This window comes from Diceros bicornis, chromosome 32 (assembly GCF_020826845.1).
Source record: "Diceros bicornis minor isolate mBicDic1 chromosome 32, mDicBic1.mat.cur, whole genome shotgun sequence".
NCBI lineage: Eukaryota > Metazoa > Chordata > Mammalia > Perissodactyla > Rhinocerotidae > Diceros > Diceros bicornis.
In genome coordinates, this window is record NC_080771.1 from 8031396 (window position 1) to 8103484 (window position 72089).

A 72089-nucleotide genomic window follows, 5' to 3' on the forward strand; every position below is an offset into this window, starting at 1 on the left:
CCCAGCGTGGCCCTCTCGGAACTGCCCCTTCACTGGATTCCTGCCTCCCTGTCTCACTGCCCCACTTACCGCCTCATCCCCCAAAGAAACTCCTTGCCCTATTTTGTCTCGTCTCAGCTCCCTCCTAGGGGAAGTCACACCAACTGCCCTTTCTTGCCTGTCCCATGCCCAGGGCAGACATCGCTAATCAATCACATTGCTCCTTCCTTCCAGGCTCAGACAGGGCTTCAGAATCCTTCCCTGCACAGAGCTCTGGGCTCGTGGGTAATCATCCCATGGCACAATGGGTCCTCACTCCGAAACTTCTGACCCTGGACCTCCTCTTGTGGGGTCGACGGCCACCACTGTCCAGACGCCCTGCTACAGCAGACCCCTCAACCCCCCAAAGGAAATATAGCACGTCCCCACACTTTACGATAAGTGGCGTGGGAAAACCATGCGGTAAGAGTGACAGCACATAGATATTAAGTATTTACCCTGCGCCAGGCACTGTTCTAGGTACCTCACTGGAATCATGGATTTCATCCTTACGATAACCCCATGCGATAGATATTTTCATCATCATTTCATAAATCAGAAAACTGAGGGACAGAGAGGTCAAGCCACTTGTTGAAGGTCACACAGCTTGGCAGTGGTGGAACCCGGATTGAAAGCCAGGTTGTAACTAAACAATACTGCCTCTGACGGTTAACATACAAAATGCCATTCATCAAAGATAGAGCTTTTCAGCACGAAATTATCCTAAATTAGGAGATGACACACCCACCTGAAGGGCAGCACAGCCCGGGAGGGCCTGGATTAGGGAATGCACCAGCCTCTCGGATTGAGTTGGGCACAGCTCCGAGGACCAGGACCGCACAGGGTAGGCTCTAACCACTGGGCCACTCTGCATCCAGCCGGGGCCAGGGTGCATTTCTCCCCTGCCAGGCCCTGCAGCCCAGCCGACGCTCAATGCATCCGGGGTGGCCCTCGGAGGCCGCAGGCCCGGGGATTAGGGGCTCTCCTGGCAAGCCCGAAGTGCCCAGCTGGAAATGAGTCATTTCTACGCACCGCTGCACACCTGCAGGCCTTCTTCCAGAAAGAAGGCTGCTCAGTCACTTGCTGCTTTATCTGCAAGCAGGAGAGAGAAATTGTGTTTCTCCCCCTCAGATCTCTCCAGCATTTCCCTCCAAAGCTGCTTACGGGGAGCCCCTCACTGCTGAGACAGAGAGGGACCCATAATGCCCTCGCCGGGGCTCAGCAAGCAGTTGAACTCATTAAGTGCATGTCAGCTGCAGACCTCCAGCTGCCTCTGAGGAGGGCGGGGTCCAGGCCCCAGGGTCTGAGAGCTGGGGATGGCGGGCCTGTGGTTCCTGGAGACCCAGGCTGGCATGTGGGAGGATGGGAGACAGGGCCCTGGCTGTGGATCCACAGCGACAGCTGACGTGGTAACTCCCAGGATCACCCCAAGCCAGGCAGGGCCCACTGTAATCCAAGAAATCTAAGAGTGGGTCTGGGTACTGAGTACCTACCGCATGCCAGGCACTCTGCTGGAGCTTTGCACATCTTCTCTCCCACGGGAGGCAGTGTGGCACAGCAATTCAGACCCCAGCCCTCCAGTCGCTGTGACTTCGAGTCAGTTACCCTCTCTGAGCTTCTGATTTCTCATCTCTAAAATGGGGCCACTGACGTTCCTGCTCAACGGGCTCTGCTTGGCCGAGTTCATGCACGTGGAGCACTAGAAATAGGTCACATGGGGGTAGCTATTCTTGTTCTCACCTCATTTAATCCTCACCGTCGTTCTGGGAGGAGCTATTATTACCCCCATTTTACAGAAGTGGAAACTGAGGCCCTGAGAAAGGCCATTTGCTCAGAGCTACACAGGCCGCTGAGCTTGACCCCACGGCCTGCCTGCATCCTGTGAAGATGGGACAGTCTTTCTTGCCTGTGGAGCCCGAGGTCGTCTGGGGGTGGAGGGAGCGGGCAGAGCTCCCGGCTGGGGTCTGGTCTCAGCTCTGCCTCTAGGTCCCTCGGCCCGAGGTTCACTCTTTTCCTTTCTGAGCGTCTGAGGCCCCCTTGGTGCCATGGGCAGGGAGATGGACAGGGTGCTGGACTAGATGACCGCTGTGACTCATTCCTGCTCGGAGATCTTCCCGTTCCAGTGGGTGAGCACTGTTAGCCCCTGGGAGCTCAGTCACGCGCAGAATCACTCTGGTGACTTCCTTTGCCCTGGGAACTTCGATACCCAGCTCCAGCGCTGGTCCAGATAGTGTCTTTGTAAGAACTAGATGATGGCTCCCCCACCTTTGGGGAGGATCTCAGGATGGATTTCAGCCCCTACTTGCCTCCTTGGCCAGAAGCCTTGCGGCAGTGCACAGCCCGCGCAACTGCACACGGCAACCTGGCAGATGCCTGACATCCTACCCTCAGCCCCATCTTCCTTGGGGTAAGCATGGCAGGCCCCTGGAGTATGTATAAGAAAGCAGTCATCCTGGGGATGGGGGTGGACACAGACAGATCTGACCTTGCACCACGAGGGGCTTCATTAGAATGAGGCTGGCCATAGGCAGGGGCTCAAGGAGGAGGTGACAGGGGAGACCATTTCTGCTCTCCCTGGGCCTGTTCTGCAGCTGTGCTCCAACTCTGAGGACACAAGCAAAAGCCCCTTGTCAACCCAGCTGGAAAGAGATCGGAGTCTCTGCCCTCCTCCTGCAAGGCCCGGGTGGGGCTGGGCTGGCTGTGGAGGCACACCTCTTGGCTCAGGGTCCCAGCCTCCAGCCTCGCCAGGCCTGGTCTACACCATGCATGGGACCCATGGACACACTCAAGCCCGTTCTAAATTGGAGCCGTTGGGGTCAGAGCATGAACTGTCAAAGGTGGCAGAGTAGACAGAAAGTCTGGCCTCAGATCCTCCATCCCGATACCACAGGCTGCTCTTGCAGGCCTATGGCCTCCTCTGGGCTCTCACTGCACGTGAACCGTCCCTTTGATGAAGACAAAGCCGAGGGTCAGAGTGGGGAAACGGCCTGGCAAGACTTGTGGGACGCAGAACACCTGCAGCTGCAGGGTCCACGGAGCTGGCTCCACGGGCAGAGGCCGGGGCTTCCTCTGTCTATTCCAGTGGTGACAGACGCCTCTCTGAGCATCTGCCGCCCCTGCACAAGCCCCTTTGGTGGGATTCTGTTCAGGAGGACAGTCTGGATTTCTCACCGTTCCCACGATGACCCCTCCTCCCACCCTGTCACCATCTCTCAGAGACGGATACTATCAGTTAAGAAGGTGTCTCCTCATTTTGGGGAGAAGGTGAACATGTTTTTATTTGCACAAATAAAACACCAAGTTAGGCAGAACACAGACTTGTTTTATTATCGTGTGGAATTTCAAATTGGCATAAAGAGTGCCTCCCGATGCCAAGTAGCCAAAGGAGCAGACGCTACAGTGAACTAAGTTATTGTCGCCGCTCCAAACCTGCCCTTCTAGCCTCCTCTTTGTACGCGGGGGCTGGGGCTCTGGAAGCCACACTGCTGGCTCCACGGGAGGCTCTGCCAACAGCGTGGCTAGAGGGAGACGGCAAGGCTGGAGGAGGAGGAGGGGACTCGCTCCTTCCCGTCGACTTCTTGTCTGCTGGTCTTCGTGCAAACGTCGTCCCAGCGATGCTTCTTCCCCCCAGGAGCAGTAATTCGTCCTGAGGCAGTGGCTGAGCCCAGTTTGTGACTTTTCCAATTCTCGTAGGACCAGCCTCATGGCGGCCCCCAGAGACACCAGCACCAGCTGACAGTGCCCCTCTCCAGCAGTCCGGGGCCTCGACCTGTGGAGCCCCTCCTCCAAGCCCAGAGACTCCAGCACCAGCTCAGAGGTCTAGACCCCAGGCCCAAGGGGCTCCACCTCTAAGATTCTAAATTTTAATAATTCTGACTCCCCCCCTTTGTTTTCCTCCCTATAGGGTCGGTAGTCACCTCCTGCAGCTGCAACTCCGTGAAAACGTAGAGTCTTGGCCTTACCTTTTCAGTTCTCCAATACCTGGTTAACAATTCTTTATATTAAATTCTCTCTGTTCAAGTACCTGGAGTGGTTTCTGTCTCCTAAGTGGACTTTGGCTGAGACATATCCCTATGCCTTTATTTTCCCTGCTTCCTTCTCCCCTTATATCTCCATCTTGGCATGGCCAAATCCTCCCCACTCTTCTGAGCCCAACCTCAGTACCACTTCCTCCAGGAAGACCTTTGGGTTTCCTCCAGCCAGGAGGCAGCTCTCCCTGCTCTGAGCTTTCGGACTCTTTCCTTGTCTTAGGGCACCAACATTTCCTACCGTGTGTTCTGGTGGCTGGTGTACAGTCCCACCTACACTATCCTCCTGGGCTCCACGAGGCTGAGGTTCCATGTCTTACCGCTTTTTGCATCTCCCAGGGCCTCACACAGTGCTGGGCTCAGAGTAGGGGCTCAGTACAGGTTTGCTGAATAAGTGAGGAACAACTTCTCAACTCTGCCCAACTTTGTCCCAAAATAACAGGGTTTGAGAAAATGGAAATGATCCTCAGCACTCCACTCCCTGACCCCAGGCATCGGGACGCTCTTGTTCTCTTTCCTCCTTTGTTCCATCACCCGTGAGGCAGAGGTGGAGGTGAATCTGCTCCCACCATCACCCACGAGCAAACACGCACGCATCTATAACCAGAGGGGAACAGACAACCGAAAAAAACTAATTTCCATTTTATTTACATCTTCTCACTCCCCACTGTCACTTTTCAAAGACAGGGGATCTTGAGGAAAAGCCTTTGTTTGCCTGATGGGATGGGTGGAACCACAGCTTGTGGAAACCCAGAGAGAGGGGTAAACCCTGCTTCAAAAGGGGATGGTGAGCTTTGGGGGCTGCATGGGTGAAGGTCGGTGCAGGAAGGAAGATATGGGGGGAGGTCTTGCTGATAGGAGAGAGGAGCGAGGGCGAAGGAGATGAGCCAGCCCCAGAAGGCACTTTGGAAAGACAGAGGTGTGGAAGTGGCTTTCAAAGAATTTCTGGAGTGCAGTGCAGGGTGTGAAGGTCCTCTTGCTCCCCCTCAGAAACCTTCGTAAAAGGCATTTTAGTCATCAATGCTTTGGAGATGATGAGGCCAAAAGGCCTAGCCACAGTGAGCTGTACGTGTGCACATACACACTTAGCTCCATGTGCCCATCTGCACACTATAGACACATGTGAGCACACACAATCACATGCGTAGCCGTGGGCACTAGCAAAGAGCCATGCAGGACTCCATCGTGTGAGCACCCACAGTGCGTGTGAGCACCTCCTCACACATGCTGCTACACACCTATCTGAGTGTGCATGAGTATCTGCAAGCACACACACGTACTATGTACGCACACCACAAGCCTTTAGAACTTCACAAAGCATGGATGCACACACACACACACCATGTACACACACAATGCACTGTGCACGCACACCTGCATGCATAACCACACACACTGCATTTGTACAATCATATGCCAGCCACACACACGGCATACACACCACGTATGCATGCACAAACACACCACACTTATACCCTACATATGCCCACATGTATGTATATGCAGAGATAACCACACATATTTGCTTATGCCCACATACACCACGTGTAAACACACGTGCACTGCTATACGTGCTCACATGAATGTGTAAGCTCACATACCCACACACACACCATGCACGCATGGGCAAATGCGCCACATGTGCACACACACGTGCATGCAGTATATAACCATGCATATGGATGTTCGCCCACTCATACAGTGCATACACACAATCACACACCACATCACACGTGCATACGGACCACAGTACATATGCACACAGTGCACTATGTCTACACACAAATGGAACACAGTCGCATGTGTAACCACACACACAGCACATACGCACATGCGCACACAACACAAACGCATGGTGTAGGCATTCACGCTTAAGCACCCGGAGCATGCGTGCACGCAGGCACACACACAGGCCGGCCCTCTCAGGCTCTCGCCTCCAGCCCTGCCGGGCCGCCTGTAATTGCTCCCAGCCCCGGAGTCTGGCAAATCGCTCTTGCGGGGCGTGGGCTGCCGCCCCTGATTAATCCCAGCTCTTCCCGCGCCCCGAGCGCCCCCGAACTGCGGCCCGGCTCGCCATCAAAAGGCAGCTCTGCGCGCCGGGCACCTGTTCGCAGGGCCGCGCCTCCGCGCGCCGGTGAATAATTCATGGCCCGGGGCCGCTCTGCAGCCGCGCGCGCTGCGCTCTGTCCGGCGCCGCCGCCGCCCGCCGGCCGCTGTGATTTATTATTTACCAAGGCGCGGCCGCGCCGCGTAAGGTGAGCCTTGTGGCTGCTCGCAGAACTGTTACAATCTGGCCTCGTTAGTGGCCTTTCTTGCTGCCTCTCCAAGCAGCGGCCCCGCTGATTGATTTTCCCGCGGAGCCTCTGCCGTGAAATCCCACCGCTGCCGCTCTCAAAGCTGCTGCTCTCAAGTCAGGCCCGGCCCCTCTTCTCCGGAACAAGAACTCGTGTTTGCATGCGCTCTCCTCTTTCATCCGTGGCGCCTTCGCCTCCGCCGACGCGTCCCCCATTAGTGCGTCCCCCTCGGCTGGCTCCCTCCTTCCCGCCGACGATGCTGCCTGGCTCGCCAGGCAGAGGAGGAGGAGAGGAGGGTTTCTCTTAAGACGGCGGCAGGCCCGTGGGGAGAAGGCGGGGGGCTTTCAAGGTGGCAGCGGAGACGCAGCCGGCCTGGGAAAAGAAGTTTTCCTGCCTTGGAAGTTTTCAAACGCAGGGAGGCTGATCCGCCTCCGGGATGGGCTGCCTTCTCTGGCTGCTTCCCTGCTGCAGTGAAGACGGGGTCTCCGGAGAAGCCAGACAAGGGAGGCAGGCTCCGATGCCCACTATGTGCCAGGCGCTTGCTGGGCCTTTCAGGTTTCTTGAATCCTCGGAACAATCGTGTCAAGAAAGTGTGAGACCTAATTTATGAACAAGGAGAAATCTTGGAGATAGCAAAAGGAGGCTCGGGGATTTGAACCCTGGACCCCCTGGGGTCACAACTTGCTTGCCTTCTCCTAAACCACTTACACACTTAAGCCCATAAGGGTGGGCAGTATCAGGGCCAAACTCTGGTGTGGGCTGGGAGTGAACCCAGCATCGCAGGTCCTCAGCATCTGCTTCTCATAGCCCAGGAGAGCCCCTGCCCCCATAATCCTCTTCCCTTGGACTGCCTAGGCCTGAAATTGTGTGGTGACAGCCACCCCTCTGAATCAAGGGGCCATGGGTCTAAAAATGTTTATGGTTGGGTGAGGGGAGAACCTGAGATAGCCCATTTGGCTGAATCATTAGGGGGCCAGAGCAGGTCTGAATAAACATGTCACGTATTGCAGCTTGGCAGAGCATGTACCCTGGGTGCAGCACCCAGAGCTGGCAGGGGGGCCTGGAGATTTAACCCCTGGGGGGCCCCGGGCCAATCTCACCCACCCACTGGGTTCCATGGCCCCTTTACCATGACAAGGCAAAGGAGCCTGAACTTCTCCTTCCTTCCCCTCACTTTGCTCGCTGCCACATGTGACAAAGATGGGGCTCCAGAAATCTCTCCTGAAATTGCATTGGGGTGGGATGGGCAATGAGCAGTAGTGATGATGGCCCTGGGTAGGATGAATTTCCAGGTTCCTTTGTACAGTTCTGAAACCACTTGTAAAACGTTGATCCAGCCGTGATATGACAATCCTTCACAGCGACACACGCTACTCTCTTGCCCACAAAGCATTTCTCTGTCAGCTCCACTGTTTTGTTTTGTTTCATTTATTCATTAACAATCACTTATGGGGCACCTGGCAGCACCCAGGCACTGTTCTAGGCACAGTGAACACACTAATAACCAAAAGAGACAAAATCGTTGTCCTCATGAATCTTACACAGAGGAGAAAACAGATAATTTTTAAAAATTAAACAAATGTGTTGGTTATTAGCCACTGTCTTAGTCCATTCAGGCTGCTATAAGGAAATACCACAGACTAGGTGGCTTATAAACAATAGAAATTTATTTCTGACAGTCCTGGAGGCCGGAAGTCCAAGATCAGGGTGCCCACAGGGTCCGGTTCTGGTGAAGCCCTCTCCCAGGTTAGCCGACTTCTCGCTGTGTCCTCACATAGTGGAAGGGTGAGCCGCTACTCTGAGGCCTCTTTTATAGGGGCACTAATCCCATTCATCAGGGCCTAATTACCCCCCCAAGGCCCTATCTCCTAGTACCTAAAACCTTGGGCATTAGGTTTTTTTTTTTTTTTTTTTTTTTTTTTTTGTGAGGAGATCAGCGCTGTGCTAACATCCTCCAATCCTCCTCTTTTTTTTGCTGAGGAAGACGGCCCTGGGCTAACATCTGTGCCCATCTTCCTCCACTTTATATAGGACGCCGCCACGGCATGGTTTGCCAAGCAGTACGTCGGTGCGCGCCTGGGATCCGAACCAGCGAACCCCAGGCCGCCGCAGCGGAGCGCGCGCACTTAACCGCTTGCGCCACCAGGCCGGCCCCTGGGCATTAGGTTTTTAACATGAATTCTCTACCTTGCTCGCTGTCCAGGGAGGCTGAATCAAATAGACTGTATCTCTCAGGATCGCCTGTCCTCTGACTTCTGGGGATTCGGCCAGTGGGAGTGGAGGGCGAGAGGAGAGAGAGGTCAGAGTGTTTCTTCCCTACTCCCTCCCTGCTTTGGCGCTGTGGTTCTGGCTCCCTCCAGAAGGCCCTCCACCAGGATGCTGGCTCCCTCTGGGATCTGGCACCACCTCTCCCTTCCCGGCCACCTTCAGGCCTAGCAATGCTAGCAGCTTCCCACTGTCACTAGTCCTGGTGTCTCAACATCCCCACACCCTGCCCACACACTATAAATAGTCCCATCTTTAAATTCTCTTTAAAGGCCCAGCTGAATGTGCCTTCTCTTTCCTCCCAAGACCTTGTCTGTTAACAAATAAATATATAAGATGAATATGATATCAGAAACATAAAGCCAGATAAGAGGATAGAGTGATGGGGTGTGGTTTTGGACAGGGTGATGGGGAATAGTTTCTCTGAGAAGATGACATTTGGGCTAAGAAATGAAGAAAGTGAGGGGGCTTGCCGTGTCAGTATGTGGGCAGAGCAGCCACGGTAGGGGGACAGGCAATGCAAAGGCCCTGAGGTAAGTCATGTTGGGTATGTTTAAGAAACATCTAGAAGGCTAGTGTGGCTGACGTAATCACAGTGTCTTTATAAGAGGGAGGCAGAGGGAAGTACAATTAAGGATGAGGAAGAAGGTGATGTGTCCATGGAAGCAGGAGGAGAAAAGGCCGGGTGATGGCAGGGAAGAGTGATGGACCAAAGAATGCAGGTGGCTTCTGGAAGCTAGAAAAGGCAATATAATGATTCTCTCCTAGAGCTTCTAGAGGAAACTAGCCCTGAGACACCTTGACTTTAGCCCGGTGAAACTGATTTTGGACTTCTGGCCTCCAGAACTGTAGAAGAATACATTTGTGTGGGTTTAGGCCACTAAGTTTGTGAACAGTTGCTACAATAGCAACAGGAAAGTAATACAGCCCCAGGTCTGATCACGCCACTCTTCTGCTCAAGACCCGTCCACGGCTCCCCATCGCAGTGTCAAAGCCAGGGGCGTCCACAAGGCCTAGTGTACATGTTCCCGTTACCTCCCAGCCTTGTCCCTTGTGTCCCTGCTGCCAGCCTCACTCACTCTGTTCCAGCCACAAAGGCTCCTTGCTGTTCCTCAAGCACACCAGGCACTTGTCCCCATCAGTGCCTTTGCACTGGCTGTTCCCTCTGCCTGGACCCTTTTCCCCCAGATGTCCACTTTCCTACCTCTGTCTCCTTCTTCAGGTCTGTGGTCACATGTCACCTTCTCTACAGGGCCTACCTTATCTACCCCACTTAAGCTCGCAGCCTCCTCTCCTCCTCACCCCACTCACTCCTGATCCCCTTTGATTTGACTTTTTTTCTGTTATATCATAATGTGCATCATCTTCTATAATTTATTTATCATATTTTTTTTCTGCTATGGAAGATTCGCCGGGAGCTAACATCTAGTGCCACTCTTCCTCTATTTTGTATGTGGGTCGCCACCACAGCATGGCTGATGAGTAGTGTAGGTTCGTACCCGGGGAACCGAACCCGGGCTGCTGAAGCGGAGTGTGCCAAACTTAACCACTAGGCCTTGGGGCCAGGCCCCATAATTTTTTTTAAGCAGAGACTATGTCATTTATTTAATTATCTTCAGCATTTATCATAGTATATGAAATCTGTTAAATCGTCCAAATTTGCATGGATTTGAATGAAATTGATATGAAAATTATTTCAGAAAAACATATGAGGACCTGAGAGGAATAGGGAGATAACACGGATCTTTAGAAAGTAGTGGAATTGGAGAATTTCTTCAACATATTAAAGTTGTCTAAAGTATAAGGTATAACAATAAATTTTATTCAATTTAACAAACTTGGAAAATTTGGATGTGTGTGCTCGAACTGTTCTTTTTTTATCATAATTTTATTATCGTCTATCTCCTCCACTAGAATGTAAGCTCTGTGAGGGCAGGGATGTTTGTCTGTCTGATTCAGTGCTGTATTCCCCATACCTCACCCTCTCACACAGTAGGTGCTCAATGAATATTTGTTGCATAAGATGGATGAATGCATTTCTCCCTCTGGTGCTGTCAGATCCTCCTGGCTGCCCTCTCTGAGATCCCCTCTGTGAACCACTCTCTGCCCCTTTGGCTCCTGATGGGTCCACAGCAAACCCAAGTCCTGGCTCATTCGGGTGACAATGGGACAAAGAGGACCAAGGATCAAGGGAGGGTTGGGGTTCCAGCCTAGGTCCTGTCTGGCCAGGATGAGTCACATACCCAAGGAGAGGAGGGGCTGGTCACGCCAAGAGTCCACGGCTGTGGGTTGGGGGTGGGGGACCCTCCCCTAAGCCGTGTCGGGTAACTCTCGCCTACAGGGCCCTGGGAAGGCCTGGGGGACAGTCGAGCAGCAGAGCCCCTGCCCAGCGCTGTGGTTCATCCCCCTACACGGACTGATCGCCTCCTATTGCCAGAGCCTATGCTGAGTGTGGGGTTGAGGTGGTGGGCTAGTCCACGGCCTCTCGCCCTCAGCACTAGGAACATTTTATACTGGGTAATTCTTTGTTGTGAGAGGCCGTCCTGTGCTTTGTAGGATGTTTAGCAGCATCCCTGGCCTCTGTCCACTAGATGCCAGTAGCACCTGCTCCCCCTCCCTCGAGTTGTGACAAACAAAATTGTCTCTAGTCATTGCCAAATGTCACCTGGGCAAAAAAATTGCCCTGGATGAGGACCACTGGGCGCTGGGCTAGACACACAGGGTGACTTACTGTCCAGTCAGGGAGCCAGTGAAGGAAACAGCCAGTGACAACACCATGTGATGATTGTAATGGAGGAGTGCAGAACTTTGCCTAAGGCTGGTCCAGGCTCTGCTCACACACTCCGGTGACGGGGAGCTCATTACCTGCAGACGCCTTATCTTTCTTCGTCTCATCATCATCTCGATCTGAAACCTGTTCCCTCTGGCTCCCATCATTCAATCTGTTGATGGCCCCGATGACCATGTCTGCTCTCTTTTATATGCAAAGAATTGCCTGAGTCTTGGCTGAATTGAGGCGGGGGCCTGAGGAACTTTTCTGACCCCCAGTGTCTCCATGGCCACCACCCCTTGCACGACCTTGGAGATCTAGAAGAGACTTTTGGAATCATCTAACCTTAAGCCTATGTCACAGATAAGTAACTCAGAGCCTTGAAAGAGACGAGACTTGCCTGACGTCACACAGAACATCAGAAACACAGACAAGACTAGAATCCCATGTCTGGTTCTGTGCTCATGCTTCTTATTTTCTCTATTTTACCCCAATTCCCATGTTTTCTTTCCTTCCCAGAATATGCCAGAGACATATCAGATGTGTGCAGAGGGCCAGGGCTGTGTGTCAAAGCCAGGGTCCCTGCCCCACCCCTGTGCCATGCACAAAAGTGGCCACAGCTCACGTAGCCCAGATCCCTCAGTCACCTCCCGCCTCCAGACACTGCTGGCTTTCATGTCATTTGAGTATGAAACTCTAAAATTAAAAGAATAAACCATTAGACAAGAAAGCAAACTTTTAAAAAGGCAAATATTAACTCTACTGACAGCTAGGAGACATAAACGGAAGGATATCAGTCCCAGTATACCATATGACTCAGCTGTGAGTAATAGCTTCAAAGTCGTTATAATATGAATATTTAATGCTATTTTAACCAAATCTATTTTGGGAGGATGGGGGAAGGGAAAAGGTGTGGGAGAGGACGGGTGGAGGATCTTCTGTAAGAAGTCTAAGCCCTCAGCTTTCATAGCCACAGGTCAGCACAGATAACCTAAAAATGAACAAACTAAAAAATAGCTTGGGGCCGGCCCAGTGGTATAGTGGTTAAGTTCGAGCGCTCTGCTTCGGTGGCCTGGGGTTCGCGGGTCCGGATCCCGGGTGCAGACCTACACATGGCTCATCAAACCATGCTGTGGTGGCATCCCATATACAAAATAGAGAAAGATGGGCACAGATGTTAGCTCAGGGCCAATCTTCCTCACCAAAAAAAAAAAAAATTAATAAGCTAAAGACTTCCATTTCCAGCCCAAACATAATAACAAGAATTAGATTTATGCCCTACCTGAAACAATGATAAAACTTCCAAATGTATGAAGCAATGGTTTTTAAGACATTACACATGAGAGAAGGTAGGTGATGAATCCCTGAGAGATGGGAAACAAATGAGGTAAGCCCACAGTTTCCCTGGTTTACTGCCTTGAGAGAGTTTCCAGGCCAGGGCACGGGAGAGGAAACCCAGGTGAGACACAGTGGATTCCTGAGTCGGGGAGATGGAGCAAAGAATGCAGGGAGAATAGGCAGCTAAAGTGCACAGGGAACAGCATGGGAGAGGAGGGGGCTGCACCGAGATCTGCAGAAGATCCCCTGAAGTATTCAGTAGGGTGCTGATCAGCCCATGCACGTGAGGAAGCCTCCCGAGGTGGAGACAGAACCACCCAGAAGGATTAAAGAGCACATTATTTGGAGCTCACGCAGGGCCTGCAATGATACCTATTCCCACCAGCCAGAGAGGAAACCCCTCATAATTCACGCAGCAGTAAGTAGAGGACTCAGAAGGGTGTTGCCTCAACAGCAGAGAATAATTAGCCCTAGACTAAATACTGCTCTGGTCCTGCCAGAGACAAAGAAATTCAGCTCATAATGACAACGGGGTCCATTCAAGAGGATATAGTAATCCTAAACATTTATGCACTTAATAACAGAGCCTCAAAATAGGAAGCAAAACCTTAAAAAACTGCAAGGAATAGATAAATAGATAGAAAAATAGATAAATCCAAAATTATAGTTGGAAATTTCAACACCATTCTCTCAATAATTGATAGAAGAAGTAGGCAGAAAATCAGCAAGGCCCTATAGGATTTGTATAGAGGTATCAATCAACTTGACCTAACTGACATCCACAGAACTCTCTACCCAATGATAGCAGGATGCACATTCTTCATGAGTGCACACAACACATTCACCAAGATAGACCATATTCTGGGCCAGAAAACAAGTCTCAGTAAATTAAAAAAGATTCAAAGTATGTTCTCTGACCACATGGAATTACATTAGAACTCAATTACAGGAAAATATCCAGAAAACCTCCAAATATTTGGAAACTAAATGACACACTTCTAAGTAAAACATGGGTCAAAGAAGTGATCAAAAGAAAATTAGACTTTTTGAAATGAATGTAAGTGAAAAGATAAAATATAAAAATTTGCGAGATGCATCTAGAAGAGTATAAAGGGAAATTTATAGCACTAAACATGTATATCACAAAAGACTAAGGGTGTCAAATCAGTGACATCCACTTTCATCTTAAGAAACTAGAAAAAAATTGAAAGAACAAATTAAATCCAAAGTATGCACAAAAAATGAACAATAAGATCAAAGAGGAAATTAATGAAATAGCAAACAGGAAAACAATAGAAAAAAAAATCATTGACACCAAAAACTGGCATGTTGAGATCAATAAAATTGATAAACCTTTAGCCGGGTTGATCTGGGAAAAAAGAGAGAAGACACAGATTATCAGTACCAACATTGAGAGAGGTGAAATCACTACAGATTCTATAGATATTTAAAAGATAAGGACTATTATGACAATTTTATGCTAATAAATTCAATAGGTTTCATGAAATAGACAAATTCCTTGAAAAATGCAGGCTCATAAAGCTCACTCAAAAACAAATGGATATTCTGAATAGCCATATTTGTTAAAGAAATTTAATTCTAGAAAAAATATCCTCCTCATTTTAGAAAAAAAATCCCCCAAAGAAAACGCCAGGCCAAGAAGTCTTCACTGATGAATTCTACTAAATATTTAAAAAAGAAATAATATCAATTCTATAAAAACTGTTCCACAAAATTGAAGATGAGGGAATATTCTTCAAGCATTACCCTGATACCAAAACCAGACAGGGACATTACTTGAAAACTGCAGACCAATATCACTTATGAACATAGAGGCAAACATTCTTAACCAAATTTTAGCAATTTGAATCCAACAATGTAGAAAAAGGATACTACACCATGACCAAGTAGGGTTAGTGGACATTTGGTCCTGTCCAAAACGTCCGTAAGACATTTTTTCCATGCCAAAGGGTCCTTGATATTCTGTCCTGACCAAAACATCCATAAGACATTTGATGCATAAGACGTTTGGTCCACACCAAAAGGTTCTTGAAATTTAGTCCTGTCCAAAACATCCATAAGCATATTTGGTCCGTGCCAAATGGTTTTGAACAGGACCAAATATCAAGGACTTTTTGGTGTGGACCCAATGTCTCCATGGACGTTTTGGACAGGATCAAATATGATCAAATATCAAGGACATTTTGGCACAGACCAAATGTCTTATGGACCTTTTGGACAGGACCAAATGCCCTGCGAGGCCAAATAGGTTTTATCCCAGGAATGCAAGGTTGGTTTAACATTTGAAAATCAATCCATGCAATTCACTATATGAACAAACTAAAAAAGAAAAACTATATGAATATTTCAATAGATGCATGCAAATCATTCAACAAAACCCAATACTGACTCCTGACTTTTAAAAAATCGCAGCAAACTATGAATAGAAGGAAACTTCCTGAGCTTAATAAGGGCATATATGAAAACTCACAGTTAATATCATATTTAATGGTGAAACACTGATTGCTTTCCCTCTAAGATCAAGAACAAGGCAAGTATGTCAACTCTCCCCATTACTATTAAATATTGTTCTAGCCGGCCTAGCCAGGGCGATAAGGCAAGAAAAATTACTAAAAAACATCCATATTAAAAAGGAAGAAATAAATTTGTTTTTTGTGTGTGTGTGTGTATGAGGAAGTTCAGCCCTGAGCTAACATCCAATGCCAATCCTCCTCTTTTTTCTGAGGAAGACTGGCCCTGAGCTAACATCTGTGGCCATCTTCCTCTACTTTATATGGGACGCCGCCACAGCATGGCTCGACAAGCGGTGCATCGTGCGTGCCCGGGATCCGAACCGGCGAACCCAGGCCACCGCAGCAGAGCATGCGCACTTAACTGCTTGTGTCACTGGGCCGGCCCCTAAAATTGTTGTGATTTACAGATGACATAATTGGTTATATAGAAAATCCAATGGAATCTATAAAAAAACTACCCAAATTAATAAGTGAATGTAACAAGGTTGTAGCATTCAAGACCAATATACCAAAATCAATTGTATTTCTACATACTGTCACTGAATAATTGAAAATTGGAATAAAATATGCCATGCACTAGAAAATATGAAATACTTAAGGATAAGTCTGACAAAAGATATACAAGATCTGTGCATTGAAAACTATAAAACATGGATGAAAATTATTAAACAAGACCTAAATAAATGGACAGATGTATCATGTTCATGGATCTGAAGATTCAATATTGTTAAGATATCAGTTCTCCCCAAATTTGTCTGTCAATTCAGTGCAATCCCAGTCAGAGAGCAAATTTCTTTGTGGAAACTGACAAGCTGATTCTAAAATTCATACAGAAGTACAAAGGACCTGAAATAGCCAAAATACTTTTGAAAATGTAGATCAAAGTTGGAGGAGTAACCCTACCTGACATCAAGTAATCAATACAGTAATCAATACAGTGTGGTATTGGTTTTAAGATAGACAAATAGATCAATGAAACAGAGAGTGAATATATAGACTCATGTATATGGACAACCGATTTTTAACAAAGGTGCAAAGAGAATTCAATGAAAATGAACAGTCTTTTCAATAAATGATGGAGAATAATTGAATATCCATATGATAACAAATGAGCTTTGATCTGTACTTTTCCCATGTATAAAAATTATTCATAGACCTCAAAATGGATCATAGACATGAAATATAAAACCTAAAACTATAGAATTCTGGGAAAAAAAAAAAAGGAGAAAAATCTTTGTGACCTTAGGTTAGGTCATAGATTTCTTAGAAAATGCATTAAAAACATGCTCCCTAAAAGACAAAAATTGATCAATTAAGCATCATCAAAATTAAAGACTTATGCTGCTTGAAAGGCACTGTTTAGAGAATGATAAGACAAGCCACAGACTGTGAGAAAATATTTGCAAATCATATATCTGATTAAGGAATTGTATCCAGAATATATAAAGAATTCTCAAAACAATAATAAGAAAGTGAACAACTTGATTTGAAATAGAGCCAAAGATATGAACAGATACTTCACCCAAGAAGATATACAGGTCACAAATATGCACATGAAAACATGCTCAACATCATTACTCATTAGGGAAATGCAAATTAAAAGCACAATGAGATGCCACTGCACACCTATTGGAATGGCTAAAAGAAAAAGACAGCATACCAGAGTTGTCAAGAGTGTGGAGTGACTTGAAATCTCGTACACTGCTGGTAGGGAAGTGAAATAGCACAACCATTGGAAAACACTTTGGTAGTTTCTTTAAAACATTATACATACACATGTCATATGATTGAACTATTCCACTTCTAGGTGTTTATCCCAGAGAAGTGAAGTCTATGTCCATACAGAGACTCGTACATGAATGCTCATAGCAACTTCATTTGTAATAGCTGAAAATTGGAAACAGTCTAAATATCCACCAAGTTAATGGATAAACAAATGGTTGTATGTCCATACAACGGTATATAACTCAGCAATAAAACTTGTTAATTGCTTGTTAATGCAATGACATGGACAAATCTCAAAATAATTACCCTAAATGGAAGAAGTCAAACAAAAATGAGTACACATGGTATGACTGTATTTGTATAAAATTTTAGAAAATGCAAACAAATTGGCAGTGACAGAAAGATCGTTGGCTGCTTGGGGATGGGCGGGAAAGGGGAGTGGGGGGCCACAAGAGGGGGGATTGAGAAGGAGTAGGAGGAAATTTGGGGGGTGATGGATATGCTCATTATCTTGACTGTGGTGATAGTCTCCTGGGTATACACACATGTCAAGATTTATCCAATTATATACTTTAAATATGTACAGTTTATTGTATGTTAATTATACCCCAGTAAAGCTGTTAAATTAAAAAATAGCTGAATATTACATAGAAGTGGGGTAAATAGTAGAAGAAAGAATTTTAAGAGTTGAACGTGGATGCTTTTGGGGAGTGGGAATTACAGGTGAGGAGGAGTGAGGTGTTCTTCACTGAACCTTATAAAATCGTCTGACTTGAAACCTCATACATTTATACTTTGATACTTTTCCTTAATTACAAAGATAAGGCCACACACACATGCACACACACACACACACACACACACCACGCTTCCTTCCTGAAGCAGGCTGATGCCAGAAGAGGTGAAGCCTGTGGTATTTCTCCTGTGGGCCCTTTGCGGCTGTGTCTGTTGTTCACCCTGAGTGACACATTCTACAGCCGGATCACTGTCACCAGACTCCGGACAGGGACGCCGCACTAGGGTCAGAGGTTTGCTATTGGATGGGGAGCAGGAGCCTGGAAGGATCTTTCCGGGGCCCTGCAGAGTCCTGCGTTAGAGGATATCCAAGGAAAGTCAAGGGCAAAGCAGAAATGACGGGACTCCAGACAGCAAGAAGAGCGAAGAAGGCAGGACCCCAGGAGGCCAGGGGGTCAGAGCTGGAGGGGCCCCAGGTGCGGCTGGGCGGGGGACACTGTGGCCCTGGCCTATGGGAGAGCCCTCTCCCCGTCCAGGGGTGCTTCCCTAGTCTGAGGCCAATGCCGAGCCCCCAAGCACTCAGCAGAGGCAGCACGTCACAAGGATTGAACAGACTGGCTCTGGGCCCCAACTGCCTGGACTTAGACCCCAGCTCTGCCCTCCCTGGCAGTGAGATGGACTTGGCCTCTCTGTGGTTTAGTTTCCCCTCTGTGAAATGGGGCTACGGACGGTGCACGGCCCACAGGGGTGCTTGCGAGGATGCAATGAGCCCACGCACATAAAGGCCCTGGCAGCCGCCTCGTCGGAGTCGGGAACCAGTGAGCGTTGCTGTTACTGTGAACCACTTCCGAGATGCACGTGGGGGCAGGAGCCTGGGTTCAAATCCCGTCTCGGCCACTTTGTCTTTGGCGAGCTTGGGCAAGTTGTGTGCCTCCTTGACCCCCAGGCCCTCACCCACAAAGTGAAGGTGACAATAGCTCCCTAGAGGGTGGTGGGAGGGTGGAGCGAGCTAAAGTGCGTTGACCAGGGGCTGGCAGAGTGAGGACTCAACACATGAGGACCACAATGATTCTCCCACCATTAGCCTCTTGGCTGGGGTTAGGTCCCCTCATCTCCTCCCTGTCCTGCACCGCACTTCCGCTGCCTGTCGTTACCCACCCGACTTACTCCAGCTGTTGAGATTTACAAAGATCTCTCAATTCAGGTCTCCGGAAGCACGGCATGGTGGAAAGACCTTGGCCTTTAGATTAAAAAAGACTGTGTGACCTTTCTCAAGTTACTTAACCTCTCTGAGCCTCACTTTCTTCATCAGGAGAGGTGATTATACTACCTAGATTGTGGAGTTGTTGTGAGAATTAAGTATACCATGTGTAAAATGCCTAGCACACAGTAGGCATTCAAAAAATACTAGTTCCTCCTCTGCCTCCTTCCTCTCTTCTTCTCTTCCCAAAGGGCAGGGACCAAATCTGGCTCCATAGCACAGTGCCTGGTCTGCAGTGGGTGCCCAGGAAATGTTTTCCAGATGAGCTCTTCACTGAGGGAATCCAGTGATGCCTCGGAGAGAGACCACCCAGATTCCTCCCCCGGCAGGCCTGCCCGAGTGGCTGACATATCTATTATAGATGCCTCACATCCCAATAAATATTTCAATGCAAATAAATAAAGGATGCCGTGGGCCTCTCAGCGAGTGACTCTTCACAGCTCACTGCACACGATGTCTATCCCCGATTCCTGCCCAAAGTCGGGGTGTCCCCTGAGATCTCCACTGGCTCCAGCCAGACAATGAGTGCCAACATGGGGGCATAAAGAATAAGCAAGCCGGATCCTTGCAAAGGGGAGGCCCATTTACAAGGATCACAGCTCATCACATCAAGTGACCCCTGAAGAGTGACAGGGACTGTGTTCTCCACATGTCCAGCCTGGTCTGTGCCAGGAAAAGAGGCAACTGAAGGTGTCTTCAGAGGAGTTGATTAGATGAATCAGGCTCACCTTCTAGGCTAATCTGTGACTCTATCCCACCCTTCCCTCCCAAGTAGGAGGGTATAAGCTATGTGGCCATGTGACTCATTCATTCATTCACTCATTCATTCATTCACATAGTCAATAACAGGTTGTGAGCACCTGCCATGTGCCAGGGGCTGGAAACACAGTGCTGATGAGGCAGACAAGTCCCCGCCTTGTGGTAGGTCAAATTCTAAGATGGCCCCCAAGATCCCCCCTGCAACCCTGGGTACATGTCCTATATAATGCCCTTCCCTTGAGCAGGGGTGGGCATTGGGAATATGATGGCATTTCACTCTGTGATTAGGTTACATACTTGACAAAAATGAAAGGATTTTGCCGATGTAATTAAGGTCTCAAATTGGTTGATTTTGAGTTAATTTTTAATTAACCAAAGCAGAGAGTTCCTGGGTGGGCCTGACTTAATCAGGTGAAAACTCTGGAAAAGGGAGACTGGGCCCTTTTTGAAGGGAGAATTTCTCCTCTGGCTTTGAAGAAGGAAGCAACCACGTGTGAGAGAATCTGCAAAAAGGCCACGTGGCAAGGAACTGTGGGAGACCTCTTGAAGCCAAGAGCATCCCCCTATCTCTCCCCCAACCCAGCTGACAGCCAGCAAGAAAGCAAGGGCCTCAGGCCTACGGTTTCAGGAAACTGAGTCCTGCCAACAACCACACCATCGTGGAGCCTGCCTGACACCTTGATTGCAGCCTGAGCAGAGGACACAGCTAGGCTGCGCCCGGCCTCCTGACCCAGGGAAACTGTGAGGTAATGGGTGTTTAAAGCAGCTGCCTTTGTGGTAATTTTCACAGCAGCAATAGAAAATTAACACGCCACTCCTGCGGTTCTCAGAGTCTGTGGGGGAGACAGACAACTCCAGCCGGGTGGGACTGGGACTGCCACGGGGATGAGCTGGGAGGCTGTGGATAGTCTAGTGGAAACCTGGCAAAGGGGCAGGGGTCAGGGAGGAGGCAGGGAGGCTCCAGGCGGGGAGGGGAAGAGGAGGGGGAAGGGGAGGGTGAGGAAGGGAAGGAGGAAGCGGGGGCAAAGAGGAGGAACGAGAGGAAGGGCAGAGAGAGGCAGGGGAGGAGGGAGAGGAAGGGGAGGGGAAGGAGGGGGAGGGAGGAGAGGGGAAAGAGGGTGAGGAGGAAGTGTATTCCAGGTGGGTGGAACAGCACGTCCAAAGGCCTGGTGTGAAGCAGTCGGGCCCATGGCAGGTAGAACAGGAGGAGGTGAGGGGCAGCCGTCGGCCAAGTCTGACCATGAGTTGGAGGTCACACTTGGGCGTTGAGACCATCCTGGGGACACTGACACACTCAGACTGAACAGACAGAAGCACTCTGGCCTCTGGGTGGGGCAGATTGAAGGGGCCATATTGGAGGCTGTGAGAGCAGTTGGGAGGCTGCTTCGGGCCCTGGAGAGAGATGAGGAGGGGAGGGCCAGGGAGGTGGGGGTGGGAAGGTCAGACATTCTTCAAAAGTATTACGCAGGGGAAATGCGTAGCCCTGGACGATGGCGGGGGCGGCCATGAGAAAGGGGCAGATACGGGGTGATCTTCAGTTTCCAGGGTGGGTGGTGGTACCATATGCTGAGAGGGGAAGGCTAGGAAAGGGGCAGGGTTGGGGGAGGAGCAGACAATATTAACAACAACAGAAAATCCATATGACGATTGCTGTGAGCCAGGACCGTTCTAAGGCGCTTTACCCACGTGAACTCTTCTAATCTTTCCTACAACCCAATGAGATAAGCACTACCATTGTTCTCATTTCACAGATGGAGAAACTGGGGCACAGAGAGGTTAAGTGCCTGGCCCACGGCTGCACAGCCGGCAGCGTCAGGCTGGGATTTGAATGCACCCAGTCTGGCTCTAGGGTACGTGCTCTGAACCACCTCTCCGTGCTCAGCTCGGGAGGTGCTGAGTTTGAAGCGACTGTAGGATACCAGGTGGTGCCACCAGGTGGGCCGTGGGACAGACGAGGCTCAGGCGAGGGGTCTTAGCCTATACTGAAGGCCCGTAAGTGGTAAGCAAGGCATGGAAGCCCACGAGGGTGTCCAGGAGAGGAGGGGAGAGGAGAGGAAAGGCCCGAGCCCTGGGGAACTTTGAGGACTCGGGCCTGGGCTGAGCAAGAGGTCCCTGGGAGGATGCTGAGAAGAGTCACGCAGAGAAGAAGGGAGACCACAGGCGAGGGGTCAGGGAAGGGCACGCTTGAGGGCGGCCCAAAGGATGCGCATCGTCAAATGCTGTCAAGCTCTGAATCACTGGCTGGCCGTACTCATTAGATTTAGGAGCAAAGGGACCAATCCAGGGTGACCTGGGAGAGGGCAGCGGCCAGAGGGCTGAAGCCAGAGCGCTGTGACTCCTGCGGCCGCCTGGCGGAGAACGAAAGGCTCCTCCTGGGAGCCAGGAGCGCTGAGTTCAAGCCCCAGGTCGCCCCTGACTTGCTGTGTGTCTTCGGGTAAGTGGCTGCCCCTCTCTGGGTCTCATCTATGTGATGGGGATGCTCATGTGCACTGACCTCCTCCCAGGGCGATTGTGAAGGTCTGAAAGGACGAGATGTAGGTGAGGGGGAAGAGTCAAGCTCAAGTGCAGCCTAAGAGCGAGGGCGTGAGGGTCAGACGCCTGGGTTCAGATCCAGCTCAGCCACTGGGCAGCAGTGTGGCCTTGGGCAGGCCACTGCACCTCTCTGAGCCTCGGTCTCCTCATCAAGGCAGTGAGGATGAGGGGAGTCCCCCCTCGTGTGGTATTGTGAACATCCAGTGAGAGAATGACTGTCCAGCGCGGCAACAGCCTGGCGCTGCGGTGGTGCTGTGTTGTGGTCATCTGCGGTCATCTGGGGTCCAGTGGTGCAGAAATGGCCGTGATGAAAGGTCCGAGGAGCTGCCTGAGGCCCTTCCAGACGCTGGTCTGTAGGCCTCAGTTGCTTTGTCCCTGGGAAAGAAGGATCCATTGGTCAGTGTGGTGCTGCCTGGCTTGGTCTTCCTGGCACCCAGCCCCTGCCAGCCAGGTGACCACTGTGGGTGAGCAACGCCCCTCAGCCTGGGCCTCCCTTCCGCACAGCGAGCACGTGGCAGGTGGCACTTGCCAGCTCTGAGCCCGAGAGAAGCAGATGAGCCCGTAGAGCTGGATGGTCAGAAGCTGAGGACCCCCCGCCCTGTCCCGGGGAGTGGGGAGGGAGCACGCTTCACCCACACCACGAGGAATCGAGGCTCTGAGAAGCTCTGAGTCGCCCACCGAGTTCAAGGGCAGAGTTGGTGGGGAGCCCAGCTGCTGAGTCTCTGGGCCAGTGAGGAGGCGATTTCTGTTCAGATCACGCCTAGAGCCTGCCTGGGAGGTGAATGGGCAGGGGGATGGACGCCATGAACTGTGACGACCCTTCCAGCCCCATGACGGTGTCCAAGTCGGGTCTGGTCGGAGGTCCTGGAACAACGTGCAGAAATGGGAGAACAACCCCACCTGATGTGTCCCCAGGGGCCGGGGACCAAGAGGAGATAAGGAAGATAAAGGGGTCTTAAACTGAGGAGGGGTGTCTCATAGAGTGGGTGATAACTGTGGGACATCAGGGGACCCCCAGGGAGCGGGGAAAAGTCCTTGCCTTCCCCGGACTCCCAGGCTGGAGAGGAAACAGATAGAGACAGCTGGTCTCAAGACGACGAGCTGTGTCTCAGGAAAGGGCAGACCGGGAGGAGGGCCAACTCCACAAAGAGCATCAGAGAAGGGCTCTGGGAGGAGGTGGCATCTCAGTTGGACCTTCAGGAATGGGGAGGGTTTCATTAGGCAGATGAGAGATGACATTCCTATCTGGGGGCTCAGCATGGGCAAAGGCCCTGAGGTAGGATCTTGAACCTCCTAGGCTGGTGTACATCTCAGACACAGGCACCACATTTATTCTGCTGTGCTGGCCCAAAAGATGAACATGTGCTTAGTGGACATTGCAAGGGGTCAAGAAAGGCGAAAGTTTCCCTGCCTAGGTTCCTGGAGGTTAGTCACACTGGGTCCAGCGAGTGTGTGGTGTGGACCCAGAGAGGCTCTCCAGGCCCAGGGCCCAGCCAGGCAGGAGGAAGGAGAGTGGGGACATCCCTCAGGGCTCTCCGATTGGAAGGGCGAGAGGCCTGAGCTCTGGGGCTGTGGAACATGTTTAAGAACAGCGGCTCTCGCTCTGCCTCGCAGCCCTGCTTTCCTCTGTGCTGGCCTCACTCTCTAGCAGGCTCTCCCCGTGGGTGACAAGATGACCGCCACGCTGCCTCCCTGAGAGTTTCAGAGCCACGGTGGACATGGAGAGCATTCTCCCCTTTAGCGCCCAATTGGGGTCATGTGACCTGGCTTGAGACGTGTATTAATCCAACTAGGACCACATGGAGATGGGAGAGGGTGGGGTATTCCTTTAAAAGAAAATGAGAACCGAGTCACCGAAAGAAGAGGGAATGGGTGAAGGGCCCCACAAAGAGTGGCCATCCACACGGTGGGCCACTGTTTATCCTCCCGGCAGCCTAAAGAGGCTTGTTAAACACGTCCTCAGTACAGCGAATGGCGGCCTTAGGCCCCTCTCTACTTTGGCTGTCTTTATGCCTTTATGTATTGGAGTCCCTGGAAGTCCCCCCAGAGGTCTCTCCCCTACCCTCCTTGCTGCGGTATCTGAAATTCAATCCTTTGTAATGAACAACAAGAATACTGATAGTGGCTTATACTTGACGTAAATACATCTAATACTCATCACAACCTAACACTCAAAATGACCCCATAAGGAAGGTACTATTATTATCCTTGTTTTACAGATGAGGAAACTGAGGCACAAAGAGGCCAAGCACGTTGTCCAAGGTTATATAGCTGGTAAGGGGCAGAGCTGGGATTCTGACTTTGATAGTCTGGACCAGAGGACAAGCTCTTAACCACCACACCACACTCCTCTCATTGCTGTTTCTAGAACAAGGTACTAAAGTACTATCTGAACATAAGGACCTATGGATAGACTAGCTACCTTGTTTTTAATTTCCCACTCAGGAAGAGATAAATCACCATGGGCCCACAGGACAAACTCATCCATCCATCCATTCATTCATCCCTCCATCCATCTATTCATCCATCCACCCATCCCTCTCTCCCTCCATCCATCTATCCATCCATCTATTCATCCATCCCTCCATCCATCTATCCATCCATCTGTTCATCCATCCCTCCCTCCCTCCCTCTCTCCATCCATCCATCCATCTATTCATCCATCCACCCATCCATCCATCCACCCATCCATCCATCCATCCATCTACATATCATCCCTCCCTCCTTCCCTTTCTGCCTCCATTCCTTCCACTGGAAGACTATTTGCTATGCTTTTTCTGCAGGTCAGGTATCCAGAGAGTGTGTCCCTTAATAGAGTCAGAGGCCTGGGGTGGCCTGGCCCCTGGCCCGGGCAGGAAAATGTGCAGAGCCCACTTCCTCTGAGTAGGCCCCAAGTTAACACATCTTATCAGACTCCAGTCTAGATCTCAAAGCGAAGAACCACCTAAGACCTCAGGATGGAAGCAATTTCTGGGAACTGGGACCGGTCTTCCCCTAAGCCTGTACCAGCCGAACTGGGCAGACAGACAGACAGATAGAGGCAGTGCTTGTGAAGAGATGCAATTATGAGCTGTGCCGACAAACCGCCCTGCACACTTCCGGAAACACAGTGAGATCTGGGGCGTCAATTATTTAAACCCTAATTAACATAGCTCTGCATGTCTATTTTGGGGGCACGCTCAGAACACACAGCATTGTTATCGTGGAAGAAAAGAGAGAATGAAATATTGATGGGGGCCGGCTTTGTTCTCGGCTCAGCGAGAGCAGGCCGGTGGTAGGAAGCGGATTCCCGCCGTTACTGCAGCTTTAATTAGGAAGGTCGGGGGCTTCTCGGGCGTCTTGGATCCCTTTAATTTCCACAGAGGGAAGCAGCTTCTGAATTTTATTGAACACAGTTGAATTTTTATTTTCAAAAATCAAAACAGAAACAGTTCTTGGCATCTGTTATGAGCGCTGGGTGTTATTTGCTCTTTAGAGATAAAGTTGTTTTTGGACGGCGAGAGAGCCAGGGAAAACGGGGCCGGAGATTTGTCCTGGGAAAGATACTCAACTGGGAGATGGTAGCCGGCAGAAAAATAAACCTCCACTGGACGCAGCTCGGCCCGGGCTCCCGGCACTCTGGCTGGCCCAAGAAATCCATCTGACAATGAACAATTTGAGCTGACATCGAGGTGGTTAACTGTTGGGGAACCAGAGTCTGAACTGGTTCCAGAAGTTTCTGGGGCAGGAAATCAAGTGGAGACAAGTTACTGAGGCCCTAGGGACTGTGGGAAGGCCAGGGCAGACCCCTACGAGGAAGGGGGATGGGGTAAGGGGGAGCCGAAAAGAGGGAACCTGAGAGGGAGGGCAGAGCAGAATAGGGATGCCGGACGGGAGGGTCGCTTGTGGCGACCTCAAAGGCCAGAGCAGTCTCTGAATGCTCAACCCCAGTCCACGTGGGGACAGCGGGGGGAGAAGGTGCCACGGAGAAGGGCTCAGATTCAAGTAGCATCTCTCCTCCTCTTGCCTTTTGGGGTGGTTGTGGACGGGTTCATTACTGAGCACAGGCTGCACAGGGACCAGCCGCCAGCACCTAGCAGGCGCTGGGGGTCCAGGGAGACAGCCGCAGTTGCTGCCTTCAGGGGGAGACCAACGAGAGCAGCCATGTGTGATAAAAGCGGGGGTGGGGGGAGGCTTCAGTCACATCAGAAGCAATATTTGAGCAGAAGGAAGGAAGGAAGGAAAGAAGGAAGGAAGGGCAATGGATTTCAAGGCGGAGAAGGGCAAGAACGGCATTGCAGGCAGAGGGCACGGCCTCTGCAAAGGCATGGAGGTGTGAGAGGACGAGTCAGAAACTGACTTGAGTGAGGTCTGTTCCAGTGACAGGATCTCCACGGGCTCAGCTTCAGGATGCAAAGCAGATGAACCCGCGGTGAGCTGGAGCAGCTCTGCCTGAGCCTCGGGGAGCAGAGATGTGGGTGTACGGCCCGGGCCCACTCATTCAGCCCTCGCCAAAGTCTGCAGGCAGGTCCGAGGATCCTCATTTTAGTGTGACTCCCAAATTGGAGGGGATGGTGGTATGGTAGCGTGGAATGAGGTCACTTCTTTAGCTATAAGAACATTCCAGTTGTAGTTGGGCTAGGCTGGAGTATTCATTCAACAAACACGGAATGTGCCTCTTGTAGCAGACAGAGTCCGAGTTCCCCCCACAACATCCAGGACACTTTTCCCATCTTGCTGCACACTGGATTCTGGTTCTGGGTGTGCCGTCTCTCACAATAGCCAGCACCTGAGCATTTTTGTCAGCAGGCTGCCCTCAAGTTGCTGGAACATGCTTTGCCCACATGTACAGAGAACCGGAAGAGCCTGGGAAGTTGCTGGAACTTGCTTGCCTGCATGCACAGAGATCCAGAAGAGCCTGGGCATGTACATCCTCCTAGAATAGCTCAAAGGGTGTGGGGTATAAAAGCTTCATCTCCCCTGCCCCTGAGCGAGACAACTAAGATATGTACCCATGCTATCTCCCGCCCAAGGTACCCTCCGTAGGTCTTTGCTGGATATGCTCCATCTCTTGGCCTCCTTCCCTTCCCTGTCCCAGGTCCCCATTCCCTGTGGCTTGTTCCCAGAAATGCTTCCTAATACATCACTTTCACCTGATTCTTTGTCTCAGGGTCTGCCTTGGGGAACCCAATCTAAACACCCACTGTGTGCCAGCCTTTGTTTTCCGCCCTGGCATTACAGTGTTAAACAAGTCACACGCATGCATCTGTGCACACGTACCTGCCACCAAGAATGTGCCAAGCAATATCTAGGTGCTGGAGAGGCAGCAGAGAATGAAACATCAAGAGCCCTGGCCTGGAGGAGCTGACACTCTCGGGGAGACAGACAACACAAACATCAAATAAATGAAAAGGCAACATTTGAGTAGAGACTTAAAGGAGATGGGGAGGGTGCAAACTGTGAAAATAACCCAGGTAAGAAGTACAAGAGTGTTCCAAGAGAGGCGGCAGCAAGTGCAAAGGCCCTGGGGCAGGATATGCTTGGAGTGTTCAAGGACTATCAAGGATGCCAGTGTGGTGCGGGCTAAGTTTATAAGGGAGGATACAGGAGATGAGGATCAGAGAGGTAGAAGATGTGGTCCTGCAGGGTCTCTATATTCCACTGCACACACATTAGCTTTTATTCTGAATGCAGTGGGAACCAGCAGAGGGTGTATCTTTGTCTGTTGCAGAGCAGTTTCAACCCTGACATTCTGAAGCCCAAGAGGGAACTGGCCTCGATGGGCCATAGGGACGCCCTGCTCCAAGTGGACTTGGGAAGAATGGCGCTGGTCAGGTGGGGACCGGCCTCTCCCTGGAAGGCTGTTTGCACCAGCCGCCCAAGAACACATTTCCCTGCATCTCATTACATGCATGTGCACACAGACTGTAAAGGGATCGCCCTACACGCGCTCGCGGAAGCTGCTGGCTTTCTTCTCGCTTGCTTATTTATTCAGCAAGCATTCACTGGGCTCCTTGACGAGTCAGGCGCTACTCAGGGCACCATGGTGAGCAAAGCAAGACAGGGTCCCTGCCCAAGCAGACCTCACATCCCAGTGGGGGAAATGGATGATAAACACGTGATCAGGAAAACGTGTAAAATATATTTCAGGTCGTGCCAAGTCCTATACAGAAAACTAAGACAGGTTGGACTGGTGGGTCTCAACTGGGAAAACTTTGGTCAGAGGGCACATTTGACAATGTTTGGGACGGTTTTGATCGTCATAACCAGTGGAGGGTGAGTGCTACTGGCCTCTGGTGGGTAGAGGCCGGGGATGCTGCTAAACATCCTACAATGCACAGGACAGCCCCTCAGCACAGAATTATTCAGCACAAAATATCGATTGGGCTGAGATTGAGAAGCCCTAGGGTGGAGGAAAGGGAGTGACAGAGAAGAGCTATTGAAGCTAGGATGGTCAGGGAAGGCCATTCGAAGTGGTAACATTTCAGCAGAGACGTGAATGAAAGAGGGGAATAGACTATGGGAGAAGAGCCTTCCAGGCAGAGGGAACAGGCAGTGCAAAGGCTCTGAGCACGCAGACTACTTTATGATTCAAGGGCTACATGTAGATACAGACCATCCTCTGTAAAGACTTCAGGGTCTCCACTTTGGGGATTAGATACCTCAAGGAGCACAGATTTCACCCTGGATTCATTTCTGAACATCCTCTTCCAAAAAAAGCAAGGTGGCCCTATTCACCAGAAGCACCGCAGCAGAGTTTCCACTCCACATCTGCCTCCAAGCTGGGCATCTTGGTGGGAAAAGGGCACTTCCCTCTCGGACAGAACCGTCGAGCACTTGGACTTGGATCTGCAGCCCCCTCTGCAGGACCAGAGGCCCAGGGCTTAGGGAGGGTAAGATCCCCTACTCACACCCTTGTCAGGAGATAACTCCTGCCTCGGCACAATTAGGGCAGAACAGTTACAAAGCATTTCATGTCCATGATAATTTTTTTTCATCTCATAATAACCTGGAAAAGTTAGTGGGTCCAACAGCATCACCCGCAGCCCTCTGTTTTATCGGGGCGACCAAGCCTCAGGGAGCAGCCAGGACCCTCCTGAGTGTCCTCACTTCCAAGTCCACCTCCATCTTTAGCGCAGCAGACACAGGGCCCCCCCAGCTCCGCTCCGATTTTATAAACAAGGCTCAGCTCTGAGAGTTTCTCTCTCCCAGGCCCACGCCCTCTTTGCTGTGACATTTCCTGTTCCCCTCTCGGGTCTGCCTCCCAGGGCTCGGCCTCGCTGGAGGCTTTGATTAAAAATGCACCTCCTAATCTCATCAGAGGCCAGAAACATGCATATATGCAAATCAACATCTGCTCCTTGACTCGGGGAAGGATCTTCCCAGAGTGCTCTGGGAAAAGGGGCCCAGCCCAGTGAACTCTGGAGGGAAGGCTCCAGAACATCCGAAAGTCACTTCAAAATCCCCAGGTCCCTGAAGAAAATTCACTCTGAATGTAATTGGTGGTTATACTTGAAGGGGCAATAAAGGAGCCGTCCCAGCGTGGCCTACCTTCAGCTACGGCTCCTTTCTCATCAAGCCTCCTCTGCGTTGCAGGAGACGTGGCCTGGCCCCCGCCCGGGGGAGCCCCTCTGGCTGACAAGGGAAGCAGCAGCTGGTGGTCGCCTGGCTTTGAGGGGTGTCTTCTTTGCCAGCTTGAAGGCCTGGGACCCTTCACTGGGAGAATTACTGTATGTATGTGTGGGGCCCATGCCACCAGCTGCCATAACAATAAACCTCAAAGTCTCTGTGGCTTAAGGCAGTGAAACTCCATTTCTCACTCATGTGAAGTCTGAAATGGCGGCAGGGAGCCAGGCTGAGGATGACCCTGTGTCCAACGTAAGCATTCATTTTAGGCGCCTTCCATCTTGTGGCCCTGCCTCTAGGACCTCAGGGTCCTCTCCATGGAGAACTTCATCGAGGTTCTGTGGGCCAGGCCCGGGAGTGACACACGTCACATAATGCTCACATTCCACTGGCCAGAACTTGGTCACATGGTCTTGCCTAACTGCAAGGGAGGCTGGGAAATATAATCTAGCGGCGCTGTCAGGAGGAAAGGGAGAACATGGATATGAGTGTTTGGGAGTGGTCTCTGTCACGGCTCTTCTCTCAGACAACTTGAGAATTGAAAGGGCCCTCGGAGCACTGATCAGTGCAGGTCCTTTGGATGTAGGCAGCAGAAAGAGACTAGCATTAGGAAGTTTATCGCCAGGAGGGCAAGGAATCACTGGTTTGGGATAGGGGCGAGACTGCTCTGGAAGGCTAGGGAGCAGCCGCCACAGCCATGGGGTCACAGTAGGAATGGCCTGGTCACGAGGCAGGCCACAGCCGGGGTGAGGAAGGTCCACCCATGTCTCCATCCTTGCATCAGTGGTTCCATGAGCGAAGTCACTGTGGGAGCCCCTGATTGGCCACACCTGGATCCCACAGCTGAGCCCCCCCCCCCCCCCCCCCGCAGAGCTGGGGGAGAGGACTGATTTTGTCCTGGGGCTTCTACACAGCATGGCCGGCACCTGTGCTTGTCATTCCCATCAATACCGCTCTGAGGGAGAGGGGCGATTCTCCAAAAGGTAATCAGGATGCTGACTTCAGGAGAATGGTACCCAGCGGGGTCTGCTACTGAGATCAGGGCTCTTCCTTTTCAGGTGGGCCCACGGGGAGCAGAGAGGAAGCCAGAAAAGAGACAGAGCTGGATCCCCTATCTTCCCAGGGTTGCAGTGACCACTTTTGGTTGGTGGCAGATGGAACTTGATGCCATTTTCCTTTTCAAAGCCTTCGAGGCCCAGTGTCTCTCTTCTGAGGCTTCTGACTTGTCAGGGTCTGAAGTCCCCTCAGTTCTCTCTAGAGGAAGCATGTCTGTGGGGAAATTTGATTTTCAGGGGTGGCCCATGTGGTGGGCCTGGAGGGGATGTATAAGAAGGGCACAAAGGCAAAACCCCCTGTGGGAGAGTCGCAGGGTGGAGCCTCGGGTAGGCCGTGGAGCTGGCCTTTGGGTAGGTGGGGAGCATCTCCCTGATACTTTTGACCATATCTTTTTAGCGGGGAATATTTGTATATGATTACATTCCAAGTGTGTGGTGGACATGAGTTGTTTTGCCTACTTAGCATCCATACACCCTTCTGTTGGAAAGACCACTCCAATTTCCTTTGGGAACTGCCCCCCACTTTTGGGCCCTGGGCTTGCATGGGGCTGACTTCACCCCCAAGCACCCATGTGAACATGTAGCTCAGGCCTGGCTGGTTAGAAGCACACTGATTGGTCCAGGAGGGGGCACATGACCTGGTCTGGGCCAATCAGATGGAATCCTGGACTTTTACAGGAGCCATGGAAACAGACAGAGATGCTCTCTTTCTTTTATAGGTAAAGAGGTAGGAGGTCAGCCTAGAGTTGGTGGCCATTGTTCCTGCCAAAGGATGAAGCCACCCAGAGGAAAACAGATTTAAAGATGGAAAGCGTTAGATCTCTGATGTTATGAATTGAATTGTGTGCCCCAAACTTCATGTGTTGAAGGCCTAACCCCAATGTGGCTATATTTACAGATGGGCCTTTAAAGAGGTGATTCAAGCTAAATGGTCATAAGGGTGGGGCCCTAATGTGATAGACTGGTGTCCATATAAGAAGAAGTAGAGACACCAGGAGTGTGCACACAGAGAAAAGGCCACGTGAGGACACAGCGAGAAGGCGGCCGTCAGCAAACCAAGGAGGGAGGCCTCCAGAGAAACCAGGTGCTGACATCTTGATCTTGGACTTCCAGCCTCCATAACCACGGGAAAATGAATTTCTGTTATTTAAACCGCCCCATCTGTGGTATTGGTTATGGCAGCCTGAGCTGACTAATGCACCTGATGATGTCATTTAGTGCCTGGGCCAGCCGTGACTGGCATCTGACGAGCTTCCTCTGAACACTTCAATCATGAGAGCCCATCACTTCCCTTCTGTCCTCAGCTGGTTTGGGTAGGGTTTTCTTTACTTGCAAATTGTAAATTAAAGAATTCCCCATAATATAAAATATTAACACTGGTAGTCTCAGGTGTGGGGTTAGGGAGCTCTTATTTTCTCTGAATTTTATAAAATGAACTTGGATTACTTTTATAATTAAAAAAAAAGGTAGCATAAAGAAATGTTTGTGGGTGCTGGCCCTGTGGCTGAGTGGTTAAATTTCTGCACACTCCACTTCAGTGGCCTGGGTTCGTGGGTTCAGATCCTGGGTGCAGACCTACTCCACTCATCAGCCGTGCTGTGGCAGCGACCCACATACAAAACAGAGGAAGACTGGCACAGATGTTAGCTCAAGGAGAATCTTCCACAAGCAAAAAAAAGAGGAAGACTGGCAACAAATGTTAGAGCAAATCTTCCTCACCAAAAAAAAAATATATATATATATGTTTGTGTGTCTCTGCCATGCACAGGAGCCAAAGCAATTTCTCTCTCCTGACGGCCAAGAAGTTGCCCAGTAGAAAAAGGTGAGAGAAGATGAGAAGATCAGCACCTGTGATCTTCTGTAAAGGCCATTCTTCATGTCTGGGCTCAGATCCCAGTGTACATTATCCTATCTCAGGTTCACAAAGGTCCGACCAGGTAGATGGTGTTTGTACCCCCTAGTCACAGATGAGGAAACGGCGGCTGAGGAAGACGACGTCCTCACCAAGCTCACACAGGTCATAAGTTGTGAGATGGGGATTCAGCGCTAGATTCTCCCAGTGCCTTGGTTCCCTTTTTGCTGCCCAGCCCTGCAGCGGGTGAATGAGGCGGAGTCCTGATCAGAACCCCTGGAGGGCTGACCACCCTTGAAGTGAACCCTACTCTGGGGGGGCCCCTAGACTACATCAGGTCTCCATGCTTGGGGTGGGGGTCGGGGGTACAGAGGGCAGAGCACAGGTCAGCGAGATCTGTCTGGGCCAGCTCAGGAAAACTGATTAATTCAATGATTACTGTGTCACTTTAAAATACATGTTTGTATTTGTATGTCTGTACCTCTATATCGATGTCATCATTACATTTATATCCTTATAACTACAATTGTTGGGTTGAAATCACATGAAATTGACAGTATTAGTCCATTTTTGGTCTATAAAAATGGTTCTTTCTAATGGTTCAACTCTATACCTATACGGATCTATATAATCTATCTCTATATCTCCTTTTCCCACACAAAAAACAAAGATTATTCTAATTCTGAATCTGGGGGTACCACCCATCATCCCCACCAGGAACCTGGCTGCCCTGAGATGGAGAGGAATCAAGGCCTTGGGAACCTGAGGGTCAAAGAGGCCCGTGGAGAGTGCCTAGCTCTCCTGGGCTCAGAGAAATTGGCTCACTTTATCCCTGTGCTGACCAGGGGAGCACTAACTAACCGGCCACTGCCCCCTCTGCTGCAGAAGGGAGAGATCAATGGACCGTTTGACACTGAGTTGCTGTTGACAGGCGAGGCAGAGGCAGCTCACGGGGGAGGGCCCCAGGCCTGCATCCTCTGGGATGAGGTTGGAGGCTGCAGGGCAGAGGTGGGGTGGAGGGAGGCAGGCCTACTCTAGGCCCTGCTCTGAGCCAGTCCAGCCTCTCCCTTCCTGTCCCCCGACTTCTGCAAGGGGAGCTCGCCGTGACCAGCCCACTCCCTCGCGTTCCGCCTGCCCACGGTGCCAGTCCCCACGCAGGCTGGGTTAGCCTGGCCTCCAGGTGCCCCTCCTCGGTCCTGGCGGCCTTTGGCTGCCCAGCTGGGCCCCGGCCACCTACCCTGGCTGCGGGGCTGTTTGTGGAGCCATCGCAGGCAGCCCTGAGCCTCTGTCTTCGTTTTCAGACAAACAAACACAAACCGGTTCGGTTACCACGGGCGGGCTGTGTGGCATCCAACACAAACCGAGGCCGCCCGCCTGGCGTCTCCAAGTGCCCTGGGTTCAGTTCAGGCGGTCCCGGGACATTTGCCTCGTTCCCACTCTGGCCTCGTTCCCCGACTCTCCACGCCTCAGTGACACACGCCTCCCCAGCCCTGTCATAGAGGCTGTGTGAAACGGGACCGGGCAACAATAAGGCTGCAAAAGAAGACGGGAACCCTACGTCCCTGCGTCCTAGTCGAGGCTAAGACTTTCTTGAATCCTCAAAGCCCTAGAATGTCTGGCTTCAGAAGGGCTTAGAGAGGTCCTTGTCCAATACCCATTGAACAGATGGGAAAACTGAGGCCAGAGTGAAGGGACTTTCCAACGTTACACAGTGAATTTCGGATAAAACCTTTAAAAGCCCTAAGCAGGGAACTACCTACCTGGTAGGATTTGAGGAGTACTTCCTAAGGGATTTTGTCTTCCATGGATCTCTTCCCTCCGGGCCTGAATGTGCTGAACTTCTACCCCTAGAGCTGTGTTCTTTGAGTCCAGATGTGCTGGTAAAAATCTCCTTGATAGAGAGTTAAGGTAAGAAAGCAAGGTACGGACAAGTGTCTAGAAGTATTCAGTATTCTACAAGATATTTATGTATGTATATCATATATATAATTTTTAAATTTACACACACACATACAGAAATGCTTGGATGAACATTTCTTTTTTCGTTATTTTATTGAGGTCATATTGTTTATAACATTGTGTAATTTCAGGTGCGCATTATCATACACCAGTTTCTGCATAGACTGCATCTTGCTGACCCCCAATTTTCTAGTTTTTATCAGTCACCATACATATGTTCCCTTTTACCTCTTTTGCTCTCCCCCTACCCACTTCCCCTCCGGTAACCCCCAATCTGTTCTCTTTGTCTATGTGTTAACCTTCCACATATGAGTGAAATCATGCAGTGCTTGTCTTTCTCTGTCTGGCTTATTTCCCTTAACATAATACCCTCCAGGTCCATCCATGTTGTTGCAAATGGCACGATTTTGTCTTTTTTTATGGCTGAGTAGTATTTCATTGTATATATATACCACATCTTCTTTATCTGATCATCAGTTGATGGGCACTTGTGTTGCTTCCACATCTTGGCTATTGTGAAGAATGCTGCAGTGAACATAGGGGTGCATAAATCTTTTTGTATTGTTGATTTCAAGTTCTTTGGCTAAATACCCAGTAGTGGGATAGCTGGATCATATGGTATTTCTATTTTTAATTTTTTGAGAAATCTCCATACTGTTTTCCACACTGGCTGCACCAATTTGCATTCCCACCAGCAGTATATGAGGGTTCCCTTTTCTCCGCATCCTCTCCAGCATTGTTATTTTTTTGTCTTGTTTGTTAATTATAGCCATTCTGACAGGTGTAAGGTGATATCTCATTGTAGTTTTGATTTGCATTTCCCTAATGATTAGTGATGTTGAACTTCTTTTCATGTGCCTTTTGGTCATCTGTATATCTTTTTTGAAAGAATGTCTGTTCATATCCTCTGCCCATTTTTTGATCAGGTTGTTTGCTTTTTTCTTGTTGAGTTGTATGAGTTCTTTATATATTGTGAAAATTAACCCTTTGTCGGATATATGATTTGCAAATATTTTCTCCCAGTTAGTGGGTTGTCTTTTTGTTTTCGTTTTGTTCATTGGATGAACATTTCTGGCAGCGGATCCAAGAATCTACTAGCAGAGGTTGCCTCTGGGGAGAACAGCAGAAGACACACAATTGTAGGGAAGCGGATTTTCCCCTGTGTGCTCTTCTGTACAATTTTTACTAGGTGCATTTTCACTTTGCGGTAATAAAAACGAGGCTGGATATTCACAGAGCCCAGACTATGAGGAGATACTGTTCTTGGTGTTTTACCAAGGCTTTTTATCAACTCACTTCATCCTCATAACGGCCCGACCAAGGGTGGATTATTATTATCTCCACTTCACAGATAAGGAGACTGAGGCATTGAGACATTAAATGACTTTCCCAAGGCCACACAGTCAGTAGATGGCAGAACTAAAATGTGAATCCCTATAGCCCAGCTCCCAAGTGCAGACATGTCTCCTCTGTATTAATCTGCCATTCCATAAAAAGATACTTGACAAATGACATCAGAAATGAAAATGTATATGCTGGGGTGGGACAGGGAACGGATGTGACACTGAGGCACACACAGCCTCCTCTTAGCTGTGGAGCCTTTGGCTGGCTCATCATCAGACTCCTTCACCATTGCTCTGGGAGCAGGGAGTGGGGCAGGGCAGGAACCCCCACACGTGAGGGGGTGGGCACTTGGAGGGTGGGGGATAAAAGAGACATGTCCCTGGGGACACAAGTCTGCCAAAAACCTGCTCATCACCTTCCATCTGACCAGTCACAAGGGGGTGGGTTGGAGGCAGGGCCCCCACTACAGACAAAGGAAGAAGCTGATTGTCAGGGCCTGCTCCCCAAGCAAGAGCGAAGGGAGGGTCTTGGTGCCCATTCTGCCTCTTCACATTTCTAACCCTGGGATAATAATAAAGAAACAAGAATAATAGCAATAATAATAATCATAGTAGTATGGCGGATTAAAAGTGGCCACAGATTCTTCGACATCCTTCCGTGGAGAGGTGGGGTCCCTGTTCCCTCTTCTTGAAGCTGGCTGCTCTGTGACGTCTGTGATGAATAGAATGTAGTGAAAGTGCCATGTGTGAGTTTCCAGGCCCAGGCCTTCAGAGACCAGTGACTTCTACTTCTGGTCCCTGGGAGCATTCACTCTTGGAGCCCTGAGCCATCGTGTAAGAATTCCAACTACCCTGCTGGGGAGACCACATGGAGAGGGACAGGAGCCCAGCCTTCCCAAGAATGTGAGTTGTGGCATCTTAGACCCTCCAAACTAGCCCAGTCACCCGCTGAATACCACCAAGGGGCCCCAGGCAAACCATTTGGAGCAAAAGAATTGTCCAGCCTAGCCCCACTCGAATTCCCCACTCATGTAACCACCACCTAGGTCAAGAAAGAGAATGTTGCCAGCAACCCTGAGCCCCTGGAGTGCTCCCAGCCAATCACCACCCCTTCTCTGCCCCTAGAGATAACCACCATCCAGGCTTTTTCATAATGTTTTCATGTCTTTTAAAAATTGTTTTATCATTTATGTATGCATATTTAAATATATAGTTTAATTTTACTCCTTTTTGAACTTTCTATAAAGGCAATCATACAATGTGCATCCTTTTGTGTCTTGATTCTTTTGTTCAGCATCACATCTGTGAGATTCACCCATGTTGTTGCATAAATCATTATTTTGGTCTTATTCATTGCTGTATAGTAGTCCATTGTATTGTGCCACAACAATGTATTCATCAGTTCTGTTGTTGACGGGCAATTGGTTTGCTTCCAATGTTATGTTCTTTGGTACAATGCCACTAGTTCTTGACTGTGTCATTCACGTTTCATAGTACAGTAGTCCTCCCATATTCATGAGGAATATGTTCCAAGACCCTCACTGGATGCCTGAAGCTGTAGAAAATACTGAACCCTATATATACTGTTTTCTCCTATACATTCATACTTATGGTAAAGTTTAATTTCTGAATTAGACACAGTAAGAGATTAACAACAATGACTTCTCTTTGACACATCTGTATTGCCAGCATCACTACTCCCGGGCTTTGGGGCCATTAAGTAAAACAAGAGTGACTTAAACATAAGCACTGCGATACCACAACAGTCGATCTGATAACTGAGACGGCTACTAAGTGACTAAGGGGCGGGTGGCAGATACAGAGCGGATACACTGGACGAAGGGATGATTCACGTCCTGGGCAGGACAGATCAGGTTGGCGCGAGATTTCATCATGCTACTCAGAATGGTGTGCAATTTAAAACTTATGTATTGTTCATTTCTGGAATCTTCCATTTAATATTTTCAGATTGTGGTTGACCGCAAGTAACTGCAACTGCGGAAAGCGAAACTGCAGAAGAGGGAGAAATACTGTGTGAATATGGGCTCACATTTCTTAGCATTTGTCAAAGAGTAGAATTTCTACATAAGGTCTGTGCATGTCTTCAACTCTTCTAGATTATGTCTTGCCCTGGCTTTCTCTCCCACCAGCAGTGTCTGAGATTGTGGTATGAACTCGTCCTGGGTCTAATTTGTCTCTCTGGTGACTGATGAGTCAATCACCACTTCATATACTTACTAGCCATTTGGATTTTCTCTTTTGTAAAGGGCCTATTCAAACTTTCCTCCCATTTCCCTACCAGCTGTAGAGCATTTAAAAAATTTAATTTGCTTCCAACCTTTAAAAGTTGAGAGATTCTATACTAAAGTACAGACATCTGGCTACGACAGAGAAAATAGACTCTCTGGCCACCCTAGGCTGGTGTCCCTGCATGGCAATGATCTCTGGGGCTGAGCAGTGGAGAGTTCCTTTAGTCGGGATGTGGGCCAACAGTGTCCCTCAGTGCCCACTGCCGGGCCTGCTTCCTTCATTGTGTGACATGCCTGCAAGCATTTGTATTTGGGACCTCTGACTTAGTGTCTCAGGGCTGGATCAGCCACCCCGATCTCTAGGCTACAGCTGCTCCGCACCCGACCTGCTATCGTGGGTGAAGCGCAGGCGTGAACCGTTAGTTCATGCCTCTTACATCTCTATCCTTTGGTAGTGCCTTTCAGATGACTTGCTTTGGACATCAGGACGGTGGTGAATTGATGCAAGCAGAGACTTGAAAGTGTGTGAGCGTGGCAGCTTACCCCCCTGCAGCTCTTGAAGCCCTGCGACCTGGAGGATGAGAGCCAAATGGACAGAAGCCCCAGTTATCCCAGACGTCTCAGCTGAGACCGTCATCATCCAGCCTCCCCAGCTGGCCCACTAGTTGACTGCAGATGCATGAACAAGCCCAGCCAAGATAAGCCCAATCCGGCCTAGACCAGAAGAGATGCCCAGCTAAGCTTAGCTCAAATGGCTGCCGTGCAGAATTGTGAAATAATAAAAGGTTGTTTTTAATGTCACTAAATTTGGGGATGCTTTGTTACATGGCAAAAACAGATTGATACACTTGCCAATGGAGTATTCCACAAACCCAGAAAAGTCAGAGAGAAATGCAGATAAGTACTAGGAAACAGCTTCCACATCCGCTTCTTCACACGGAGAAATAGCTGATACAGGATCCCCTTCTCCAAACACGTGGGGTCCTGACTTGCCTTTCTGCACCATCCCCACCCCAACTCCCATCCCCCCTTTACCCCCCAGGCTCTTACACATCTGGTGTATTATGACCTCACCATCCCACAAAGAGCCCAGGCAATAACCCAGCGTAATTGGTTAATATTTTCTCACCTTAATTAAAAGTCCAAATGGGAATATTGGCAGCTTAGGCCCTCATTTGAAAATTGAGCTATATTCCCATTACTAGGAACGTCTAATTAAAACATCCGTTAAAAGTCCATAACATTAAGTTAATGGGGAAAGCCAGAAGGAATTCAGTTAGATTTTATTTCTGTAAAATTAATATTAGCAACTTAAAAAAAATGTTCCCCAATGCTGATTGTCATTCATAAAAGGCTCTCTGAGCATCAGACGGGGAGTCTCTTTTAGACAGTCTTAGAGAGCAGGCTGAACTCAGATGGGATTCCAGCAGAAGACAGAGCACTGATGGGTCAGCTCTTGGACTGAGAAGATGGAATTCTTGGCCTCTCACCCAAAACTTCCTAATAGTCCTAACCCAGAAGGTTCTAGGCTGGGAGTCTGGAGACCTGGGACCTGACTGGGGCATTTCAGCCAAGCCACTTTGCCACTTTGGATCCAGCTTCCTCTTCTGTCAGATAAGCAATTACCATCTGACCTGCTAGTTCACAGGGTGTCTTGAGGCCAAAATATAATGAAGACACAAGGCCTTTGAGGAGGTGATCTTGGTCCAAAGGGAGGGAAGAGGAGGAGGAAGAGGAAGAAGGCAGGATGGGAGCCATGCAATCTTCAGTCTGCTTTGAGAAAGACTCATCTAGCATGTAGTGGGCACTCAATTAATGACAGCTATTGTCTTTACTAGCACTTTAGCTTTTGTCAATAAAATATGTAATAACTTTATTTTATTTATAACTTTATTTTTTGGTAAACCAAAAAGTTACCTGCTCATTTAAAAAACATAAAAAATGAAAGTAAAAAGAGCCGCTGTTCTAAATTCTATTACTAAGAAGTAACCATTGTTCACATTAGTACGTATCACTCCCGCTGTTCCACTCACAAATATGCTGATGGAAAGGTGGATCCAAACAGAAACTAGTTATAAAAATGGGATCCTGCTACACATGTTACTTTAAATAACAACTATTGAGTGCGTTTAAGTTGAATTTAATGGAAGAAAAATGAACCTGGGAAACTAAAAATGTTGCTGAATATTTATTTTGAGAGATATTCATTGTATCTCTTGGTAATTAGTCTTTGGGTGTAGACTACACAATGTAGTCTACAAAGAAATTAAAATATAATGATGTACACCTGAAATTTATATAATGTTAGAAATCCAAATTACCTCAATAAAATAAATATGACATTTAAGGTCAGTTGACTTTTGAGGTCATGATAAAACCAATGATTGTCATAATAAAATTTAAAAAAAAAAATGAGAGATTCATTCCTAAAAGGATCAAGGTTTAAGAAAAAAGATTGTGAAAACGTTAAAAGGCTGGTCTACTGCTGTGGTCTGAATGGGTGAATTTCTCCCCAAAATTCACATATTGAGACCTAACTCCCAAGGTGATGGTATTAGAGGTGGGTTTTTTGGGGGTTAATTAGGTCATGAGGGTGGACCCCTTATGAATGGGATTAGTGCCCTTATAAAAGAGACCTGAGAGAGCGCTCTCATGCCTTCCGCCACATGAGGATACTAGGAGAAGTCAGCCGTCTGTAGCCCATAAAAGAGTCCTCACCAGAACACGACTGTGCTGGCGCCCTGATCTTGGACTTCCAGCCTCCAGAACTGTAAGAAACAGATTTCTGTTGTTTATAAGACACCCAGTCTATGGTGTTCTGTGATCGCAGCCTGAATGGACTAAGACATCCACATCAGAAGGGAAGCCGTGGGCTGCGAGTGATGGAAACGTGGCCATACTGGCTTAAACAGGAAGGGATTTGATGTGCTTACAGAAGTCGAGTGTTTGGGGCTTCTGGTCACACGATCAGATAGTTCAATGATTTCAAAGATCAGATCCCTCCTCCACTCCTCTCTGCTCCCCCAGAGCTGGCTCTGCCCCAAGGAAGGTTTCCTCACTGCTCTAGGACTTCCTGGTGCTAAGATAACTTACAATCTTACAGAGCAATTATTTATCTACCTCTCCTGCTTTAATTGGATCCTCACAGCCACACAAAGGAAGCTACCATTAGTATTTCTTTTTTATAGACAAAAAAGCTGAGGCTCAGAGACGTTAAGTGACTTGCCCAAGGTCACACAGCTAGCAAGCAGCAGAGCCAGAATTCCAAAGGAGCAGTCTGGGACAGACTGCATTACGGGCCTCAATTTTTCACCCTTTGCCATGTGACTTTACAGTACCTCTCAGTAAAGAGATGGAGTGTATTTCCCACCCTTGACTCTGGGTTCAATGTTGTGACTTCCTTCAGCCAGGATCATGAGACAGAAGTGACAGTGTACCAGTTTTGAGTCTAGGCCTTGAGAATTTTCACGTTTCCATTTTCTTTGCTTGGAGAACACTCTCTGGCTAGCTTGCTGGAGCCCAAGACGGATAACAGATAAGTGGAACAGACTTCATGGATCTGCACGTAAAGCACAGCTACCCAGCTCCACAGCCTGATCAGCTAATTCCTAGCTGAACCACAAACACACCACAAGCCCAGCTAGCGGTCAGCAGAGCTGTCTCAGCCCACCCACAGAGGCAACGGCCACATTCATTCTCATTGTTACAAGCCACTGAGCTGTCGTCTTTTTGTTTGTTTGTTACGCAGTGCTATTGTGCAATAGCTAGCTGATACAGTCTGACTCCCGAGCCTGTGATGTTAAATACTGCTCCACACTGCTCGTGTCTGGAGTGTGCTTCCCCTCCACAGAGGCTGTTCTTCCTGAGTGAGAAGAGGGCTGGGGGCTGAGGGAGATGTCCCAGAGCCGGGCAGCCAGTCCCAGAAGGACTCGGGGCTGGCGAGGGCTGCTTCTCCCAGGCACGCGGCTGAGTCCCCAGCCACCGTGGAGCCTCTCAATTACGCATTGCTATTGATCCACTGGGCCCGCAAAACACTTGGTGCATTATCGTCAGCAAGGCATACCTCTGGCTTCCTCTGGACGCCTTTTTCTTTATTGCCCTCTCAAAGCTGGACTGGCTTGTATCTCTGGAAACCAAGATAGAGCAGAAGGAACAGGCCAGGTCCAACGGGTGCCTCCCCAGGCCTGGGTCAGGAGGGCAGCTGGGGTAGACACTCGGGGCCTCGCAGAGGGGCTGGCAGCTTCAGGGTTCCCATCCTGCCTCCCGACTCCACGGTCCAGTGACCCAGAATCACAGCTTACAGCTCCCTCGAAATTGCTCTATTCTCCTTGTCTCCAAGGGGCTTTATATGAGCTGTTCTTTCTGCTGGAGCAGTGGGTCACCCGATGTCTCAGGGTAAGTTCCCCAGAAACAGATTGACAACGAGGATTCTTATACAAGTGGCCTTTTGAGGAGTTGTTCCCAGGAGAGCCCCGTAACAGGGTGAGGGGAGAAAGAGAGGGCAGAGGAAGAAGCTGAGAATGCTGTGGGTTCCCCGAGAGCCCATCCCCAGCCTGATCCTCTGGGGAGCTCTGGAGAGTGAGTGACGCCAGAGTTGTCGCACGTTAAGGCAAGGGGGCTGGGTGTTTGTGCCCCCACACCAGTCACTGACTGAAGTCTTCCCCTTCACGTGGGGACTGGGGAGAACACGGATTCTCTCAGGCATTTCCAAGTGAAGTGGCTCCCCATCGAAGAGTATCTGCAGGAAGGGTAGTGGTGGGCCATTAGAGCCCCGCTTACAGCAGCTGGGGTGGGTACACCAGCATCGACTACCCCTGGCTAACCCCTCCTTATCCTTTAGGTTTCAATTTAAATGCCACCTCCTCCAGGAAGCCTTCCCTGTCTCCTTTCTCTTTGGCTCTGTTGGTTGGTTCTTATCTCTGCTCTCATAGCTTTAACCCTCAGCCTACAGATGGTAAATGCTTATTCACTGCCTGTCTGCCTGTTAGTGTCCGCTCCAGAAGGCAGGGGCGATGTCTGCCTTGTTCATTGTTGTATCTTAGCACCAGGTACACAGTAGTTGCTTAATAAATGCTTTTGGAAAGAAGGGAGGGAAAGAAGGAAGAAGACGGGTTGGGAGAAGTATAGAGAGATGGGTCATTGCCGAGTATTCTTAGAATGAATCCTTAAACCCTGAGTTTGGGGGAACAGAGTCATCTCCGGGCTGTGCTTTGAGATGTCTATGAAACATGAACTGAGCCAGAGCATCTGCCCCTCCTCTGGGGCTCTGAAAGCCATCAGTGTCTCGTCCAGGCTGAACTAGGGCGTTAGCCCTGGGAAGCTCTGGCTCCCTCATGCAGGAGGGCCTGCTGTCTCTCATGGCCGTTCTGACCACCACTTCCCACCTGCAGGGCTTCCTCCAGACCCAGAACCCAGACCTCAGCTTTCCCTCCTATCTTTCTCCTTGACCCTCTCAGGTGCAGTCTGGAGCTACAAAGCCCAGCGCAGATTGTCCTGTCAACTCCCTCCCGGAACAAATGGACACTGGGGCGCAGAGACTGGTCCAAGGTCACCCAGCAGGTCAGAAGCATCGCCAGGACTGGAATCCAGCACTCCTGGGGCCCAAATGCGTGCTGTGTCTTCTGTCCCAGGCAGCCCTTGCACACGCTCAGCCTCGACTCTTTGAGATCAGCCAAACTTAATCTGATCCTAGAGGCAGAACTCCGGGGCAGATGAATCTGCCACTGCAGCATAGTAGGAGGGACACGCAGAGGGGGTGGCCCAGCCTTCTCCACTGAGTCGTGAGGGGCCTCCTCTGCTGAGGGATCCACACTTCAGTCACCGCGTCCAGGTCACAGCCACAGAGCCATAGACACAGGAAGTGTCCTTAAGATCACTGAGCTCCCCTCTCTCCTGGACAGAGGTAAACTGAGGCCCAGAGAAGGCAGGGACAGAACCTGCAGACACACAGTGCATCTTCAGTGCAGACCCAGGGCTAGAACGCAGCTCATCTTGCTTTAGTCTGTGGTTCTGTGGCAGACCTATCCGTTGCCCACCCAACAACCATCACTCATGCCTCCTTCCTTCCTGCTAATCCAGCTCTGGCCAATGAGAGGTGACCGGCAATCTTTGAGAAGGGCTTACCTCACCAAATACAAACAGAAGCCTCATTAGGAGAAAGCCTTTGCCTTGACCCCTTTCTTTGTGCCTTGGATGCAGATGTGAGGTCTAGGGAGTCATCAGCCATTTTGGGACCAGGAAGCAAATGTTTGAGATCCAAACTCAACATGCTAAGGATGGTGGACCTGAAAGATGACACAGAACCTAGACCTTGGTCACATCATTGAGTCCCTGAGCCAATTCCCCAAACTGCCAGCCTCCAGATGGCTTCTTAGGGGAGAAAAAGAAACCCCTACTTAATTAGATCAGAGAAGTGAGCTTTCCTGTCCTTGGAGCTGGCACTCCTAACCAACAAAGATATTTTCCACACTGTTTCTTAATTACCCTTCCAGGTGGCCAGGACACGTAGCAGCATGCAGATATCATGGATCAAGAAACTGGTGCATGTATGCGGTTTCAAGCTGTCTTCCCTCCAGCCTTGGCAAACTCTAGATTCTCAGAAAAGACACGCATGTCATTTGGTCCCAGGCTCGCAGGACAAAGCAGGTTGAACTGTGTTCTCCAAACAAACAGTGTCCCGGTGTGTCGTGTGGATCCTGGTTTTGCAGGAATATCAAATAGCCCCAAATTAGGCCATGGTTTGGGAAGCCCTGGCTGCCGCCCCACTGGTTCTTCTGGGGCGTCGTCCTGGGAGAGCGGTGGTGGGGCCAGCGGTGGAGGGGAGGAAGAATGATGGGTCTCAATTACTCAATGGAAAGGAGCTCCATTTTGGGGAAAAAAAAATTAAAAAACAAAACAAAAAACCCTACCATTGGAGACTTAGCTGAATAAGAGCTGCTTCAATCAATATGAGATGCGAGAGTGAGGGCATTGGATATAAATCTCCTGCCGGCTGGCTTACACAGACTGCCCGCTCCCTAAAGCCTGTTGTTAAAGTCAGAGAAGTTATATGTGGAGCACGAGAGCTCCTGCCACTTGTGGAGCTCTGGAGAAAGGGGGACCCAACTGCACAGACCCCTCAGAGAAGCCCATCTCCCAGCTCTGGGGTGTAAATGCCTCCTCCTCCTGGGCTCACCTCGCCCTGGCGAAAGCCAGCTCCTTAGAGGAAGATGTGCTGCTGTCTTGTCTCTAGAAGCCTCTCTCAGAAGCCAGGGTTCCCTCTGGAGGCAGTTTTGAGCTTCCCACCCTGCAGAACCTTTCTATACACAGGGATTCGATCCGCACAAAAGCTCCCTGTGTTGGCGAGTTAATTCCATCTGCTGCAACAAGCAAACCCTAAAATGTCGATGGCTTGACAGGATAAATGTAAATTTGCTCGTTCTCATGATTAGTCTAAGGCAAGAGCTCCTGGTACATAGGTGTCTTCCGCTTGGTGATTAGGGTCTTGAGTTCCTTCTATATTTTGGCTTCGCCCTCCCCAGGGCCTTGCTGTCCTCCATATGAATCCACAGATGATCCAAAAAAGAGAAGGCAGCCCTGTTTCTTTGTTTCCTTGGGAAATAGAAGTTAAGTAACTTGCTCAAAGCCCCACAGAGGCCACAGGCATTTCATCTCCAGCCCCCTGCTCCTCCCACTTCTGTCCACACAAGACCCCAAGCCCTGGGGAAGCCCCGGGGTCCTCTGGGTCTTGCTGTCTCCTCACTTCCCAGATCTCATCAGCCTCTGAGCATCACATTCTGCCCCACCCGCATCGTTCATCTCCTCCATCCCAAGGGCCTGTATGCATGGCCGTGCTTCCTGCCTTCACAGGGCTCACGGTTACATTACGACCCTGAGGCCAGCACAGCAAGTCTCCATGGTACTGAGCACAGGGCCTGACGCTGAAATACTGGACAATGCAGAAAGCATCAATGTGGCGCTGTGATCCTGATGACGATACAAGGAATGTCCCTCTCTCTCACCTGAGAGGCGTACAGCAGTGTGCTCAAGGAATCTGGGATTCTGGGTTCAACTCCTGCCTCTACCAGTTAGGGGCTGGGTGATACTGGGCATGTCAATGAGCCTGCCTAAGCCTCAGTTTGCTCATCTGCAAAATGGGGATAATAGAGTTCCTGCCTCCTAGGGCTGGTGAGGGGGTGAGACAGTGATACAAAGCATTGCCATGGTGTCTGCTGCACTTTAGAGACACAGAGACTGGCAACTATTCTCTCCAGGTGGTTCCAAACATCTTCCATTTGCCCCTTCTGATCCTCTGTCCGCTCTTCTGCACTCTGCTCTGTGGTCGAGAGACTGCCATCTGTGGACAGCAGCAAGGAGCTCCCTTGCTCTCTTGCTTCTGGTTGGGTTTGGACAATGGAAGGCCTCAACGGGACTGTAGAGGGTGAGAAGAGAAGCATGATGGGATATTTATTCCTCCAGCTTCCTGCCCTTTAAGTCACCATGGGTGGGCTGCACCCCTACTGAAGTCCATCCACCCTCTCAGTCAGCCCTCTTTGTACAGTCACACTCCTGGGTTCCGTAACAGTTACTCCTTTGCTTATAGCTCCATTGATACAACCCCAGGGTGCTGCCCCATCCCTCGTCAGTGTCCTCAAACCTGCCCACCCCTTTGTAAATAGTCCCTTTATTAACTTTGCCTTCTGTTACCCTGTTGGGTGCAGTCTGTTTCCTTCAGGGGCTCTGACCAATCCACCACCGTTAATTTTTTTACATGTCATTATACGTTTTTGAAGATATTTTCTCATCCGCTATCACAATAAATTTTTTCTGAGATGTGGCAAACCCCCACACAACAGCAGAATAGTTGAAAGCCCAGAGAGGTAAAGCGTTTTGCCCAAGGTTACGCAGCTGAGAGCGGGGCTGCGTGGGTGGATGTGGAATCCATCACCATTTCCTCTGCTGCTTTTTTCAGGGCTGAGCCACATCGTGGGGTAAAAGGACCCCCTCCTGCGTCGGAAACTTTCCTACACAAATGATCAGAGGAGCTGGCTTGTGGGAGAGGCTTCAGACGAGAGCCAAAAAACTGCAAAGGGTGCAGAGCTAGAGCCTGAGTTTTCAATAGTAAATAAACGCCAAGATTGGGCCCTTCCCATGGAAGCCTTGGGGTGCCTGCAGCCAGCATGGGGTACCCAGGAAGCCACCCGCCCTCGGCCCACAGGACTCTCTGGTTCTCGTCCAAATGGTCAGAGCAACAGGGTCTTGGGTAACGACCTTAAAACCCCAGGGGGAGGAGAAGAGACTATTTGAGGATGATCTCTTTTTTCATACAAGTAAAGAGGCCCTTAGAAGTCATATCGAGTGTCTGAATTTCCTGACCGTATATTAATCCGCTTTCATGTGAATTATGCAATATTGTGGTGGGGGAAGGAACAGCTGGACATTGGATGGGTAGCCCCTGGTATCAAAGGGGACCCGTGCTGTGCTGTCACCTCTGCAGAGAAGCTCACAGAGGCTGCGCTGCTCCTTGGCGCCCCATCTTCCCCAGGCCCGTGGGGCTAATGTGTGCTTGGAGGGGGCCAGGAAGGCCCTGGCCAGTGGTAGGGACTGGGGGGAACCAGACAGTAAGTCAGATGCCCCATCAGAAGGGGCCTCTCCCCAACTCAGGCCGATGGTTGCTATGCTGACACACAGCCACAATGAGAGGAGAGCTTCCGATTTTTCAAGAGAAGCCGGAAACCCAGGTTTTTATGGGAAGTCTTCCAATCTTCAAATATTGGCTGAGAAATTCAGATTTCTAAAAGCTATTATGCAGGCCAAGCAAAACCCTCCAAGGTGGCCTGTGCGACCTCTGCAGAGAGTGTCTGCTTCCAGGCTCGGAAAGCAGTGTGACTTTTTGACTTGGGCTGAAATTAGGCAAAGACTTTCACCCCCATCCTTCTCCCTTTCTTTTACTTTCCTCAGATGCCTTTCCCTACTGCATTCAGTTTCCAAGTGTGGTGGAGTGAGCACAGGCTGGGAGTCTGTTATGGGTTGAAGGATTTTGTTCCCTCTAATTCATATGTTGAAACCCTATCCCCCAGTGTGGTAGAATTTGTAGACGGAGCCGCCAAGGAAGTAATTAAGGTTAAATGAGGTCCTGGGGTTGGGGGGACTGATCTATAGGATTAGTGTCCTTATAGGAAGAGACACAGAGAGTCCACTGTCTCTCCCTGCACGCACAGAGGCAGGGCCATGTGAGGACACAGAGACAAGACACTGTCTACAAGCCAGGAAGGGAGCTCTCACCAGAAACCGACTGTGCTGGACCCGGATCTTGGCCTTCCAGCCTCCAGAGCCATGGGGAAATAAGTGTCTGCTGTTTAAGTCGCCCACCCAGTATTTTGTTAGGGCAGCCCCAGCAGACTCACACAGGGTCGAAGCCCTTGGTTCCAGCTGCTCATGTCCTGGAGACCCATATGTCTAATGCACTCGTACCCACCCAGCAGGCTTGCTGATGGGACCAGTGGTGGCAGTGACAGTCCCTTGGAAGTGTCAAGACCTGTGATCAGGTAGGAGCTGCTGACAACCCTGAGGACCCCAGCTACCCCAAACATACGTAGCAGGTATAATGATCAGTCTATGTACTCAGGTGCGCAAAGAGGGTAATCTTAGTTTTCCAGAACTGAGTTACGTTTCCATTCTTTTGGGTGGCAGGAACTCACTGTCAGGCAGTTTGGGTTTGCCCCCTGTCTCAGTCAGGGTTTGGCCTGGCAGCCAGCAGCTGCTCTGGGTATCTCCAATAGGAAGGATTTTAATTCAGGGAATTGTGAAATGGTGCAATTCTTGGAAGGTGGTCTGGGGTGGGGTGCAACAAGGGCTGGGAAGGCTGCTGGTGACTTTCAAGAAATCTGGAAGTTCACAAATTGTGAAGAAGCTACTGCCAACGACCTCAGTCGCATGCGGGCCCAGCGTGTGAGTTTGTCAGGAGGAAGTCTGGACAGCATGGGAAGCCAGGAGCTGCTGCTGTTCACGGCCAGGAAATTCTTTCCTGCCCTCTCTCCTCTTACTAATGCCCCTCAAGGTCTATACCTGAGCCCTGAAGCTTCAAAATGGCTCCATGAACAGCGGCTGCAGATAAAGCGTCAGGTCCAGCCACGTGGCCTGACCCCGGGTCACAGCTATGACCTGGTCCAGTCTCGGCTGGGAAAGGCCAGCGGGAGTCTCTGGAGGGCGATTCTCTCCCAGGGAGCTGAGGAGACCTCTTGCTTTGGGATTTGCTGCCAGACATTCTCTCCAATTCAGTCTTCCAGTTCTCAGCCCTGGGCTCTCCAGCCAGCTGCCACTCAGGGTCTCGCAGTTCTCGCAGTCTTCAGAGGGTCTTCTGCGCCCACCCTCCACTTGTGAGGGCTGTTTCCCCACACAGACTCTCTTCTCCCCCAGCACAGCAGTCTGCAGCTAACCCAGGTGGCTAATTCAAATGATGCCACCCTCCCTCCCCCAATCCCTCTCTCTTTTATTTAATTCTCCTTATCTATAAGGCAGTATGTGTAGTAGAAACCACACAAGCCTATGGGGCAGCCAGGCCTGGATTTGAATCCTGGCTCTGACTTTGGACCTCACAAATCTGAGCTTCCATTTCTTCACCTGTATAACGGGGGTCATGACCACGAGGTGGAGGGAAAGGAGATGATGGCTGAAATACCACTATCTCACTGGCATCCTCCCGGTGTTGGGTCCCCTTGGTGGGGCTCAGAGTACGAGAAGACACTGAGAAAATGTGGCAAATACGAGCAGACAACCTGTGTCCCTTTAAGGAGCATCTTCACCCAGCTCTTTGCCATCATCCAAAGGCCTCTTGGCTAACTGAGGCAGGGAGGCTGACAAGCAGAGATTTGGATAACATACTTGCCCAGTAGCATCTCAAATATTTTACGAAGCGCTCTTGCAGACTAAGCCACACAAATCCCACAGCCTCGAAAATCTGCTCTGCCTTCCCCGGCAGGGGTCCTGGGCACTTGGAGTAAAATGCAAGGGCTGCCTTCTCTGGCTCTGAGCTTAAGCTTGTTGTGATTGGATACTCGGGCTGGTGTCTGCATGATAACCCCAGAGCTAGAATACTCGGGTAAGGGGCAGATGGGAAAATCCCCAACATGTGTCTGTTGTCAGATGATGACTAAGCCGCCCTCATCACCACCAGGCCTTGTCACAGCGGAATCGTGTTTGTCAGACATGAATTGTAACCTTAAGGTTATCATCCAAGGCCAGGGGAGAGAGGAGGAGTGTTTGCACTATCACCTTTGATCGCTTCTCCTGGAGGCATGCAGATCTGCAGGGGTAGGGCTCAGAGACAGATCTTGCCAGTTCCAGCCCCAGCGAGAGACCAGTCCTGGAGAGACCAAAGCTCTGCCACGTTTCCTTTCCAGCGAGGGTGATGGATTGAGACATATAATTAATATACGTCCATATATTTATATATAAAAACCCTTACAAATCACATCCCTCGAGCCAGGTCTTTAAATAATGGAAGACGGTAGATTACTGCTTTATTAGTCCCTTCCAAAGCTTATAAAAATTATCTTTTGCCGCTGGGAAGACATTTTATCAGAATTTATGACAACTCAGAGAGTCTCCAGCTATCAGATTCAGAAACTAGGAAGCTTTCTGCAGCTCTTTCTGCTGCAGACAGACCCCGGTCTCCACTCTCCTTGTAAATTAAAATCTCTACATTATCTACTTTATGCAATAAGATACTTGGCTCTCCTGTGTCGAGTCTGCTCTTTAATTAATCTAGCCTCGAGTAGGCAAAAGCCGTAAATGCCTGGGAGTGGCTTTGGAGCCTGGGTGTGAGTGGCAGAGGGGGACGTGGAACCTGGAGAGAGGAAAACTCAAAACACAACCCTCTAGAGGCAAGGTTCTGACTGGGGGGTGAGCATTCCATTAATGGCTTGGGGAGATTTTCCTTGGCACGTTCCCTGGCCAAGGCTGGAGGTCTCCATTATTCGACAGCCAGCCTCCTCCAGGGTCTTGTATCTCCCACACTGAGGGCTGCTGGACTGGGTATTCCCATGTTTTCTTAGGGAAATGCAGGCTCTGCCCACCAAGAGTTTGCAACGAAAGCAGGGCCACTGAAGTGTGCTCAGAGACCAGCGCCAAGCCACAAACCTTTGCAGCTGATCCACCACGAGATAAATTCGGAAATCCAGAGGGGCGCTCAACTTGTATGGAATGTGACATTGCCACCGCATCCGCATGCTTGATCAACGGACTTGTCTCGTCGAATGGGATTCAGACAAGTTGCGTTGTTCTTCATCTCATTTTCCTAGTAATGCTTTTTTATTGTAATTTGCAAACATTCACAACAAATTACTTGATTTCTTTAGTCGCTAGATTATTTTATTTAGATTTTGTTATTTTCTAGAAAATTTTCAAAATTATTTATGCTGACTGGGGTATTTTCTAGAACATTTCATCCAGGCTTTTATTGTTGTTGTTTTCTAGGTTCATTTCTAGACTGCTTCACCTCTCCAGTAATTTGCTTTTATCGTATCTTACAAAACTCCATGGCAGGTTTGAGATTAAAAACAGAACAAGTCTCTAGCCAGAGATAGTTTAAGAACCTAGGGATCCTGGCTGGCTTTGGTGAGGCCCCGGGGGTGCTAATGAGACCCTGGGCAGGAGCCATTGGCCTGTGGCGACAGGGTGCCAGGCAGGAGATACCTTGGGGCCCGAGGCCAGGTTACATCCAGCAGAGTATGCATTCCAGGTGGTCTCTGCCCCTTACCCCATGTTTGCCCACTCAACAAGTGGCCAAATATTTTCTTTGGCTCCTTCCCTCTTGTCCTGAGCATTCAGGACCCTCATCCTGTCTCGTACGCAATTTCAATGCTCCACCATCCCTGCTCCTGATCCCAATAAATGTAGGCCAGAGTCAGAGAAAGCCGTTCTAGGTATCATCATTACAAACAATAATAATTCCTCTTAATCGTAGAACTCTCTTGTGGCAGAAACATTGACAGCTCACCAAATATTCATGTGTTACCCTACATTCCCCGCCTCTTTGCCATCAGGTAAAGCCATGCACTAATTCTGACCAATGGGCTGTGAGCAGCAGTGATGAGCACCATTTCAGGGCCACAGCATTTAAAGTTCGGGGGGGGGGACCCTCCAGATCTCACACCCCTGCCACCGTGACTTGGGAAGCCATGAGTTGAGAGAGTGAAGCCAAAAGATGGAACCAGAGAACCTGACGTGAGAGAGGAATAAGTATATGTTAAGCTACTGAGAATTCAGGGTTTGTTACTGCAGCACAGCCTAACCTAACCTGACTCAGACAACCCCACAGCTTCCAAAGCACTTTCTTAAACCATTATTCAGTATAGTCTTCACAAGATCCCAGGTATAAAGATTGTTGTTCACAGCGGATATGTAAGGGAACTGAGACTCAGAGAGGGGACATGGTTTTCTCAAGATTACTCAGCTTATAAATGGCAGATTCAGGATTCAAACTCAGGCCTCCGAACCTGGCTTCAACACTCTTCCCCACCTAAGTCACATTGACAGTGGATCTCCTGTCCTAGGGGTATTTCTGTCCTAAAGCAGGTGGCTTGCAGAGAGACAACCCCCAAGAAGAAATGTCTAAGGGTGGAATTAACTCTCTGCTTACCCAACAAGAGAAAACGCCTGCGTGTAGACCTTCCAGGGCTACAGGGATGTAGATGTGTTTTAGGGGCTGCAAACGAGAGGGAGATAAAGCTGCCTCCCGAGCCTCCCCAGGAAGGTCGGCTGTCTGGCCCTATTTGTTGAACAATCCCTGGTGCCCAGGGCACAGCGGAAGGGACTCGGACACGGCTTCTGGAGAGCCGGCTCAGGTGGGGGCGGCTGCTCTGTCGCACGGGCCTCGTGGAGGATTCACAGGCCAACTCCATCTGACCTTGACAGCACTGCCCGGCGTCCGGTCCCACCTCCTTCCCCAAAGAGGGTGTCGGGCAGCCTTCCAGGATGGGTTTTTATTCCTTTTAATAGAGAAATAGGAAATGAGCCTTAAGAGAAAGTGAGGAGTTATTGCTGCATTTAATCACTCTAAAAATATCTCGCCAGGGCTGGCCATGAGTTCACGCCTGCGTGCTGACCCAGCGTTCCAGGAGAAGTGGCCAGACCCCAGGTGGGGCTCTGGAAACCCGAATGGCTAACCGAGCAGAGAACTCTGACAAGGGAGGGCAGACTCAGGCCAGCTCAGTAAGGAGCAGGGCCCATGCCCCCCGCGAGGCTCAGCCCTGGGCATGCCAAGGCTCCCAGGACGGGATGGTGTGTGACCCGCTCTGGGAGGCGTCTGACGTGAGTCCCAGTCCTGTCTCTGCTCCAATTCACAGTGAGACCCCAGGTACATCTCTCCCATCTTCACCTTAGGCCTCTGCCTATAGGAAGAAGGGGTTTTATTCTTTCTAAGAGCGCATCTGCAGTAGACACCGCAGGTGGCCTTCCCAGCACCTTGCTCTTTCCCGCCTCCTGACAGCACAGGTCTTGTTCAGGATCCATCCATCCAATTCCCGACTCCTGGAGGGGACTTGAGCTTATCTGAACCAGTCAGCCTGTGGCATTCTGCCGGATTCTTGTTGCTCTGAAGGTGGGCATGTGTCTTGGCTGCTCTGAAACCCATCGCCACCTTTGCCAAAGTCGCGCTTCCCGCTGGCGGCTCCCAGCCCATGGCTGTGTGTAGCAGGGGTGCCATGCCAGGCCCGTTCCTCTGAGCACTCCATGACGGCCTTGTCAAACCCGCTTAGACTGCCCGGCAATCTAGGACACTTCCCCAGTATCCCTTTCCTCTCTCTTTCCTTGGCCTCTTCTTTTCTGAGACTAACTCCCACGGCACCAGGAGCGGCCTGAGAAAACAGGCGGTAAGATGGGAATTTGGGACTGGCTCCTCCAGCACCTAGGGGGAGAAGAGGACCTCACGCTGGTTGGTGGGTGGAGCCAGACAATCCCTGACACAAAGTGGTGGCTCGGTTGCTAAAGATTTCACCCGCTGAGGACGACCTGGGAAAGGTCCTGGTGGAGGGGAACGCTGTGGCAAGTGCGATGGTGGGCGCAGGCATTTGAAAACAATGAGCGATGTCCACAAAGACAGCGGGGCTGGCTGGTTAATGCTAAGTTCTGTTGACCCCTGCTGCCTGTGGATGAATAAGGAGAGACCGAGGGTTACTCATGGGCAGTTAATAGCAAATGTAAGGACCAGAGGGCCTTGGGGGTAGCTGACAAAGAGGCCTTTATCACCTGCCCTGGAAGGGCAGAGCCAGCTGAGCGAAAGGTGGGGGCTCAGTGCTAGAGTCGCCCGGATGCAATGCCGAGGTGGTTCTGATTCGTAAAAGCCAGGGTCCTGGTTGGGAAAACCTGGGATCATGGAATACAGAAAGGGGACATCTGGATGGATGTCCTTGAGAATGTGGAGTGTGCAACCCCCTTGGGCCCTCGGGGCTTGCAGGGGGAGCCTCCCTCCCTCAGAAGAGCTAGTCCTTCCTCCACGCTGGGAGATGCCACAGAAGCCCCTCCGCACAAGGCAACAATCGCTTCCCTGGGAGCTCCTCTGCCAGGCTGGTGACTGGGGTGAAATCTTGCATCACCGCTGAGCCTGAGATGGAGGGAAAGGGCCTTGCAGCCGAAGAAATGCGGGAATTAGCGGTGTGTCCTGGCTCAGGCAGCAGCCTGGGGCGTGCTCCTGGGGTTGGGTTTAAGGGCTCTTGTTCAAGGAGGCTGGAGCGTAAAACAAGATAAACAAGAATTCATTGACTTGAGGGCACTCTCTTGGGGCATGGGAATTTCACACTCCAGCAAGGACCCTGGGGGATGGGACCAACTCGTAACTGGGGTGGTCGTGAGAAGCCTAGAAAAAACAGAGTCTGCTTCCCAGCAAAGTGGGAATTCCCGAGTTGCTCTGGCAGGTGGCAGAGGGAGGAATGAGGCTGAGGGAAGTGGGCATGCTGGAATGGATATATTCTGTGAGGCCAGAAGACCCACCGGGGGACTCAGTCCCAGCGGGCACATAGTCCCCAGGGCCGTCAGGAGTGCCCTGGAGTGCGGGCAGGCAGCACGGCCAAGAAGCTCAGCAGAGGCTCCCCCTGCAGACTTCTAACCACAGGGACCACGGTGAAGGGGCCCAGGGCTGCAGCTGCCGCGCTCTGAAACCCGCCTCCACCGTTGCACTCCTCCCACGGGCTGCTCCCAGCCAATGAACGAGCCCGGCAGGGATACTAAGACGTCTGGTTCCAGGGAGACACGGGACTCCTCCAATGGAGACTCTGGCGACTTTGGCTCTTGGACTCCCCGACAGCCTCGCTGACCCTTCCGTAGCCCTGCATGGGGGTCCGGGACACTTCCACCCAGCCTTGCCGCCCTCTCTCCCAGCTCAGGGTCAGACTTGCAGTGCAGTCTCACCCAGCTCTCCCCAGTCTCCTCTCCAAGGCGGTTCCCTAATAACATCCTTGTGTGTGTGCTTCTCAGAATGACACACAAAGGAGGGAGCCATGCCAAGGAAGACAGAGCAGAGAGACAGGGAGAACCAGGTTCTTGAAAATATCCCTGAGCTGTTGAAGCCACTGGCCTTGCTGCCCCTCCTGGGAAATTCCCACAGTGCAATGCGAAGCTCCTGCTGAGCCCGCGGCATGGGCTTGTGGCAGCTACACCAGCCTGCCACAGCTGATGTAACATCACGCCGTCATTTCCCGCGAGACTGGGAGCCTCAGACTGTACATTACTAGGTCTCGAACCCAGGTCTTCTGACGTTTACATGATGGCTGTTTTCCCTACAACACAGCGGTTTTTCAGGTGACGAGTGTTTCTTCAGCAAAGGATACACCATTCTATAAACAAAGAGCCACTCACTAACAGACCCAGTGAGTCAACGAGGGCTGCTAAAATTTGGTATTTATAAATGAAAATTAGCAGGTTAAGCGAGTGTCCCGAAGACTTGATTCAGCACTTGGCTAAGAAGCCAGGCCGCCGTGCCACACTTGGCAGCACGGCCAACTGCTGCCACATGTTCCCGCAGGCGGAGATGCCGTCCGCGAGATGCTCGGGCACCGCCAGGGCCGCCTCGGGCCGGTTCTGGCTTTCAGGAGCTGCTCTTCTTACGTTCTAATTATGCATCGCCGTCGGTTTGGTTCGCTCGTCATCAGCGCAGCTTGTGGCGGGTCGTTGGTTAACCCCACAGCATGTAGGGATGGGTATTTGCACCAGTGGCATGTGGGGCCTATCATTTTCCAATAACTTCCAGACTCTGGAGCATGTAGGTGCCACAGTCTGGTTATGAACCACCCCTAGGCCCTTATTTCTAGAGCAGATGTGTGCAAAAGCTCCCTCAAGAGCTCCCACGGGGCCCTTCAATGTTACCACCACCTTCTCTTTCCTTCTGGCAGGGCAGAGGGTGAGATGGATGGTCTGGGGCTTTCTTTTGGCCTAAGTGGGCTGTGGATGCAATTGTTGGGAAACCAGCGCCCTGGAATATTCGAGGCTAGTGCTGAGGTGCTGGGGGATTGAGGAAGGGGAAAAGGAGGAAGGAAAAGTGGAAGGAATAGCGCTCTGGTCCTTCCTCCTCCACGTCCGTCAGAGGATCTCCACGGTAGCTTGCCATCTGCGCGCTGGTCCTCTGGGGGCCGGTGGGGGGGTGAGGGGGGCTGGCCCTCTGCAATAAAGCATCGCTGGTGTCTGCTGGGGAGGGGACCGTGGCCCCGTCCTGTATCTTCGCTGTGTCACCATAGAGTTAGGGGTTTCTGGTGGCAAGCAACAGGAATCAACTTGCGCTAACTTAAGCAAAAAAGGAACTTGTTGCAGGAACACTGAGTAGTTCAGAGGACAGAGAGGGGGGTGGAGAGTCAGTTTTGGAGTTAGGATAGGAACCAGGGCAGCTTGGAACACCAAGGCGGAAAGAAATACTCCAGGTGCCATTACTGGGATGATGATAATAATAGGCAGCCTATATTGAGGTGTTCTAAACGTGTCTTTACTTATTTAAGCCTGACAACAATCTTATGAGGTAAGAACCATTATTACGCCCATTTTGCAGATGAGTAAACTGCAAATGAGGCACAGATAAATTAAATAACTTGCCCTAAGTCACACAGCTAATAGATGATGGAGCCAATAGCCTGCCTCAGCCTGGCTGTGTCTCTCCACTGAAGGTCACTGCTCTCAATGGTCCTCTGCACCAACTCTCTCCTTCAACGTTCTGGAAACCACTCCTCCTGCCTCCTTCCTGAGATCTGAGGTCACAACATCCCCTCTCTGACTAGTCCCAGGTATCTCTCTAGGGCCTGTGGTTTCCCTCCATCCTGCCCACACCTCTGTGTCCCTTTATTAAAAGCCCCTCATATTATCTTCATTTGAATGCGCCATCTGTTACAGCACTAGTCCTAGCATATTTCGTAGAATCCTAAACACCAGTGATTATGAACCACACCATTATTTTATGTACCATTAAGACAGAGAAAAAATGTGGCCAACGAAACAAGCCACACTATTGATTGTAAGGCCAACGTCAGAGTGTGAAAACGTGTGTCTGAAAAATCAGTGAAGTAGAGTATTCCTCGCACCTCATGGCTGAAGGGATAGAGACACAAAGGAGATAAGTAACTCGCTTGAGTAACCCAGCCAGCGGACGGCTGAGCCAGGGATTAAACCAGACAGTTTTGTCCTAGATTCTGTACCCTAACTGCCCCCACGCTGCTCTGGGTGTGTGGATCAGGGCTCTAGAAATGCTGCGGAGCCAAGGGGGCTCGCAGCTGAGGCCAGTTGGGAGAAGAGAGGGCAGGCCTGGACGGCACAATGAGTCCAAAGGCCTGGGGGAGCCACGCACAGGGGTGCTGGGCAGCCCCGGGGGGACGAGGAGAGCACAAAGGACAGCTCCCCCTAACGGAGAAGTCAAACACTGCCCTGGGCGGTGGGCAGGCCTGAGATGATGCTGCAGCCGCCCTAAAGAGGCCCCGGTCCCCCCAGCCCGTGCCTTCCAAGTTCAACATGTCATCCGTCGACAAATATAGACCAGGAGAAACCTAAATAAATGAGTGGCTGCTCGAAGCCGCAGGGCAGCTAACCATAATGGGGGTTTTCGGTTTTCTGCTTGAGACACAAACAGCACATTCCTTAGCCAAAATAGCCGGGCGGGGAAACGGGGCATTATTGGCCGGGAACACCCGGCCAGGATGAGCCAAACAAGACAGAAATAGGTCTGAGCCACCACATGAAGGGAGCTGATCAGTGTTTGGCCGACTGTGCCGGGCCCAGCCCTGCCCTGCCGGGGGTGGCTGTTACCTGGGGAGGCTCCGCTTTGTCCCCCAGAAGAAGGCAGCTGAGTGCTCGCGGGGCTCTCAGCACACGGCAGCCGGGGCAGCAGCCCCTTCCTCAGACAAGGGTCCTGGGGGTGCAGAGGGGATGTGGATCCTGGTAGCCCTGCCCCCACCACCCACGCACAAACATGCATCATAGACTCGTCAACCCACAGCACACAGCCACTCCCAGACACACACAGACACACAGCACGTACCTGCAGGTCCAGAAATACGTACGTAAGCTCATGCCGCAATGCGCGCAGAACAGGTTATGAGCATCCACGGGAACACAGAGGCATACGCAGGCCATGATGTCATGCACACATCCACAGACACACACACGTATGGACACACACCTGCACTCACACCCACACATGCCTGAGGCGATGCACGGATGCGGAGATCCACACAGCCGTGTCCATTTCTCCTTACAGACACGCACAAACACAGGAGCAGATACACGCAAGGCCACAGCATGCATCCACAAACACTCACGTGCACACACAGGCACGCACACACTCACACACACATGTAGCTCCACACGTGCAAACACCCACGCGTGCAAGTGCACACACATAAGTACACGATCCCAGTCACACTGTTCCGGGCCCCATGGGTCTCCTCTTTCCCTGGGCATGCTCACCCCGGAGGTAGCTGGGAAGGGCTGGTGTCATCTCATCTGAGAATCATCCAGGGACAGGTTTAGGGGGCCCGGGGATGGGAGGGTCGGGGAGAAGCTGCCAAGGAAGTCCGGAACCCATCTTGTCCTGTACCCCACCCCAGCTCCCGGCTGGCCTCTCCTCACCTCCTCCCCCGGGGCAGCCCCAGAGGGAGCCAAGAGACCAGTGCCAAGCCCTCCCCTAGACGAGGCCTGGGCATGCCCACAACTTGCCGTGAACCTCCAGTCACTGTGGGTCTATGGGCTCGGGTTGGGGCAGGGACCCCAGCAGCGGCTGTCATCCCTTTATGCCCAGACCCCACTGGGGTGCTGTGCTCAGTACACAAATGGATAAATGGGGGAAATAGAAGGGCAGGGATTGACATTCCCACTTAACAGCTAGGGAGACTGAGGCCCAGAGAGGGGCAGCACTTAACCTGCTGTCCTCAGCAAAGCCAGGCCGGTGGCCTCTGTGCGTCTGCCCCCTCCTGCTGCCCCGTCCATGGACCCTCTTATACCCTCCTCCTCCTGATACTCAAGCCGGGTAGGGAAATCCAGACAAGGCAAGCAGACAGAAGGGTGTCCTGGGAGCCCCTGGGCTTCCCGCCCCAGGTCTTCACTGCCCCTGGCCCAGTGCCCGGAGGGGGCTGGAGGCTTCAGGACAAAAGTCCAGTTCCAGCACCTTCCCAACCCCTAGAAGCACTGGACACCAGCTCTCGTCCCAGCTCAGCTCCCCGCCTCCAAGCCCCAGGCTCCCCCAGACCTAGGGGTGGACCACAGTTTTGGGGCCCCGAGACCAGGCTGGAGGGAAGGAGGAACAGAGGAGACAGCAGGGGTCAGTGTTTGTTCAGTGGAGGCCACGCAGGGACGGCGTGGGGACCAGCGTCTCCAGGCAGGGTCCCTGCAGACACTCGGACGCAGGGTGTCAGACCCGCAAACCAAGGCCCTGGCCTCAGCTCAGAGCGGGGAGGGCAGCCGCTGACTCTTCCCAGGAACCCACACGGGGTGGGGTGGGAAGGCCCTGTAGACTGCCCCAGTCTGGCCAGCTTTTGTTTTGTAGCAACAGGATCTTTTCTTCAGATGACTTTTTTTTTAAGTTTTAAATTAAGGTATAATTTACATTCAGTAAAATTCACCCTTAGAGCAGACAATTCTGCTAGTTTAACAAACACAGTTGTTACTACAACCACAATCTAGATATAGAAGAGTTCCATCATCCCCCAAAGTCCTCCCAGTCTCCTTGAGCTCGGCCCTCCCCCACCCAGGCAACCACTAATCATTTTCTTTCTATGGGGTTTTGCTGTTTTCAAAATGTTGTGTAAATGGCATCCCACGTCATGCTGCCATTTTATTTAACATAATGCGTTTGAGATTTATCCATGTTGCTATTGGTAGTTTGTTCCTTTTTATGGCTGAGTAGTATTCCATTAGCCAGTCCTGCTGGTCTAGCGGTTAAGATTCTGCACTCTCATTGCTGCGGCCCGGGGTTCATTTCCCGGTCAGGGAATCATACCACCCGTCTGTCGGTTGTCACACTGTGGTGGCTGATGTTGCTGTGATGCTGAAAGCTATTGCCAGAGGTATTTCAAATACCAGCAGGGTCACCTATGGTGGGCAGGTTTCAGCGGAGCTTCCAGACTAAGACAGACTAGGAAGAGGGACCTGGCCACCCACTTCTGGAAGGATTGGCCATGAAAACCCTATGAATAGCAGTGGAGCATTGTCTGATACAGCACCAGAAGGTGAAAGGATGGCATAAAAGGACCAGCAGGGTTCCACTCTGCTGTCCACAGGGTCACCAGGAGTCAGAATCCACTGGACAGCACTAACAACACAGTATTCCATTATACGGATGACCCACAGTTTGTTTATCCATTCCCCCCGTGAAGGACATTTAGGTTGTTTCCACGTTTTGGCTATTACAAATAAAGTCTCCATGAACATTTGTGCACAAGTTTTTGCATAAATATGTTATTTTCCCTCTTTGGTAAATACCTAAAAGTGGGATTGCTGGATCACATAGTAAGCATATGTTGAACTGTCTAAGAAACTGCTAAATTGTTTTCCAAAGTGGGTGTACCATTTTGCATTCCTGCCAGCATTGAGTGACAGTTCTAGTTCTCCACATCTTCACCAGCAATTGGTATTGTTATTCTCCCCACTAGTCTAATAGGTGTGTATCAAGCAATGTCTTACTAGAAAGCTGGATCTATGGAACAGGTAAGTTGAGCTGCCCCGGGTGAAGGCAGTGGCCAGAGTAGGGGCTCAGAGCCCTGTGCGGTGACCCTCACCCTCTCATGGTGGGGGGGCTCCTGGGCGTCTCTTTGGATCCAGGGTCAAGGCGAGAGAGGGGAGGAGGATTGTCCAAGGTGACACAGCTCAACGAGAGGGAACTGGTCTAGAACCAGACCTCTGATGCCAGGGACCCATCTTCCTGTCACTACTGGAGAGGAGCGAGTGGAACCCTCACATCATGCTCCAGGGACCCCCGTTGGGCTGCGTTGGGGACCAAGTTGGGTGCAGGGATGCTGGCAGCCCCAGGCTGTTACTGCTTCAGGGTGCCTGGGTGAGGCAACATGGTGTGGGGGAAATCCAAAGCCTTTGGGATCACGAAGAAGCACATTTTCGAAACCCAACAATGCTTGCGAGCTGTGTAACCCCAGGCAAGCCACTTCACCTCTCTGAATCTCAGTTTATCATCAATAAAATGGAAGCATACCTCACTCGCAGCTCCTGACATCATCATCTATTCAATACATTCATTTAGTGACCTCCTACTGTGTGCCAGACACTGTTCTGGGCACCAGTATTACAGTAGTGAGCAAAATAGACCAGGTCCCTACTCTCAGGCGGGAGCAGGGGAGACTGACAGCAACCAAGTGCATAATATTTCAGGTGGGGATACAGGCTTCAGAGAACAATAAGGTAGAATGACAGTATAGAGACAGAGAGGGGGTGCCGCCTTAGATGGAGTGGTCAGGGAAGGCCTCCGTGAGAGGGGACCTTTGAGCAGAGACCTGGATAAAGTAGGTAAACCAGGCATGAGGATCTCTGCATTACTTCTTAGCTGTGTGTCCTTGGGCAAGTTACTTAACTTCTCTGAACCTTGGTTTCTTCATCTATAAGATAGGCTGGATTAAAATCATCCTTATTGCACCGTGGGGGAAGCTTTGGCGAGAGAAAGTGTGTAAGGGGCCAGCCCAACGCCCGGCGCAGGAGGTATGCGCCCTCCACCTTACACTCCTGTCTCCTCAGGGGATTCAAGGTCTAGTTAGAGGTTGAAGTTGCAGGCTGGACACTTAAGACACATATGAAAATGTGGAAAATGCCTCCCTCCTCCACACCTTCCTGCTGCTGGTGGACCCTCCCCACACTTCCAGACCCACCTCTTTCCCTCCACCCTGAAGGCTTCTAGAATTCCGCCACGGGCCACACCCCCTTTCCCCACTGGCAGCCCCTAAGAAGGGAGGCTGGGATTATCCGTTTGCCTAGCTGTCTCCCCACGGGGTCCACTCTCTACCAGGACACAATGTGATTTGGGGTCACAGTTGCTATTCTTGCTTCCTTGCTCCTTATCACTGGCTGACGTGACATTATATACGTTTGCTTATTTGTCTCTTCTCCCCACTACAATGTGAGTTCTGTGAGGTCAGGGGCTATGTTTTGCTATCCTTTCTGGATTCCCAGTGCCTAACCAGTACCTGGCACATAATAGATGCTCAATAAATACCTGTGGGACGGTTGAATGATGGCCCCATCCCGTCCCCAGACCTGGCACAAAGTCATGATGACACAAGCTACCATTCGGTGGGTCTTTACTGTGCCCTGAGCCCAGGGACAGAGACTGTAAGCTCATCATCGCTTCTAAGTCTCACGATAGCCTGACGCCACAACACGTGTACCACTGTTTTCTATACACACATACATGATGTACATCAATCATATGTGTTAATGTATATGTATTAGTATATACAGTAATATGTTATAAATCAATGTTACATGTATTAAATCCATCAATAAATATATTATATATTTAAATATATAATATGTAGAGATAATGTTTTATATATTATACCTATATACACACACACACTCACGTATCAGATATTTGTGTAGCACTTATTATGTGCCAGGCCCTCTTCCAAGAACTTCACAAATATTAATTCTCACACCAGTCTTTGTAGCGGGTTGAACAGTGGCCCCGAAAAAGATAGGTCCAAGTTGTAACCTCCGGAATCTGCGAATGTGACCCTATTTGGAAGAGGGGTCTTGGCAGATGCAGTTAAGTTAAGAAATTTAAGACAAGACCATCCTGGACTATCTGGGGGCCTTAAACTCAATGACAAGCGTCCTCGTGAGAGACAGGAGGAGAGCAGGCAGAGAAGCGGGGAAGGCTGTATGAAGACCAAGGCAGAGACGGGGATGATGCAGCCACAAGCCAGGGACTCTGGAGCCTCCAGAAGGGGAAAGAGGCAGGAAAGGATTCTCCCCTGGAGCCTGCAGAGAGAGCGTGGCCCTGACGACACCTTGATTTCAAACTTCTGGCCTCCAGCACTGGGAATAAATTTCTGTTGTTTTAAGCCACCTAGCTAATGGCAATTTGTCAAGGCAGCCCTAGAAACTAACAGTGCCCTATAAGTTAAGTACTGTTATTATTCCCATTTTACAGATGAGGAAACTGAGGCACCGAGAGATTAAGTAACTTGCCCAAAGCCACACAGCTGGTTAGGGGCAGAGCTCAAAGTGAACTCCAGAGTCTGCGCTCTTACTCTTGATGCCCAGCAGGGAGGGATTACATGACGTGCCCACCGTCCCTCAGCTGGTAAACAGCAGAACCAGGATTTGAACCCAGGACACTCTGACCGCAGAGTGCACTAGGTTCCCCCGAGGCTGTAACACCGCTTAGCTCTCCAGTCCCTCCCTAAAGGGTCCTCTTTGAGGACTGTGCCCAAGTCAGGTCTTCCATGGAGTGGTGGGGGCAGGGGAGCAGGGCCATGTCCACCCCCCTCCAAATGGGAGCATCCTCCGGGCCGACTAGGCCCCCGGCTGCACCACAAAAGACTAAAAAGATTTATACAGCGCAACCCGACATGTCCTCGCTTCATCTTCCCACAATTAAGCAGGGCCTGGTGGTGACAAACGGCCCCACGCCCATGGCATCGCTGTTCCCGGGGACCCTGCTCTCATCTGCAGGCCCTGGAGCTAATTCATCCCTTTCCCGCTGCCCAGGTTGGAGTTGATAAATCAAACCAACTCGAGAGCCAATTACAGGGTCATCGCTCAGTGGGGAGAGGACTGCCTGGAGTTTGGATCTTCATATTTTATTGGAACGGCTGGCAGCGCGGGGCCACCGACCCCCTCCTCTCGGGAAAGGCAGGCTTCCAATCCATCAACACGGCCCACCTGCCCGGAGGGGCTGCCTCCCCTCCCCCTTTCCAGGGCTTGGTGTTCAGCCCTCAGTGAGGGTCCAGGGACACAGGGTGGGAGGGTGGCCCCAGACTCTCCCCTCATCCTCCCCCAAAACTGCCCCAGGCCCTCTGGCTCTCTTGTCCTGGGGACACAGGTGAGCACAGCCCAGTGCAGGGTGGGGTGACTCCAGGCTTAGATAGTTACTCGGTGTGTGGCATTTACAGTTCTAGTCTAGGCTCCATGGCTCACGAGTGTTTTGTGACTGTGGACGAGTTACTTAGTCTTGTCAGCTTCAGTTTCCTTGTCTGTGAAATGGGTCATGAGGATGAAATGAGATAATACACGCAGAGCGCTTGGCACTGCACATGATCCCTGCTTGAAGAAGATCTTTCTCATCATGGCGCATACTTGTTAAGTTTCTGGGAAACTCTGTGGAAGAGGAGACGCTATAGGATGGGCCTGGGCATGGGGACCTTGGGACAACCCACACAAAGGCCTTGGGACAACGCAGTCTCCTTTGGGGTTCTTGAGGTCAAGGCCGCCCTTCGGTGGGCTGCACAGGCTGGCCATCACGGCAGCTTTGCCCCCCCTTCCAGCCCCCTGAGCTTCTGATTCATGCCCACAGCTGGGTCCCAGGGGGGAACTAGGTGGCCCCTCACTACTACATCATCTCTGTACAAAAACGTTAATTGCATTTAATGAGTGTGAAGCCCTTACCCTGCTGTGTAAGTTAGGATTGGGCTCTATTTCATAAAATAGAAAACCTGAGTGATGGTGACTTGAACCAGTGGTTCTCAAAGTGTGGTGCCCATACCAGCACCATCAGCATCACCTGGGAACATGTTAGAAATAGAATTCTGAGGCCTCTCACCCCAGGCCTACTGAATCAGAAACTCTTGGGACTGGAGCACAGCTATCTTGGTTTTAACCAGCCCTCCAAGCAGTTTTAAGGCATGCTCGAGTTTGAGAACCACTGACTTAAACAAAAATAGAGGCTAATTCTCCAGCCGTTAGCAGAAATTCAGAAATAGATAATCCAGGGCTGGTATAACATCTCCATCTTTTTGTTCCACCCTCTTTAGCATGTGGATCCATTCTCAAGATAACTTCATACTCCACAATGGCTGCTGGAGCTCCGGCCATCATGTTTACACTCCAAGCAAGAAGGAGAATGAAGCACAGAGGGAAGAGCAGTAGGCTTGTCTCTCAGTTGGGGCAGACCCTGTAATGTTCCTGGAAACTCCACCAGCATCAATAACTTCCAATCACATCTCCTGGATTATCCCTAGCTGCCAGGGAGACCAGGAAACATAGTCTTTTATTCAGGCACTTTGCTGCCCAAATAAAGAATCATGGGCCTGTAGGTAATGAGGAAGGGTCAGATGAACATTGGGTGGGCATCTAGCAGGCTCTTCCGCACAAACGCTCTCTCCTCTAATCCTCCCAACAATCCTCAGCAATAAGCGTCATTATTTCCCCCATTTTACAAATGGAGAGAATGACCTTCAGCGAGACCAGGGTCCAGTAGCTAGAAGGAGCTAATTGGCTGTGGCTGAACTACTCCGTTCTCTTGCCCCTACCCCCTGGCCTTGCTCTTAACTTGCAGGGGCAGCCTGGGGGGGTGGGCATGGCCGTCTGTACTTTCTCCCCTTCTCCAGACCCCAGAGATTTACTGCCCTGCTCCCAGAGCCAGAAGGGTTTCCAGGCCTGATTGGGGTGGAGGAGGGAAAGGAGAGAGGGGAGGGGTCAGGCTCTCGCAACAGCCAGGAAGGCCCTTTTCTTCCCAGAGGTAAACAGTAAAACTTAATTAGCAGGCCGCGCCTGCCAGGCAAGTAATCCTCAGGCTTCTCAGCATCTGTTTCCATGTGCTCAGAGGGAATATGACCAGCTCCCTCCACTTGGGCACCGAAGCTCACACCTGCCTGGACTCCCATGGGGCTGGCTCAGTGAGGGCCAGGGATGGGGTTTCTTTTTCCAGGCTGTGTCCACCGGGTGCTTTCCAGGGAATCCCTCTGACCCAGGCCCTTTGGGGAGCCCAAGGCGTGGCCTCCGGCAGTGTGGCAATTCAGGGCACTAACCCCCAGAGGCTTGTCCCTCCTCTCTTATGGAGTCACCAAAATATTTCAAGAAAATCTTTTAGAATTGACTGGGATTGGGGAAAGAAAGCTGGTTCAGAAACAAAGGAAACAGGTTAGAGCCTCAGTGTAGACGGGGGTGGAGAGGGGCCCAGGAGCAGTGCGATGTAGGTTTGGAGCACCAAGGCCCCCACCCTCCTCAAGGCAGGCTTTGCGGTTCCTTCCTTTGAATGACGCGCTGCCCTGGCTTTTCGGGTGAAGAATTGCCGGGCTCCCACCTTGTCAGAGCAGCACATCCAGTCCCAGGTGCCCCTGGGGAGTGAGTTTGGGGTCTGTTTTCTGGACAGGAAGGCTTGAGCCCCAGAGTTTCCAGAAGGAGGCAAAGGAGGAGACACAGACACTTGAGATGGGAGGGGTACAGGGGCGTGAGTGAACAAGAGAAGACCGCAGCTCTGGTGTCCCTCTGTCCCTCACCAACTCTGAGCCTGTGCAAAGCTCTTAGCGTATCTGGGCCTCAGTTTCATATAAACGATGAGGATGCCCCTAAGATCATGTGTCTTAACTGTTCTAAGCTTTGACTACCTGCTTTTAACTAGGGCCTGTGTACTGCATGTGTATATTTTTTTAATTTAATTTATTTTTTACTTTAATTTTTTTAATTTAATTTTTAACTTAACATATAACTATATATTTTAATTTTCTGTATATTATGACGTTTTGACATCTTAAAAAACATTTCTGGCTGGGGAGAGACTGCCTTTCCCTGGGCTAGCCATTCTTAGAGCTGGCAAAGGGCCCACCGGGAATACGACTGATACGCAAACTGACCCATCCAGAGCCCGCCTCCTCTATCTGCCCGTGCCCCCCCGGGAGGCAATTTTCCTCTGCCTTCATCATCCCAGGGCCAGGTTCCAGGCAACTAGAGACGCCCCCCGCCCCCCACTGTAACCCAAAGCCCACCGAAGTGATTCAACCAGCCTTCCTAGGCGGTTCTCCCTGCCCTGCTTTGCTTTTCCCTTCTAAAACCCCAATAAAGTCTGTGGCCTGAGTACTCACCCCGCTCCCGTCTTCTCCCTCCTGTGCCCCTCTGCGTGCTGTGACCTGTGACTATAATAAACGTCGTTCTCCTGAGCCTCTCCTGGGGAGAGACTGCCTTTCCCTGGGCTAGCCATTCTTAGAGCTGGCAAAGGGCCCACCAGGAATACGACTGATATGCAAACTGACCCATCCAGAGCCCGCCTCCTCTATCTGCCCGTGCCCCCGGGAGGCAATTTTCCTCTGCCTTCATCATCCCAAGGCCAGGTGCCAGGCAACTGGAGACGCCCCCCGCCCCCTACTGTAACCCAAAGCCTCCTCTTGTGGCCCCACCTGATTGACCATCACGTAACGCCTGCCCTGAGAGGGGAGACGGTGGCGTCGCCCAGCTGTCTCCTCCCTGGGTGGTGGGAACAGGAGGGCTCAGAGGGGAGGTGAGCTGGCTGGCAGAGCCTTGGGTTGGGGCTTCCTGCTTCTTTAGTCATCTACGGTACCAGAAGGCCCAGCAGAGACTGAAGGCTGGTGGGGCTGGGGGACGTGTGGGGCCCAGTCTCTTCCCTGCAGGTGTGTGCCCCGCCTTCCCGCCCACACTGGACTCAGACGCCCAGTGGGGGCTCAGCCTCAGGCGTAGCCCATCAAGTTCAGCAGCTTGCACGGACCGGAATACCCTTCCATGCAGTCCACCCATGCAGTGGCCCCGGGGACACCACTTCTCTGAGGCCAGCCCTCCAAGCCTCAAGCTCCCTCTGCATTCAAGACTGCCTGTTACTCTATTTCCCCGTCCTCTGCACCTCCACTCCCTCTCTCCTCCTGCGGTAGGCAGAATTCTAAGACGGACCCCCAAGATTCCCGACCCCTGGCTGTTCAATCAAACACTAATCTAGGTGTCGCTATGATGGGATTCTGCAGGTGTAATTAAAGTCCCCAATAAGTTGACCTTCAGACACAGAGATAATCTGGGTAATCCTGACCCAGCCACAGGAGCCCTTTAACAGCAGGGGTCTCTCCCACTGGCTGCCGACGGGGAAGTCAGAGAGATGCGCTGGCCTTGGAGCAAGAAAGCATCTGTGCTTCGACCTGCCGATGGCTGGGGCCCCTCTCGGAGCTGAAAGCAGCCCCAGCTGACAGCTAGCAGGAAATCGGGGAGCTCAGCCCCACAGTTACAAGGAAAGGAATTTTGCCAACAACCAGAGAGCTTGCAAGAGAACCCCGAACCTCAGAGGAGAGCGGGAGCCCCAGCCTGCACCTTCATTTCAGCTGGTGAGACCCTGAGCAGAGAAGTCAGTCATGCCAGCCCCAGACCCCTGACTTACAGACCCGCGAGCTAATAAATGGGAGTTGATTTAACCTGCGAAGGTTGTGGCAATTTGTTACACAGCAATAGAAGATAATACTCTCTGCCAGAGCCCCTCTTTCTTCCTCACACAGGCCCTGCCTCCTTGACCTTGGGGCTCTGCCCAGGATGAACCTTCACTCCCAAATCGCAGCATTTTTCAACCTGCAGGAGGGCCCAAGTCAAATACCACCCACATGTGAATTTCCCCCAGAGTCATAAATACCCCTCCAGCCCCATCTCCTCCATCCCTGCCCCCCCATGCCCCGTACCTAAATTTATAGCCATGTGGGGCAAATTCACGTTCTCAGGACTCATCATGCATTTCCAGACCTCTGGGCCTTTGCACATGCTGCTCTTTCTGCTTGGAATGTTCTTCTCTTACCCTGACCCCCTTAGTCCAAATTAGAGGAAATCCTTTAGAACCCTTATCACCTCTTCACTGAGGCCTTCCCTAAGCACGAGAAGTGACTGCCACCCCTGGGGTCCCATCACGTTTCATATCTCCTTCAACTATAGCAGTTTCCTCCTCTCTTGGGATGATTTGTCTGCAGGAGGTTAGAAGTTCCTCAAGTGCAGGAGGCCTTGTTTCATTCCTCTTTCTGGGCTGGACACAGTGCCTGGAACCACGAGGAGCTGAGTGAGGGAAGGACTCCTTGCCCCACCCAACCAGCCTCGCCCCAACATGCATACCCAGTTCCTGGGGCCTGGGTCAGGATTTGACAATGGAACATCCCCAAACCCTTATAATTTAGCTATGGATCTGAGTCTCATAGGTCCCCATTTATGTGGCCTAATGGAGAACAAAAACTGCTTCCATCGAGCTGCAGGGGAGGCTGTGACAAGGGAAAAGCCATGAGGAGGTGGCTCGTCTCCCTGGGTCTGGGCACCCACGTCCACTGCTGGGAGACAGGCCTTTGGGTTGGCTCACCTCTTTTTCCTGGACACCAGGACTGCTCGCCTGAGGGCCAAGGCCCTGGTGACAGCCTCAGCCAAGTCCTCCAGCACTGAGGCAGGACTGGAGCAGCCAGGCTATGAGCACCTAACTCTGGAGATGCCGGGCCCGTGGAGAAGGCGTGGCTGAGGCCCTCGTTCTCCTGAGGAGCAGGGGCTCAACGTGAGGAGTGGTCTGGGGATTGCTGAGGCTGGTTGCCACCAGCTTCTGCAGGAAAAGCTGTAAATGGTCCCCTCTGGAGACGCAATGACCTCTTGGAGTTGACACCTGCCTAGCCCAGGGCTTTGGGGACTGTGACCTGCATGCAGCACCATGAGCTTGGGGGTCCGACAGCCCGGGCTCTGCCCAGTATTGACCAAGGGACTGGGGCAAACCACTTAACTTCTCTGAGCCTCAGTAACCAGGGAATTCAGAATAATGACTTCCTCAGAGGGCCATTGAGAAGATAAAGTGAGACAATGCGTGAACAGGTTAAGCACATGCCTGGCATATAAAAAATTCTAAATAAATATTAGCTTTTATTACTATTACAGGGATGGGCCTTCCATCCTCTGCGTCAAGGCTCTGGCATATCCCAGTCCAGCCCTAACAATAGGTTCAGAGGTGGATTTCCCCATCCCCTGAGAGAGTCCTTGAGTCCTCCTAGGGATTATGAGGGTTCCGAGACATGGAGGGGTGGGGGTGTGTGGCAGAGGAATGTCCGGCTCACCCAATACCTGTAAAATACCTCATATTTCCCAAGTCTCTTGCGGTAAGTGGGGCCCTGTGGTTAGTCCTGGTCAAGGGGCTGTGAGCAGAGGTGGTGAGTGCTACTTCTGGACCAAAGCGTTCAAGAGCCGATTCTAACCTTCCCTCCAGCTGTCTCCTCAGTGCTCACGGAGGCCGTGTGCTGAGACGGTGGAAGCTGTCTGGGTCACTGAGTCACTGCATGGAGACCAGCTATCCTGGTCTGGAGCTGCTTCACCTGCGCAGGACTTTTCACGGGCGACAAACGAACCTCTGTTGGGTGGAGGCAAGTTGTTTTGTTATCACAGCATAACCTAGCCTACCCTAGGTTATGAATACAGGGCGGACGAACTATTTGACACTATACTGATGAGCCCGTGGACTCACCGGTTGGCCAGAGGAGGAGGGTATTTCTAAGTATAATAATGCATTGCAGGAATCCTTTACTAGGCAGACTCTATTAAGATGAGCCAAATTTATCTTAGATGGAGATTGTCTACCACCAGGTTCCAAAGATGGGGCAAGGAATGGTGCCACCATGGGAGGACCAGGATCCTGCGGAGGGAGGGTTAAGAGGGAGGAGCACCAGAGAGAGCAGAAGCAGCCAAGCCCCCATCTCAGGAGACTTTGTGTGGATGGGAGACCCTCCCAGGGAAGGAATAGCACTGAGTGCTTCACACCATCTTCAGTCTTGGGCGAGTTTGTGATCAGCTTGTAAGTAAGATTGTAACGCCTCCACCCAACACTGTGGGCATAACAGAATTTACACCAGGGTGGCCCCATGCTCTTCTAAAGAGCGTTATCTATCTCTAGGGTCTGAGAAGAAGAGAGGAAAGAAAGGCATCTTCCATCTCCAACTGGCATTCTGCTACAGTACGGCCTATTACCAGGGGCACTGAAGACCCGTCCCGGCGTCCAGGCCAGGCCCCTCCCCAAGGCAAGAACAGCTCTCCGCCATGGCCACCAGCCAACACGGCTCATTTGCTACAGAATCTTAACAACAAACACACAAACCCCCAAACCCATGGGCCTCTGTCTCCCTCCCCCGACGACTGATGGGGGGAGCAGGAAGTGGCTGAGGTTATTGAAATGCTATTTTAAACTCCAGGTCAATGTTAACCAAAATCTTGAGGCTGATTAAACACGACCTTCGGGCCAGGGGGCTCCAGCTCAAAAAGGCAAACAGCTTCCACCCTCTCTGCAGCTCCGGGCTTGTTTATTGGTTTGAAAGCCCTTCAGGGGCCCGCTGAGCAAAGGGGCAAGCAGGGGAAACTTTAATATCTAAAAGGGGGAGATCAAAAGC